The sequence below is a fragment of the Emydura macquarii genome, unplaced genomic scaffold (assembly GCF_026122565.2).
Source record: "Emydura macquarii macquarii isolate MOO-44397 ecotype Brisbane River unplaced genomic scaffold, CSIRO-AGI_Emac_v2 contig_3487, whole genome shotgun sequence".
NCBI classification, from domain to species: domain Eukaryota; kingdom Metazoa; phylum Chordata; order Testudines; family Chelidae; genus Emydura; species Emydura macquarii.
In genome coordinates, this window is record NW_027133624.1 from 722,765 (window position 1) to 794,592 (window position 71,828).

The 71,828-nt window shown below is 42.7% G+C and overlaps 4 protein-coding genes across 4 annotated transcripts in view; all 4 read left to right on the forward strand.

The window, feature by feature from the left end:
• The first annotated feature begins 633 nt into the window (after window positions 1-633).
• LOC137144877 (cytosolic phospholipase A2 gamma-like) lies at window positions 634-31,701 on the forward strand. The gene is made up of 14 exons (XM_067535362.1): window positions 634-771; window positions 1,135-1,251; window positions 3,285-3,427; window positions 4,915-5,113; window positions 7,904-8,021; window positions 8,812-8,952; window positions 13,437-13,490; window positions 14,928-14,981; window positions 18,475-18,594; window positions 18,971-19,091; window positions 26,079-26,170; window positions 28,430-28,584; window positions 29,803-29,971; window positions 31,503-31,701. Exons 1-14 carry the CDS (start codon window positions 763-765, stop codon window positions 31,667-31,669), a joined length of 1,659 nt encoding a protein of 552 aa, XP_067391463.1. The 5' UTR covers window positions 634-762; the 3' UTR covers window positions 31,670-31,701.
• Window positions 31,702-51,565: 19,864 nt separating this feature from the next.
• Window positions 51,566-52,552, forward strand: LOC137144878 (olfactory receptor 11A1-like). Its single transcript, XM_067535363.1, has one exon. The coding sequence runs from the start codon at window positions 51,566-51,568 to the stop codon at window positions 52,550-52,552; it is 987 nt and encodes a 328-aa protein (XP_067391464.1).
• An 11,781-nt stretch (window positions 52,553-64,333) lies between these two features.
• LOC137144879 (olfactory receptor 6B1-like) lies at window positions 64,334-65,299 on the forward strand. Its single transcript, XM_067535364.1, has one exon. The coding sequence runs from the start codon at window positions 64,334-64,336 to the stop codon at window positions 65,297-65,299; it is 966 nt and encodes a 321-aa protein (XP_067391465.1).
• A 6,277-nt stretch (window positions 65,300-71,576) lies between these two features.
• LOC137144880 (olfactory receptor 6B1-like) overlaps window positions 71,577-71,828 on the forward strand; it is a 987-nt gene continuing 735 nt past the window's right edge. The window contains exon 1 of the mRNA XM_067535366.1: window positions 71,577-71,828. This exon is cut by the window's right edge and continues 735 nt beyond it. Within this exon, the coding sequence (XP_067391467.1) occupies window positions 71,577-71,828 (252 nt within the window).

The following is a 71,828-nucleotide window of genomic DNA, read 5'->3' on the forward strand; positions in this document are numbered from 1 at the left end:
GTCTTCAAGCAGGACAAGTTCCCCAGGAAGAAGTACATGGCCTCGTGAAGTTGCTGATCTGCCACAACTAGTCCAAAGATGACAATGTTCCCGACCATGGCCATAAAAAAGATCACTAGAAACAATGTAAAAAGAACGTTTATATCAGGGAGACTCCTGAATAGCAGAAGAATGAATTCTATGGCAGGCGTTTGATTGCCATGGCATAGACCTAAGAAAGAACGAGCTCTTATCATTTTATTTGTAGAAAGTACACCTAAATGTTCATGTAGCAGCCTCAGTTTAATTTCATAATTATCAATAACCCATCTCAGGCACTGATCTACAAGCCCAAAAATTAGTCCAAAAATTCAAAGTTGGAAGACAGGTATATGGTATTTTTATTTTTTTGTTTTGTTTGTTTTAATTAACCCACGTATCCAGAAATATTGTGCTGCAAAGACAAGTCTGACAATTGGTTTATCTCTAAAATATACACTCTAGGAATTATTTTGGGGCAGGTCTCTGGCCTGGCCTGTCAGACGAGAAGCTCACAATGGTCCCTAACTCCATTAGATGCCTTTGGAAATCCCACTCAATAGTCCCAAGGGCCTATATTAAATGTTACTTTTCTTTGAAACAGATACACAAAGAAGAAAACGGTTGATAAAGGTTGACTTGGTCCTCCCATCTAGGCATTGCCTGTAGCTTCCATTTGCCACTGAAGGAAGAAATCCAAATCACCAAGTGCTCTAGAGGAGAAAGTGGAAGAAGCTGTGATAAATGTCTCAGGTGAGAAAGGTAAATTATTTATCTTACAGAAAATTGTGTTGTTCGAACCAAAATAGATGTCTTTCAATCTGACAAAAAGTTTTGCAATTTTTAGATTCTGTTCGACCCAAACCAATTTTATTTCCCAATTTCTCAGAACTTAAATAAAACCGAAAAATCAGTCATTTGCCCAGCTCTATCTCTCTCCTTGGCTGAGGTTTCTTCGTACAGCCATGATACAAATATAAAGACTGACTCTTGGGAAACCTCTGAGGGACTTGTGCTATCTGTGCATAGGCCTCACATCTCCACTACCTGGCAGTTTTTGGAGAGATGAGATATTGTATTTGCCTTTTATTTGTTGATTTGATTTGATTTTTTTAGGAAGCTATAAAAATCCGGCTTAACTATGAGCTCTCAGAGGGTGAGAAACAAGCCACTGAGAAGAGAAAGGTGAAAGTCCTGCAGTGCCTCAAGAGCCTTGGCATTGCCTGTGATGAGGTACGGGTCCATCATGCCCCATAGCGCTAAGGAGGAGGATCTAGCAGGTTAGCCATGTGGCTGGTGACTGAGGTGCCTGGTACACTGGGAGGAAATGCTTCCAAAATCCTGCCCCATGGAAATGTTCCCCTGGCCACGCTACGTTCCCAAAGCATCAGGGGAGCAATCCATGGCCACCGACACACAACCCTTTTATCCTCTCGAAGGGCTCAAACTTGGGGGCCTTCAGAGCTAAAGCTGAAGCTCCTGCCCCTTCAACTAATGGAGGAATGCCCTTAGAAGTGAAGTAAGGAGCTTTTTGTGACTGTTCTCGCAGTGGGGCAGAGGGGAGGAGTGGGGGCAAGAAACCTAGCTGGCTTCAAGACTGAACTTGATAAGTGTATGGAGAGGATGGTATGATGGGACAGCCTAAATTGGCAATTAACTGATCTTTCTGGACTAGCGGTAAATATGCCCAATGGCCTGTGAGGAGACGTTAGATGAGGTGGGTTCTGAGTTACTACAGAGAATTCTTTCTGAGTGTCTGACTGCTGAGTCTTGCCCACATGATCAGGATTTAACTGATCGCCATATTTGCGGTTGGGAAGGAATTTTCCCCGAGGGCAGATTGGCAAAGGCCCTGGGGGGTTTTGCCTTCCTCTGCAGCATGGGGCACGGGTCACTCGCTGGTAGATTCTCTGTACCTTAAACTCTTTAAACCATGATTTGAGGACTTCAATAACTCAGTCATAGGTTAGGGGTCTATTACAAGAGTGGGTGGGTGAGGTTCTGTGGCCTGCCTAGTGCAGGTCAGACTAGATGATCATAATGGTCCTTTCTGACCTTTACGTGTATGAGTCTATGAGTCTCTAGAGGGCACCATACTCATGTGAATTTAGTCACTGCTTCCTAGAGACCCTTTATGATCGTGAAGCCAGACACAGCCTATAGCAGAGAACAGATGGGAAGGGGACATTAGAGCATAGATAGCGTTAGAGGAATAAAGAGTTGGGTGAGCTATTGATACTCATCTGCCTCATTATTAACATCAGTAATGAACAGTGATGATGTAACAAACTTTCTACATGTATCATAGCCCCCTCTGCTGGTTGAACCCAACAAGGGGGAAAAACTGACAACTGCTGCACATCTGCTGTAGTAATTCTGTTAGCTGGTATGGTTGAGACATGTGAGAAGCCTCCGAGGAGCTTCTGTGGACCTGACCTATTAGATGGCATTGCAAATCTACAAGTCTTCCACTGTTTAGTCCTCACAGAAATTTTCCTTCAGCTCAAAAAAGGAAATCAACTGTGAGGAGTTTTTCGGTGCTCAGGGTCCAGTATTCATCGGTGACTCATTTGTCACTAATCTTTTTGGGCATTAGAATTACAGTGGCCTGATGTTTCGCTTTCAATACATTTTTTAATGAAAAAATATCTTTTTTGTGAAAACAGAAATGTCCCATTTTGAAAAAAATGTTTCAAAAGTTTTTGAAATAAAGAGATCCTAAAAATTGTTTGGGCGGTAGTTAGATGATGAGGGATCATTTTGTGGGTTTTCCTGTTTTGGACAAATCCTTCCCCTTTAATAATTTTTTTGATGAACATTTTGGCCCCTCCAAAAAAGAAAGCAATTTTTTTAATGGGAAAAAAAAATCATTTGCTGAGCACCTGCATTTCATATGTTATTTTTGGACATGAAGAATAGTCCTTCTGCATTACACATGTTTGTTCAAACAAAAAATACTAACTCGCATAAATCATGGAGCGCTAGGGGGCCTGAACATCGAGGACAGGAAAGAGCTCTAGTAAATTTCAGCCACTTTTCAAGTCCAATGGAAATCATTGGGAGTTAGGCACCTAAATTGCTCAGGTGATTCTGAAATGCCCACTAGGCACTTATCTGCATCCTTCTGAAAATCGCGGCTCTGGTCTGTGGTTTGGTGCACAGGATTTTAAGCACATAGGCTCAGAGTTTCAAAGTGTCCAAAGGGATAAATAGAGATTTATCAACATTCCTAGTTCATTTGTCGTTCTCTCTTTTCCCTCCCGCAGCATAATGTGCCCAATATCGCCGTCCTAGGATCCGGCGGAGGTCTGCGGGCCATGATTGCCCTGCTGGGAACCTTGGTGGAGATGAAGAATCAGGGCCTGTTGAACGCTGTCATGTACCTGTGTGGGGTATCGGGTTCCACCTGGTAGGTGCATGTCGGTAGCAGTGCGAATGAGCCGGTTTCCCTGCACAGAGTTGGTGCTCACTGGGGCATTCTGAGTGTTCGTTAGCTCTGTACATTTTCAAGGCATTATGGGTGAGATTTTCAAAAGTGCCTAGAGGTTTGTCTGCACTGCAGACAGGGGGTGTGATGTTGCAGGCATAGACATCCCTGAGCTAGTTTTAACCACGCTGGCTCGGGCATGATAACAGTGAAGCCTGGGGGCCACAGAGTGGGCTGTACAAAGCTGCCTAGGAGCCTGGGTCCTTGCCAGGCAGCTCTCCCTCACTGACAGCCGTGCTGCCACATTGCACTGCAAGTGGCTGGATCAAAGCTAAAACAGGCCAGTCTACACATGCTGCAATCACACCCCTGACTGCAGGGCAGACGTGTGCTAAGGGACACACCCTTTGACTTGCAACAAGATGTGTGCTCCTCCGTCTCTACTGGAAATCCTGCTTTTAGCTAGAGGAGACAGGGAAAGGGTGCCGGGTGAAACGGAGCTGAAGTGACACCTACAAGTTGCAGAGCTGAGACTAGAACGCTTGTTGGGCTGGGATTGATTTACACTCCCACAGCTGGTTATAACTTTGCCACTGAAACCTCAGCTTCAGTTTCCACAAAGCAAAGCTATTTATTGGAAAGCAGGCATCACAGACAAACAGCAAAGGCTATACCATGCCTCTGCTTAGTAATCCTCAGTTTCCCAAGCATAGACCCTCAGTAACTGTGCTGGCCCTACACAGTATTCTGATTAGCAAACAAAGCAGGTATAGCTACCGCTTCTAAGTGGAGACTGTTTCCCTTCTTCTTCCTTTCTCCAGGTACTTGGTCTGTTTTCTGAGTCTCTTAAAGCAGGGTGTTGGCTACCCCAAGGGCCTCTGGTTCTTCTTCTTGAGTACATGATCTGCTTAATGGTCCCTTGTGGTAGGGTGTTGGCTACCCCGAGACCTTCTGGTTCCAAAGTCCCTCTTCATATGTTAATTGGTGTGTGTGTTTGTGTGTGTGTTAGTGTTACCACTGGCATCTCCTGGGCAGAATCATAGTTGCTTCTCCCCATGTCATAGACCCTGTACTGACAGTGTAGTTTCCTCATTAGCTCAAAAAAAGTCCTGGGCTCTGGGTGAGTCCTGATTAGTGTGCTCAGCTCTGTGGGGTAGAGTCAGAATGGCTCATGCATGCTTCATCGGTCCTACAGTAGCCGATAATGGAGATTCTCCAGAGCTCAGAGCGGCAGGGGCCGTGGCTTTCAGCAGAAGCTCTTACCTCCATCCCTGTTATTGCCATAAATTTCCTAGTGGCCACAGTGACAGACAGCCACGGATGAAGTCATTGTTAAGTCACAGATTTGTTACAATGTCAGTGTGCTAATTATAATTCCCTGTATTAAAATAAAAGCAATGAAGATAAAAAAGGGTAAGGGGGATCCTATTCCCTCAGTCTCAGCCATCTCTGTTCTGGTTCATTAAAAGGTCCATGTCCCTCCTCTACCATGACAAGGACTGGACAGAGAACGTGCAGGACTTGGAGGAAAGGCTGTGTGACGCACTTGTCAAAGGTTCATGGAGTTGGCAAAAGGCATATCATTATACCAGCCAAGCAGCTGACGATGATCTCTTCTCTCTGACCGACGCCTGGGCTGCTTTCTGGGTCTATCGAACATTGGAGCAGGTGGGTTCCTGGATAAATCCAGGGTGGATCCACTGAGAAGTCAAAGGATTTACTTAGTATATTCCCTGGTGTTCCTCTCAGTCTCTGATGGGACGGATTGCACCGTCGGCAAGTTGGCGGATGACAATTAGCTGGGTGGAGTGGTAGATACTCTGGAGGGTGGGGATAGGATACAGAGTGATCTAGACTAATTGGAGGGTTGGGCCAAAAAATCTGATGAGGTTCAACAGGACAAGTGTGGAGTCCTGCAATTAGGATGGAAGAATCCCATGCACTTCTACAGACTGGGGACCGAGGGGCTAGGCAGCAGTTCTGCATAAAAGGACCTGGGGGTTTAGTGAACAAGAAGCTGGATATGAGTCAGCAGTGTGCCCTGGTTGCCAAGAAGGCTAACGGCATATTGGGCTGCATTAGTAGAAGCATTGCCAGCAGATCAAGGGAAGTGATTATTCCCCTCTATTCGGTACTGGTGAGGTCACATTTGGAGTATTTTGTCCAGTTTTGGGCTGCCCACTCCAGAAAGGATGTGGACAAATTGGAAAGAGTTCAGCGGAGGGCAATGAAAATGTTTAGGGGGCTGGAGCACGTTACATGAGGAGAAGCTGAGGGAACTTTGCTTATTTAGTCTGCAGCAGAGAAGAGTCAGGTGGGATTTAATAGCAGCGTTCAACCACCTGAAGTGAGGTTCCAGGCAGGATGGAGTTAGGCTGTTCTCAGTGGTGGTAGATGACAGAACAAGGAGCAATGGTCTCAAGTTGCAGTGGGGGAGGTCTAGGTTGGACATTAGGAAAAACATTTTCACTAGGAGGGTGGTGAAGCACTGGAATGGGTTACCTAGGGAGGTGATGGAATCTCCGTCCTTAGAGGTTTTTAATGTGATGCTTGATGAAGCCCTGGCTGGGATGATTTAGCTAGGGTTAGTCCTGCTTTGAACAGAGGGTTAGACTAGATGACCTTCTGAGGTCCTTTCCAACCCTAATCTTCTATGATTCTATGACTTCAAGAATGTTTAAGGGATTTGGGTACCCAGTTCCCATTAAAATGAGTGGGAATTTAGCCTCTAAATATCTTAAGTTGTTTTGAAAAAAATGTCAACCTAGCATCTGATCCTCAAATCCTTGACTTTTCAGAATATTAATTGATATAAAGAGAGCTAGAAGGTATGAAAGTCTCAATCAGTATTGAATTTTTAATAATGGACTCTTAAATCTAGCAGTGAAAAGTTCTAACATGATCCAATGGCTGGAAGTTGAAGTTAGAGAAATGTAGATTGGAAAATAGGTGTACATTTTTGACAGTCAGAGTAATTAGCTATTGGAACGACTTACGATCAGTAGTGATGATTAGTCCATCACTGACCATTTTTAAATCAGTTTTGTATATTTTTCTAAAAGGTTATTTAACCCAAAACTATGTTTTTGGGTTTGTTTGTTTTTTTTTGTTAGTTTCTGGTAATTTCTGGAGTGTTTTTTTTTTTTTTTTAATTTAGCTAAAATTTCAAATGAAATACCATTTCAAAGTAGAAAGCTGAAACATTTCATTTCATAGAATCATAAAGTTGGAAGGGACCTCAGGAGGTCATCTAGTCCAACCCCCTGCTCAAAGCAGGACCAGCTGCAACTAAATCATGCCAGCCAGGGCTTTGTCAAGCATCACATTAAAAACCTCTAAGGATGGAGATTCCACCACCTCCCTAGGTAACCCATTCCAGTGCTTCACCACCCTCCTAGTGAAAAACTTTTTCCTACTCTCCAGCCTAGACCTCCCCCCCTGCAACTTGAGACCGTTGCTCCTTTTTCTGTCATCTGCCACCACTGAGAACAGCCTAGCTCCATCCTCCATGGAACCCCCTTTCAGGTAGTTAAAGGCTGCTATCAAATCCCCCCTCATTCTTCTCTTTTGCAGACTAAATAAGCCTAGTTCCCTCAGCCTCTCCTCATAAGTCTTGTGCTCCAGCCCCCTGATAATTTTTGTTGCCCTCCACTGGACTCTCTCCAACTTCTCCACATCCTTTTTGTAGAGGGTGTCCCAAAACTGGACATGGTACTCCAATGTGGCCTCACCAATGCTGAATAGAGGGAAATAATCGCTTCCCGTGATTTCAAAGTGGCCGAAACAAACCATTTAATCTTATTTTGCAATTTTTTTCTCAAATGAAAGAATTAATCAAATTTGACCTAAATTCACAAATAATGTCAATGCTCTGAAAATGATTTTTTCTTTGAATTTATTTGCCAAAAAAAAAAAAAGGCCTCACTTTACTGCTCCCTAATTCATATCAATTGTGATGGAATTCAAGCCATGTCTACATTGGAGCTGGAAGTGTAATTCCCAGTTCAAGGAGACACACCTATGTGAACTCTGATTGAGACCTATGTACGAATCAGCTACACTGATATTCTTATTCTACTAGCATGGATACGTCTCCTCGAGCTGGTAATCAGACCTTCCTTCTCCAGGACAGATAAATCCCTAGGAACTCACCTTGCTTAGGTGCTTTTGAAAAGCTCTTTATGTGTTGATCTGCATTTTTACGTACCTAAATATTTTTGAATATGTTGGCCTAATTCCCTGAGACCTGTTTGAAAGTATTCACCATGGACTGTAAACACGCTGTTGTTTGTCCATATAGTGCATGCTAGAATACGGTAACAATGATGAAGATGAGGATTCTGTCAGTAAAAAGGGTCTTTCTCATTCCTAGACTGAACTAATTAGACAGAAACGGAACTGCTGGGAACACCACCACAACGTGTGTCTTTCTGTGCTAATCAATTCTTACCTTTCCAGTACGATGAGACCATGTTATCTCAACACCAGGAGGCCTCCGCAACTGGGACAAATCCTTACCCCATCTATGCAGCAGTGGAAGCAAAGACATTGGATAAAAGTAATGTAAACAACCCAGGTAAAACAAGAACACACTGGTGTTATTAGTGAGAGCAACCATGCCTGAAATTTCAAGTCCTCTAATGAAAAATAAATACTGATGTTGCCGCTTGTCCTTTCTCCTACTATAAACCCTTCGAGGTGGAGTCACTATTTAATAGAGCTAAATGAAATCTAACAAAGTATTTTCCAGTCTAAAAATGACCTATTTAGAAAACATGAGGGGGTTGCATAATCCTGTCAACTTTATATATATATAATTTTTCAAACAAATTTTATATTGAGGACTTTACCAAAATGTTTATCGATGTTCTTCAGGAAATGAATAACTTGTCATTGTCAGGAAATGAATAATTCCCTTCACTGTTTCAATAGCAACTTTGAAAACATTTTTCAAAACAAATGCCTATCAGATCAGTTTTTGATAAATTGCTAAAGGAATTTTTAAAAGAATCAGTTTAGAAAATGAAAAGAATTTGGAAAACTTCAGAAAATGTTTTCAAATTGATTGTGGGGTTCTTGGAGGGTGGGTGGAGAGTGGCCATGATGTCCACAAGAGGAATTCTGGGGTATGCAAGGACGGCACATGTTGGCCTAGGGAGGAAACAGCAAATGATTGACATCACCATAGAAAATGGCATGAAAATGACCATGGATGAAGGAACAGACTGAAAAATGAGGTAGGATTCACTGGTGGAGCAATCAGAGTGCAGGGATGGGGGGATGACAAATTATTGCCTTCAGCCAGAAAGGGGACAAGAAACTGACTTGAAAGGATCCTTTTTTCAACCCCAATGTATGTTTCACAGGGACCTGGTTTGAATTCACCCCGCACGAGTCTGGCTTTCCTGGCCTGGGGGCATTTGTGTGCACCAAAGACTTGGGAAGCAAATTTGATAACGGGAAGTTGAAAGAAAAGAAGGAAGAGAAAAATATCGGCTACCTGCAAGGTGAGCATTCAAATTTCTGATTCTTAGCTGATAGATAGATAGATAGTTAGATAGATAGATGTTGCAGGTCCAGCATATTATTCTAATGCAGCACAAGGCCTACCTCACGTTGTAGACAGGAATGTTTCCAGCCATCCAACCCTGTAGGTCTCATCTCAGTCTCAGAACTCTCTTGCAGTTGCTTGTATCTATCCAGCTTTTCTTCAAACTCATTCTTCTTTCCATACCCTCACCTCTATTTCCACCCCACTCACGACATTCACTCACATATAACACCCTTTGCTCATCCTTCTTCCACCACCTCAGCTTTTCTTCAATCCACTTAGCTCCTTCTGAAACATGGTTAATGGATCCCATGCACAGATCTCAACATGCTTTTCAAAAGTTTAATGAGCATCGAGATATTCATTTTACAGAGAAGGAAACTGAGTCACTGAGAGGAGAAGTGGCTTGTCCAAGGTCATGAAAGTTGGAAATGGGAGGTGAAAGAATAGAGGGCAGGTCTCCTATTGTCAAAGCTACTACCTTGTTATTGGAGCTGGGATTTTTTAAGGAGCCTAGGGAAGTTAGGAAAACCAACTTGCATTGAATTCCGGGTGGGTTTTGGCATGAAACTCCTACCATCTCCTTTGAAAATCCCAGCCAGGAACATTCATCTTCCTATTAGTTATTACCCAATGTTTGCATGTCATGGTCTTTTATATGTATTTGTTTGTTTAGAATGGGAATTTCCAAAGGGTCTAAAAGGGTGAGGTCTATGTGGGCAGGAGGTGAGGAGCGATTTTCAAAGAGACAAAGGACAGTAAAACACCCAAGTCCCACACAAATTCAATGGGCATTGCGGTTGTGATTTCTGAAATCACCTAAGTGATTTAGGAGCATAAGGATCATTTGAAGTCAGGAGAATGTGTGCTGCTAAGTAATTTAGGCACTTTTGAAATCCCATCCTGGGTGTCTATCTCCCTTACTCCCTTTAAAATTCCAACTTCATTCATTCATTGATTCATTCAAATTTTACTATACCAATTAAACACAGTCCATCCTTGGCTCTGGGTGCCTTTGACAATTCTTCAGAATACATCTCCTAATGTAAGATAACTCCAGCAATTAATTATCCTGGGGAGAAAAAGCTTTTTAACTGAAAGTGTAGATAAGCTCTGGAATAGGCTTCCAAGAGAGGTTGGGGAATTCCTATCACTGGAGGTTTTTAAGAACAGGTTTGACAAACACGTGTCAGATCATCTAAATTTTCTTGGTCCTGTCTCAGTACAGGGTGCTGGACAAAATGACCTCTCAAGGTCCCTTCCAGCTCTACATTTCTAAGATCCTGAGATAACAGTAAGCCCAGCAGGACTGTAACATAACAAATATATTTAACACAGCCACCAAAAAAACCACCACTGCCTCTTGAGATTGCCCAGTCTCAGCCATCTCTCAACTCACTATAGAGCAGAGATGTCCCAAAAGTTATTAAACTCTCTGGGCATGCACTGTCTTGTGTCTGTCCAGCACCTAGCACAAATGGGGTCCTGCTTCATGGCTGGGTCACATAGACACTCTGATACTTCAAATATTAATACTAATTATTAGGGCTGGTTGAAATTAGGTATTTCCATTCCATAGCAAATTTGGAAATGTGTTTGTATTCCAAATCAGGACTAAAACACAAAATGTTAACCTTTCCCACAAAATGATTTCCATTTCGTGTCAATAAAAATATTCCGTTTCTAGAAAATCAAAATACTGCCTTCCTATTTCTACTCTTTAAATGTGTTCTGTTATAGTTTCAATTATAAAAGGCATAAATATGGAAATTTAAGGTCATTTCAAAATGAAAGATAGAATCATAGAATCATAGAGGTGGAAGGGACCTCAGGAGGTCATCTAGTCCAACACCCCGCTCAAAGAGGGACTAACCTCAGCTAAATCATCCCAGCCAGGGCTTTGTCCGTCTGCAGCTTAAAAACCACCAAGGATGGAGTTTCCACCACCTCCCTAGGTAACCCATTCCAGTGCTTCACCATCCTCCTACTGAATTTTTTTTTTTCCTAATATCCAACATAGACCTCCCCCACTGCAACTTGAGACAGTTGCTCCTTCTTCTGTCATCAGCTACCACTGAGAACAGCCTAGCCCCATCCTCCCTGGAACCCCCTTTCAGGTAGTTAAAGGCTGCTATCAAATCCCCCCTCATTCTTCTCTTCTGCAGACTAAACAAGTCCAGTTTCCTTAGCCTCTCCTCATAAGTCCTGTGCTCCAGGCCTCTAATCATTTTTGTTGCCCTCTGCTGTACTCTGTCCAACTTGTCTACATCCTTTTTGTAGTGGGGTGCCCAAAACTGGACACAATACTCTAAATGCGGCCTTACCAATGCCGAATAGAGGGGAATAATCACTTCCCGTGACCTGCTGGCAATGCCCCTCCTAATGCAGCCCAATATGCTATTAGCCTTCTTGACAACCAGGGCACACTGCTGACTCATATCCAGCTTCTTATCCACTGTAACCCCCAGGTCCTTTTCTGCAGAACTTCTGCTTAGCCCATCGGTCTCCAGTCTGTAGCTGTGCATGGGATTCTTCCATCCTAAGTGCAGGACTCTGCACTTGTCCTTGTTGAACCTCATCAGATTTCTTTTGGCCCAATCCTCCAATTTTTCTAGGTCATTCTGTATCCTATCCCTACCTTCCAGGGTATCTACCACTCCCCCTAGCTTAGTGTCATCTGCAAACTTGCTGAGGGTGCAATCCACCCCATCCTCCAGATCATTAATGAAGATGATGAACAAAACTGGCCACAGCACTGACCCATGAGGCACTCCACTTGTTACTGGCTGCCAACTAGAAATCGAGCCATTGATCACTACCTCGATGACCTAGCCAGCTTTCTATCTATTGTATAGTTCATTCATCCAACTCATACTTCAATTTGCTGATAAGAATAATGTGGGAGACCGTAACAAAAGCTTTGCTAAAGTCAAGGTATATCACGTCCACCGCTTTCCCCACATCCACAGAGCAAGTCACCTCTTCATAGAAGGTAATCAGGTTGATCAGGCATGATTACCCTTGGTGAATCCGTGTTGACTGTTCCTGATCACCTCCCTCTCTTCCAAGTGTCTTAAAATGGATTTCTTGAGGACCTGCTCAATGATTTTTCCATGGATTGAGGTGAGGATGACTGGTCTGTAGTTCCCTGGATCCTCTTTCCTCCCTTTCTTGAAGATGGGCACTATATTTGCTTTTTTCCAATCATCAGAGACCTCCCCCATTTGCCACGAGCTTTCAAAGATAATACCCAATGGCTTTGAAATCACATCAGTCAACTCCCACAGCACCCTCGGATGCATTGCATCTGGTCCCATGGACTTGTGTATGTCCAATCTTTCTAAATAGACCTGGACCTGTTCCTTCAGCATTGAGGGATGTTCACCTCCTTCCCATTCTGTGCCGCCCAATGCAGCAGTCTGGGAGTTGACCTTGTCTGTGAAGGCAGAGGCAAAAAAGGCATTGAGTACCTCAGCTTTCTCCGCATCCTCTGTCACTAGGTTGCCTCCTCCATACTATAAGGGGCCCACACTTTTTCTAATCTTCCTCTTGTTGGTAACATACCTGTAGAAACCCTTCTTATTCCCCTTCACATCTCTGGCTAGCTGCAACTCCATTTGCGCTTTGGCCTTCCTGATTTCATTCCTGCATGTTCGAGCAGTATTTTTTACTCCTCCCTAGTCATCTGACCAAGCTTTCACTTCCTGTAAGCTTCTTTTTTGTGTTTAAGCTCACCGAAGACTTCTTTGTTAAGCCAAGCTGGGCGTCTACCATATTTGCTATTCTTTCTGCATATTGGGATGATTTGTTCCTGCACCCTCTATAAGACTTCTTTAAAATACAGCCAGCTCTCTTGCATTCCTTCCCCCGTCACATTAGCCTCTGAGGGGATCCTGCCCATCAGCTCCCTGAGAGAGTCAAAGTCTGCTTTTCTGAAGTCCATGGTCCGTATCCTGCTGTTCTCCTTTCTTCCTTTTGTCAGGATCCTGAACTCTACCATCTCATGGTCACTGATGCCTAAGTTGCCACCCACTTCTACTTCCCCTACCAAATCTTCCCTGTTTGTGAGCAGCACAAATGTTCTGTTCAGATAAGATCAACTTCATTAATTTCACACATTTTTTAAATGAAATTTTGTCACAATCAACAAGATCTCATGGAAAGTTTAAATTTTGACACGAGTATTTTCTGATGCAAAAAAAAATTACACTGGAAATGTGTTGACCACCTCTACTTACAATAAGCTTTTTTGAGTTATGGATCAACGTGTGAATCAGATTGCAAAAAAGGACATCGCCCATCAGAGACTGTACTGCCAGTGCCCCCTTAACTTTTTGACCAATTCAGGCAACTCTTTACATAGTATTAATGGGAAAGGCCTTGATGCACTATTACCTGCACTAATATAAATAACATCTTTTTGTTTTGTTTTATTTTCAGGTTTATGGGGAAGTGCCCTTGGAAGCATGAAGGAAATAATAAAGTATCTAAAAGGTACTGAAATGTCTCTGTACTGAAGGTCGGGTAGGGTCATCCATTGAATCAGAACAGGTCCCAAGTGGAAGAGCTACCGCACCATTCTGTAGGAATGACCCTAGTGCCCTATCATTTATAAGGTTGATATTGTCATGCATCAGTTACTGGATTAGCAGTAGCCTAAAGTAGCACATAGGTATCCTCCAGCTGTGGAGTGGTTGGAGTTTCAAGGATGCCAAGGGAGACAGAGCTCCCGACTCTCATTTTTACGTTCCAAAATCTCCACGTTCCAGGTAATTTCTATTTTATTATATCTAAATCTGAGATTTTGAAAGATGGCTTCAGGATTTGGATCCTAATTTCAGCTTTGAAAGTCTCAGTTGAGATGATTTAGAACTTCAATTCTGGCCTCACTTACCCCTGCGTAAATCAGGAGCAAATGATTACCAATCGATGGACTTACCTCTGTTTATACCAGTGTAAGTGACATCGGCCCATTCTATGATGGTGTCAGGGAAATCCAAAACTAGATGGTTTCTGATGATTTTAAAGGGAAGCAAAGACTCAAGGACTGGCTTCAAGATCTGGAGTGCTGTTTTGAAAACAATGATCAGGCAATGTCTAGATTATAAAATCTAAATAATGATAAAATCAAAGGCTTGATTCTGGTTTCAGGCTGGTTTTACACTTGTGTAACCCCATAGTGATGAACTGTGTCTTCATTTATACTACCATGAGCCGGGAGTACCATTACTGAAATCGATGGAGTTACTTCTGAACAGAGCCAGAGTGAAGTGTTTTCCATCAAAAAATGCTGTTTTGTCATAACTGAAAAGTATTGGGAGAATGGGTCGATTCTGATATAATTTTGTATTAAAAATTTTCAAAATGCTAGAAAAATCAAAATGGAGTATTTTGTTTTGACTGTATAATTATGTATCAACTTTATCATTTTATTTGGTTTCAACTTTCATTTATTTTTTAGTTATCTAGCTAAAGATATAACACATTACGTTATATTTTATATTATATATTTATATTTAGTATTTTATATTACCTTATAATGCTTCACTATTGTTGAAAGGAAACATTTTAGTAACGACATTTTGATCATTCTGAATTGAGATATTTCACAATTTCAGTTGTCCAAGATACTTTGAACTTTGGACTTTTTGAAACAATTTGATATGGAAAAAAATTTCATCATGTCCAAAATTTCTCAAGGGGTAGCAATTCTGTTTCCTTACCCGCTCTCCTTCTGAGCTACACCTGTGCAAATCGGATAAAAATTAGGCCCCTTATGCCCAGATCTGTGAGACTCTCAAACATTAAAGGAAAAAAATCCCCTCATCTTTAACACTTATAATCCATACATGATTTCCTAGGTTTGTGGTTCAAGTCTTTAGCTGTGTGAAATGATTTATGATGCACGTCTTTTGTTTTTTCATTGTTCAGACCATGTTTTTGGACGACCGAGAGAACACGAGAAGAATGCAGTGCTTAAATCAGGTGGGGGTTTATATTTCCGGAACTATGGGCCTGTTTTTCTGAAAACACACAATGGGTTTATCCTGCCATGACTCCGCTGATGTGAAAGCAGCTAGTTCTGATTTGCACCAACGTGAGGAGCTATGTCTACACGACAGCCCCCTTCACGTAGATGTAGTATTCCAGTATTCGACCACTATTTCTCCCAGCTACATCGACAGAAGCACTCTTGTCTTCATAGTTGCATCTAAACTCGGGTTTTTTTCCATAGCTATGTTGGTTATTTTCACACCCATGCCTGACACAGGTTTGCCTTATAAATGTAGATCAAGCCAGAGGGGAATCAAGCTATTTCCATTAATGACATATGTGATTATCATGGGTCTCATTCTCCCTTTGTAATGAATGTTAACACTGATAACGTCTATTTGACAAACTCTTGCTCAGAAAAAAATCGCCCTGAAAGCTCATATCTGACCTTCTGTACATGGGAATTTTTACCAGTTATCCAGTTATATTTATACCAGAATAACCCTCATGTGGACATTCTTGTTCTGGTATAGGAGTGTCTTTCTTTCATTAGTTTAAACCACTTCCAGTGAGATATAAGCTATACCTAAAAAGGCAGAAATTATTATCCAAAAGAGAATAGTAGATTCCAAGGCCAGAAGAAACCATTGTGACCATCTACTCCAGCCTCCTGAATCACACAGTCCAGAGAACGTCTCCAAAATAACTCCTAGAGCAGTTATTTTTAGAAAAGCTTCCCATCTCAATTTAAAAATATTTAAAGGTATTTAAAAATCGGGCCCTAACTGACAATCCCAAGGCCATACAGGGAATCAGGGGGGAGCCAGGAAAAGAACACAGATGTCTTTTTGATCTCCCAGAGATGGGAGGTTTGCAAGCAGAAGGCATTTCAAAGGTTTCCCAGTGAAGTCCAGCTTCTGCAGAACGGCAATTCTGGCATTTCAAAATTCAATCACAGTGAAACCAAACAATTTCAAAATGTTTGAAAAAAAATCTTTTCAGGTCAATTAAAACATTCCCTTTTGAAAAAGTGGACAGGATTTGTTCTTATTCAGACTTTTTGAAAATTTTACTTTGTATTCTATATACAATAAAATAAATACTGGGTGGTAAAACTGAAACATTCCATTCCGATAAGGTACTTTTCAACCTAGCAAAACACAATTTTTCCCCAAAAAGAAATGTTATCAAAATCATTATGTTCCAAATTTCGACCAAGATTGCCACGTTCCATACTTTGTGAAAACCAACATGCTCCCATTGTGACTAAATAGCTGTTTCTGATGCAAAATGTGCTGTTAGGACATCTGTAACCAGGTCTAATGTGAAATCATGAAGTTAAGGCATCCTTCCCAGCTCCCATCACCAGGTGAAAATCTTGAAGTTCAGTTTACTAACCTTTCACCTAGCTTGCTGTATCCAGTGGAAGACATTTCCTTAGATGCACCAGAACATTTCCTTAAATGTCCAGAAGATTCCCAGGGACTTTGGGTGTCTCCTTAGCATGCACCAGCGACAAGCAGCATATACCCTAAAGCAGATAACACTGGAACAGGAATGGGAAAAAGCCGTTGACGAGGAAGATCCGGCAGTTGCAGGGTGAGCGGTTTAGTGTGAGCTGCAAATTTTTACAAACTCCAGCTGCCATTACAACCCAGCTCCACTCAGAGTTTCTGACACTGGGGTCCTGAACCTCCTCTGGGAGTAGCCCGGGATGGAGTTATGGGTGAAGAAGATAAATTAAATCTTGATGCAAGGGAGAGCTGGGGAAAGGGCCAAAGAGGATGCTGAACTAATCAGGTGGACAGCTGAGGAGGCCTGATTTTTTGACAGGCTGGAATGTGTGTGAGGTGGTTGTCAGGGAGGTGATACTTAGACATTACTGATGGGCTGGCTGTTTGCTTCTTATACGTGGTCTACAAGAACAACCAAATTGCCTCTTCAGACCTTAGTCAGCACCATGCAGTTCAAACCCCACAGCTGTTGTCATTTGAGCACCTCTGTCCTTCTCTGTTTGTACCTGTGGAGAATCTGATCACTGCAGGTTTGGTAGCTTGGTTGGAAGTGGGATTTCTTGGGGGCCCCTTGTTCCATTGCAATCCTGCCCCACCTGGGAATGTCACCCCTTGTGACCTCAAAGCTCTGTTGGGAGTTGGCCCGGCTGGAGTTGCGCTAGGTACTGAGGATGTTTCAGATTGATTCAAGAAAGAGCCGCAGAGTGGGACCAGAGAGGCCATTGATGGGATCAGGTTGACAGGTGAGGAAGATACTGCTGATGTTTGAATATTGGACAGCTGGCAGGGGCAGACTGTAAGTGTTAGGGGGCCAGAGAGCAGGTAACTACATAACCCTACCAGGCTGTTTGATTGTTTCTTATAGAAGGAACTTCAGAAGTGGCCATGCTTTCACTTGGAAGAGGCAGGTCATTATATTCCTGGGGGCACAGGGCATCATTCACAGCCTTTGCTAACCTCCACCCGTACACAGTGCTGCCAGGCCAGATGACAGACTGTCCTTTAATGGTGGGACTTTCCAAAGCTTGTAAAATTCAATGGAAGCTGAGTACTTGCCTCTCTGAGGTTTTCTTGAAAGCCGCAACCTCGTTCCTTCAAGGTGCTGATGAATAACTTCAGTATCAATGGTGAGATTTTTGAAGGCGCCTAATGGAATTATATGCCTGACTTCCATTGAATTCCAGGACAAATTGGGTGCCTAAATCCCTTTGGCTCCTTTGAAAATCAGATCCTACGTCTATAGGGTGGGGACCCATAGGGAATGCACCTCTAACTGGCATGTGTATTTATCACTACAGCACTCGGGAGGTTTTCACATCAGCACTGGAGCTGATGGGAAAGTATTTTCCCAGGGGGTGGAGAATTGGGGGTATAGACAATAAACCAAAACCAAGACCGATTTTTTTTCACTTTTCGAAACCTGGCTCTGATCAAACATTTCAATGCTTGGTCAAACGTATGACGGGGAAAATTGCTCATTTTCAAAATTCAAAATAAACCCAAATATTTTACGTAAAACCAAGCTGAATAGAGTTTGCTGTGTCTCACAAGAGGTCAGACTAGATGACCCCCATATCATATTTTTTCACCAGAATGTGCCCTTCCAGTTTTTCTTCTAAGAATCAAATCTTCTTTAACCAAATGTCAATTTGGTTGAAGAGCTGTTTTTCATGAAATAAATAAATACATAAATATTTTGAGCAGCCCTCGTTACACCCAAGTAGCTCAGACCTCCAACCAGGTGACACGGAAATGTGAGTTGTAAACATTACACTCCTCCATCTACTGAGGTGGGGCTGACGTTCGAGGACCCCAGGTACAAACAGATTCAGCAGCCAGGTGTCTGAGCCTGCACTGACTGTTGCATCTCTGCTCCCAAGAGGCTTTGGGCACTGGGAACATGAGTCTTTTCTCTCTGTCTCCAGGGGCTCACAGGATAGATGGTCATACCATGTTCTCTTTCCCCGCAGGTACTGATTGCACTTGTGCTCTTTGCCGGTGTATCCTCCTTCTCCTGGAGCTTCAGGTTCAAGCCTCAGCTGGGAAAGACGGCGAGGGAGTCTTCAGGGAGCTGAAGGAAATACTGAAAGGCAGGTGGAACTAGATTTGCCTCCTGTCCCCGTGTCCAATCATTTAAGATGGGATTTTCAAATGGGGTCTAAAATCTACTTCCTTGGGCGCCTTAGGAAATCCCGGCTATCCAATGAATAAATCTCTGCGTGCTTGTTTCCATGACAACATCCTTGTATTTACCAATATTGTCACAAATCCTCAAAGCTGTTGCAATACACGCAGGCTGAGGTTTTTGAAAGGCCCTAAGAGATTTAGGACCCCTAATCCTATTGCTTTTCAATGGGAGCTGGGCACCAAAACTGCCTTTGAATATTCCTGTACCCCTGAACACCTCTAATGAGCTTTCCATCACTTGCCCCAAACTGAACCTCACGTCACCCATTATTTAAGCAGGCGAGAGCAGTAAAAAGGCCTACCGGAAGTGCTGTGAAATGAGTGAGACCTGGGGTTCGAAGACTTGGGAAGAAAGAATGAGGGCATGCGCTGAATTTCTTGAAATGGAATTTGGAGAAATGCATCATACTGCACAGTCACTGGCCATGGGAGGCAAGTAAATAGTTTTGCATCTTCTTTAAAATGTTTTTTTTTTTTATTTAGTTATTTTTCATTGATTTATTCTGGTATCTGTAAGGATAAAAAGAGGTCTGGTCACCCTAGACTTTCTTTCCAAATATACTATAATATACCGTGACTCATACGGCATGCCACCGCCAACTGCTTTGCAATAATGAGCTTTGCAGAAGTTCCTGCAATAGTTGAGCTATGGACACAGCTGGGTGCTAAACCTGAGAGACTCTCTGAAAAGACGCTGATAAATTCAAAAAGTTCAGAAAAGAGTGACAAGATTTACCCGAGGCCTGGAAAAACTGAGCCTCTTAATGACTGATGAAGGAATTTCAATTAATTTAGCTTAACAAAGAGAAGGCAAGAGGTGACTTCATCACAGTCCATAAGCACCTATAGGAGAGGAGATTTCTCAGAGTAGATTGCTCTTTCCTCTAGCAGATCATGTCAGAGCCAGCTCCAATGGCTGGAAGCTGAAGGTAGACAAATTCAGACAAACATCTCCCTCTTTACACTGAGAAGTACCTGAGCACAGCTTTGTCAGCATGTCGAAGACCAGCACTTTCTCAGCTGGGTGTTAGGACACTTCAGTCATTAGATGTTCAAGCCAATGCCTCGAATTTCACCCTACAAACCTGTAGGCAGTCAGGGCAGATCCCAGATTTCCAGCATAACAGAGGTTGCTGAATTCTGCCTCAATTTCTGGGTTGATTTAATATATAAACCCCATGGAGAGTGCATTCCAGTAACACAATATCCAAGTCTAGACGAGCTATGCGCACATACAAAAGAATAGATCGTGACCACTTCTCCTGCTGTAGCTGGAGAAAGAGATGGAGAGAGATGCTATTAGAAGACCAGGAAACAGCAAAGCTGTTAATGGTCTTGAAAGGATTAGATATTGATTAGTAAGTGTCGGTAAATGTCAATTTCACAATACACACACAAACCGGTGAAAATATATCTACATCAGTAACAACGAACATTTACAGAAAGGCAGATTTAGAAAAATAGTGCTTGAAAACTGAGTAGATTTAACAACAGAAGAAGTAGGGGCACGGGATGGTGAACTGACATGAGTTGGGTACCAGAGCTGGGTACAGGACTTAGAGCTCTTGAGGCCCAGCCTACTGCTCCACCCATTAGGAACCACTGCCTGCTGAGGTCATTGTCTTACAGGGGGAAATTTCAAAGGTATTTAAGTACCTAGGGCTGCAGATAGGCATCTAGTGGCATTCTCAAACATGTCTATGCATGTGAAGTGCCCAAATCCCTATCATATTCTATAGGAGTTCGGAATTGCCTGTGCACTATTGAAATTCCCACTAGGCAGCCACCAGCATCTCTAGGTGCCTAAATACTTTTAAAACCCTTCCCGTGTGTCCTTAGTTTTCAAATAAGAACATAAAAAGTGCCCTAATGTGTTAGAGCAATGGTTCATCTAGCCCACTACCCTGTCTCTGACAGGCTGGTACCAGATTCATATAGACTTTAAGGTCAGAAGGGACCAATACGATTATTAAGTCTGACCTGCTGCACAAGGCAGGCCACAGAACCTCACCCACCCACTTCTGTAATAGACACCTAAGCTATGGCTGAGTTATTGAAGTCCTCAAATCATGGTTTAAAGACTTCAAGGTACAGAGAATCCACCAGCAAGTGCCCTGTGCCCCATGCCACAGAGGAAGGCAAAAAATCCCCAGAGACTCTGCTAATCTGCTCTGGAGGAAAATTCTTTCCTGACCCTAAATATGGAGATCAGCTAAACACAGATCATGTAGGCAAGACTCATCAGCCAGACACCCAAGAAAGAATTCTCTGTAGTAACTCAGAACCCACCCCATCTAACATCCCTTCACAGGCCATTGGCATATTTACCGCTAGTAGTCAAAGATCAGTTAATTGCCAAATAAGGCTGTCCCATCATACCATCCCCTCCATAAATTTATCAAGCTCTGTCTTGACACCAGCTAGGTTTCTTGTCCTGACTGCTCCCCTTGGAAGGCTGTTCCACAACTTCATTCCTCTGAAGATTAGAAACCTTCCTCTAATTTCAAGTCTAAAGTTCCTGATGGGCAGTTTATATCCATTTGTTCTTGTGTCCACATTGGCATTGAACTTAAATAATTCCTCTCCCTCCCTTGTATCTATCCCTCTGACGTATTCAAGAGACTAATCATATCTCCCCTCAACCTTCTTTTGGTTAGGCTAAACAAGCCAAGCTCTTTGAGTCTCCTCTCATAAGACAGGTTTTCCATTCTTCGGATCATCCTAGTAGCCTTTCTCAGTTTGAATTCATCTTTCTTAAACCTGGGGGACCAGAACTCCATACAGTATTCCAGATGAGGTCTCAACAGCATAATGGTACTATTGTATATGGTACAATGTACAATGGTACAATTGTATAATGGTACTAACACCTCCCTATCTCCACTGGAAATACCTTGCTTGATGCATCTTAGGACGTATTATCTTTTTTCACAGTCACATCACATTGGCGGCTCATCGTCATCCAGTGATCAACCAATATGCCCAGTTTCTTCTCCTCCTCTGTCACCTCCAACTGATGTGTCCACAGCTTAAAGCAAAAATTCTTATTATTAGTCCCTAATTGCATGACATTGCACTTTCCACTATTAAATTTTATCCTATTTCTATTACTTCACTTTACAAGGCCATTCAGATCTTCTTGTATAATATTCTGGTCCTTCTCTGTATTGGCAGTAGCTCCCAACTTTGTGTCATCCACAGACTTTATTAGCACCTTCCTACTTTTTGTGCCAAGGTCAGTAATAAAAAGATTAAATAAGATTGGTCCCAAGACTGATCCCTGAGCAACTCCACTAGTAACCTCCCTCCAGCCTGACAGTTCATCTTTCAGTATGAACTGTTGTAATCTCCCCTTTAACCCGTTCCTTATCCAAGTTCCAATTTTCATATTAATCCCCATCATTTCCAGTTTAATTAATAATACACCATGTGGAACCGTAACAAATGCCTTACTGAAATAGGTAAATTAGATCCACTGCATTCCCTTTGTCTAAAAAATCTGTTATCTTCTCAAAAAAAGAGATCAGGTTGGTCCGGCACGATCTACCTTTTGTAAAGCTGTGATGTATTTTGTCTCAATCACAGTTAACCTCAATGTCCTTGACTACTTTCTTTTTCAAAATTTTTTCCAAGACCTTGCATGCTACTGAGGTCAAACTAACAGGCCTGTAGTTACCTGGATCACGTTTTTTCCCTTTCTTAAAAATAGGAACTATGTTAGCAATTCTCCAGTCTTACAGTCCAAACCCTGAGTTTACAGATTCATTAAAAATCCTTGCTAACGGGCTTGCAATTTCATGTGCCAGTTCCTTTAATATTCCTGACTGGAGATTATCCAGCCCCCCAAATTAGTCCCATTAAACTGTTCGAGATTGACTTCTATCTTGAATGTAGTAATTTCTACCTCCATATCCTCATTCCCATTAGCCTTCCTGCCACTATCTCCAAGTTCTTCATTAGCCTCATTAAAAACAGAGGCAAAGTATTTGTTTAGATATTGGGCCATGCCTAGATTATCCTTAAACTCCACTCCATTCTCAGTGTTTAGCGGTCCCACTTTCTTTGTTTTCTTCCTGTTTATATGGCTATACCACCTTTTACTATTGGTTTTAATTCCCTTTGCAAGCTCCAACGCTACTTGGCTTTTGGCATTTTTCACTTTATTCCTACATCTTCTGACCTCCAAGAAGTAGGTACTTGCAGATATTTTCTGCAACTTTGACTTGAAAGAATTCCAAGTCTCCTCTGCCTTTCACTCCAGTCCACTTCCCTAACTAATTTTTTTTTTAACATCATTTTTTTTTAACATTTTTTGACATCAAAGACCCTAGCCACAGATCTGTTTTTGTTTTTCCTTCCATTTAGTCTGAACTGAATTAACTCATGGTCACTCGAACCATGGTTGTACCCTACAACCAGTTCTTCTATGAGGTCCTGGTTAGAAATAACCAAACAGGTTGTCCCGGGAGTGGATTGGGGAGATGGAACCCTTTATTGCTTGCTCGTTCCATCTCGACGCCGTGAGTGATAAACGAGGGGGTTACTTTACAATTCTTTTATCCATACCAGTATGTAACTGTATACATTTCCAGCAACTCCCCATAGACCCTTATTTGGTTACATTGACACCTATAAAATGAATATTAACTACATGATGAATACAATTATATTCGCCCCTGTTTGTTGTTTACAGGATTATTTCACAGAGTGTAGGCACGTTACCTTGAAACCTAGTAACATTCTTTAAAGTATACAATATGCAAGGGAAAGAAAGAAGATAATGCTCTTTTCCCACAAGCGGCCTGGAGCAGGACGGGGAATAGCCTCATTCCTTGCGCAGATGGCTAGGAAGGGAGGAAAAGAAGAGAGATAACAGACTCTAGCTAGAATTCACACCAAGTAACAGGAACAAGGTTTCCCCGTGCCATGACCCCGTTTCCTGTAGCTTAGACCTGACCACTTGTCCAGCATTTAACTCTTTATTCTCCTACACTCCTCACTACTCACCAATACCAAATCTAAAATGGCATCCCCTCTTGTTGGTTCAGTAACTATTTGGTAAAGGAATCCATCCACTAGCACATCCAGGAAAATCTGGGCCCTGTTATTATTACGAGCACTTGTCCTCCAGTCTATATCTGGGAAGTTAAAGTTTCCCATAATCACACAGTTCCCAGCAGTATTTACTTCATTGAAACATTAAGGAGGTGTCGATCCATGTCAAAATCGGATCCCGGTGGTCTGTAGCACACAAAGCATTATACGAGGGGAAGCTCCTGCAGCTTTCTTCCCCAACGTGATTTTCTCCCAGACAGACCCTGTTTTAGCTATTCCATCACTTCTAATTTCTTTACAGTCTATCTCATCATTGATATACAATGCTACTCCACCACCTTTGCCTTTATTTCTATCTATCCTAAACAGCACATAAGCTTCAATACTTGTACTCCAGTAGTGACTACTATTCCACCATGTTTCTGTTATCCCTATAATATCTGGTTTCTCTTCCTCCATCAGTAGCTCTAGTTCCTCCATTTTGTTCCCCAAGCACCTCTCATTGGTGTACACGTTCTTAATGTTTGTTGTTTGGCTTCACTCACATTCCTTACCCCATTTGGCACAGTCATTCTACCATCAGTATCACCTAGTAGACTGGTATCTCCACTACCTCTCCTCTTATTGTCCATTCTCCTACACACTGCTGTGTCCTTTCTTAGTTCATTTTCACCCTCTCCCAGGGGGAATGTACAGAAAAGGGCAGTTTTGCACAGATCTACCTCTGACTTCCCCTCCTGGCTTCTGGCAATCAGAGGTTTGTGGTTGCCTCAAGCATGCGTTACCTCCCTGGTTATCTTAGCTAATAGCCATTGGACCTATCCCCCACAAACTTATTTAATTCTTTTTTTAACCTACTTCTACTTTTGGCCTTTCCAACATCTCACATCAATAAGTTCCACAGATTAATTGTGCATGGTGTGAGAAAAGTATTTAACTTTGTTTGTATTAAATTGGCTGCCGGTTAATTTCATCGGGTGAGTCACAATAGCCCGACACACCCGCTCAGTCAAAGAAGCGTAAAGTATCTCTGCTGTATTTTTGGAGTTACTCCCAGTCAGACAACACTGCCTTTGTCTTATCCAAGCTAAAGACCGTATTTTCACAGATGTACATAGTGGGCTTTAGCAGAGTTATTCTGTATTACACCAGCTGAATATCTGGCCCTGCATCTCTACCAGCTAGCTGAGGTCCATGTCCTAGTCTTTGAGGCAGAAAAATGTTTTGTAAATGTAAAAAAATGTTTTGTTGGAATGTTTCCAACCAGTTCCAGGTGAGATTTCTCTGTGCAGCTTTTCCTCCAGGCTGATTAAGGCCAGCTGAGACCAATTAGGGTCAGCTGAGACCAATTAGGGTCAGCTGAGACCAATTAAGAACTGCCTGGGAGCAGATATAAGCTATAAGATATAAGGGCTTTTTTTTGGAGAGTTTGGAGAACGGGAGAAGGAGAACTGTGAGTGGCAGGAGCCAGAGAAAGGCTGGGATTTGCCCGTTGGAGTGGCTACTCAGCCCCGATGAAAACCAGGGTAGGGAAGCAGCCCAGAGAAGAGACTTGCATAGTGCCTTACAGCAGCAGCCAACCACTGCTGTCAGCCAGGGTTTCTGGGCTGGTGTCCAAAGAAGAGGGCGGGCTCAGACAACCCCTACCCCGACCGCCCCTGGCCCAACCAGGGAACTTCCCCCTTTTCTGGGAGAAGAGGTCTTTCACTTCCCTCCCCCCCACCTTAGAGCCTATGGTCCAGAAGGCACTGCTCGGCCTTCAGAGGCCAGAAGGAAGACGGGGCAGAAGCGAAACGGCCGCCATCTTAAGACTGGTGGGACTCCGGGCGGCCATTTTGTGCCCACCGCATTGAAAAAGCGCTCGGCCCCTGGGAGAACGAGGGCAACCGTACCACACCACCTTGCACCACAAACGGGTGCTGCTCTCTCCTCAAAACCCTTCCCCATTCCAGGACCCATCATACCAAAGCTGCTCCTCAGTTACGTCTGTGTAAATGTGCAGAAATATCCATTGTCGGGGTGGTTGTCCCATTCCCCGCAGCATGATGTTCTGGCAGCAAAGTCTGCGACAGGCAGTCTGGGAGCTGGAAAATGAAAAGGCACCCCGCTGCGTCCGAGTACAGCAGCCCCAGGAGAAGAATATATTACAATTACTCTACCAGGGGCACTAGGCAACCTAAATGCCTTTGGATCAGCAAATACCCATCTCTGCCCCCACTCACTGCTAATAACAACTGAGAGAAAAAAGGAAGAACATGTTTCCTCTAGTTTTTGTTTTTTACTTAGTTTCAGCTTTGAGTTTTTATTCTTATTTTTCTTGCCTAACAGGAAGTGTATCGAGTGCGTGTACAATGTGGTGGAAAATCTTTACCTGCATCTGCCATTGGAGATGGGGGAGCACCAATAACTTCCTGTTCCAATGTTGTAAGCAAAATGCATTTCAAGGCACTTTCCGCATCTGTGTGTACACCCAGGGTGTGAATTGCTCTGTTTTTCAAAGTTCTGGTTTGACAGTCAATAGATTAACCAGAAAGCAATGAGAAAAGGGCAGCTATGTTGTAGAATGGGCTGCAGGGGGCACCAGAGGGTGAGAACATAAGAACAGCCATATTGGGTCAGACCAATGGTCTTCAAGGGCTTGGGAAGGGGCGTATATACCGTAATATCGGCACTAGGAGCAGCAAAGGGCATGACGAGATGGCTATATTATAGCCCACGAAGAACTTTGAAGTAAGTATCATTAAAATTTTCACCAATTCTATATCTAGTAACCTGCATACTTAGCAGTGCTGCACTGCAATATAACCTGAGTGCCCCATGACAGCTGAGAAGTTCCAGCAAGACAGAGAACTCTTATTATTCCCATTGAACTGGTGGAGAACGGAGGAACAAAAAAGAGAAATGACTTTCTCAAGGTCCGAGAGGAAGGGTGTCGAGGACTATGACAATTATCTCTGCCCTACAAACGTTCTTGTGCATGAGAAAGAATAAAAGTAGCAGAATATAGGAAATTTTTGGGTTTTGTTCAAACAAACTTTTCTGAATATTTTTTAATTTGCATTATCCACACACCGCTGATTGAGAGCTAGTGTGGAAACATATTTCACAAGATTTTATGAGAATGAAATTACAAGGAGTCACAATTATCTTTAAGGCAAGAGGTATTCTCTAGAGCAGTAGTTACCTCATCATTTCTCAAATGATATTTGATTGTGAATGGAAAATGGCTATTTGGTAAAATCAACTTTTTCATGGAAAAAATGGATCAAAACTTTCTGGGAAATTACTGGGTTGCAGTCTGTGTCATTGTTCTTCATGAAAACCAGAAAACGAGTCAGCTTCCGTCCCTGTGGAATGAAAACAATTTCAGAATTTCAAAATTTTTGGGGGGAGGAGGTCTTTTTTTCATGTTTTGACCAGCTCTGTTTGCCTTTTTGAATGTTCATGGAAAGTAAATAAAAGGGACGTAAAATGCAACTGAAGGGAATGTGGGGCTTTTCTTTGGAGAGATGATTGTCAGTGTGTTGTTGCTGTGTTTGCCCACTCTGTTACATGCCTGGTTTTAGTATGAGGCTGAATTTGCACTGTCAGAACTTCTTAAAAGGCAGCCGGGATTCTCCGAAAATGGAGAAATACTGAATGGTCCTTCCAATATGTGTTTATTGATGACACCCATGTGCTACTCAGCCTGTTTAGAGGCTAATTTCTCAAAATTAGAGGAGAGGTACTTCATGAAGCCTAAGGACAAGGCTTTTGTGCCTAAAGGTACTGATAGTCATCTGGGCTTAATGGGAGTTGGACACCTAGGCCCAGATTGTTAATGTATTAGACGTTCCTCTGATCAGAATTACAACACCTAACTGATTTAGGACCATGGTCTCTCAATGGGATGTAGGCACCTAAATCCCTTTTTGAACATTGAGATTTAGGCTCCTAAATATATTAGGCACGGAGCACAGCACAGCCTAATTAGCTATAACAATCTGGGTCCTGGGCACTTTTGTAAATGCTGCTGGGCCTCTCTCTTCATCGTTAGACACCTACCATCCCCTGTGGTAATTACAAATCACCCAAGCAGGTTAGGCACCTCACTCCCATTATTTAAAATGGAATTAGGTGCCTTCCATGGACCAGTCCTTGGGTGGTCAAGTCCAATGGTTAGAGCAGGAGTCAGGCCTAGTGGTTAGAGCAGCCGTCAGTAACCAGGAATTGGCACTGACGGTCAGAAGCGGAGTCAGATGTCAGGGGCGGAAGTAGTGGCCAGGAATGAGAGCCGGTTACCTGGAGCACGGCAAGGCGGGTACAAGGCTGGAGACAGGGCTGGTGCAGGAGCTATCTCAGCCATGGGTAAATGCTTTGAGCCGCCAGCACCCTGCCACTGGACATAGGAGCAGGTTTGCAGATCCCTGCAGCCAGTCGGGCGGTTGGGCTAATCAGGCGGATTAGCTGGGACCCAGCTGTACTCGTTAGACAGCTGGGGGATTAAGCAGGGATAGCTACAGGTCCTTATTCCTGACAGTGACTAACCTGCTTAGATGCCTTAGCAAATCCCACTCGTAATTCATCTGCCAGCTTAGGCGCCTTTAAAATGCATATGGAATTTCAGTGGAATTTGGGCACCTATCTCACGTGACACCTAGGAAAAATCAGAGCCTCAAACAACACTTGGATGCATTTTCACAGGTGACCCCAAATTCAGTGGCTTGGCCAAGGACAAAGTCATCCACTTGATCGATGCCGGCCTTGCCATCAATTCTGCTTACCCCCTCGTCCTGCGTCCAGAGAGGAAAGTGAAACTGATCCTCTCTTTTGACTTCAGCAATGAGCACCCTTTTGAGGTAACTATTGTTATTTATTGTGATGTTTCTCAAAGCCCCGGGGAGGATCAAGAATCAAGTTCCCAAAACTCCAGTCAGGATCAAGCATTGCATAAATACGCAGGACTTGACCCATGACCCAATGATTTTACGCTGTTGTTAGCAGCAGTAAGTTGGATTACCTGAAGATGCTATATGATCACAATTCGATGCTTGTGGTGGTGTAGGCTCCACTTGGAATATCTCCCTTATTATCTGAAAGTTCACTTGTGTTCGGAGTAAGGGAGTGTGACCAACCACGGGTCTAGTCAAGAGAATATGTGACTTCTCTTAATTTCTGAATTTAGTTCCTTAAAGTTCTGTTTTTTTCTGTTTAAGAAGGGCAACTTCTTACTCACAGGTGTGCCCTTATGTGTATCACAAGCCTATCTGATGCCCTAAATGTTAATGAATCAGTTTGGACACTTTTATTTCTGTTGGTACCTATGGAACCAAGAGCACCCCACAGGAGGAGATGGGATCAGTGGAAATGTGAACTAAGTTCCAACAACTCTGCAGGCTCACTAACGTCACATATCGCCCATGGTCCAGATGTGATTTTTGTCTCCCTCTTGTGGCCCCAGCTACTACAACAATTTGCTACTTTGTTTATACCGAAAACAAATTTTCCTATAGATTTAGTGCACTTTAGTTGTTCTGTGGTCCACGGAACCCTGAGGCGCCCAGATTATGTCTAAGATTTCCAAAGACATCTGCACCTCCACTCAAAATTTTTTAGGGGTCTGCAAATAAAAAGAGGTTGAAAACCACTGCTATAGGTGAATATTTTTTTTTACAAATTCCAACACTTGCCTTTTTGGAGTGGGAAGTCTGGATTTGATTCCTGCATACTACCTTGGGCTGAGGTTTTCAAAGCCACTTAAGAGATTAATTTTAATTGGGTACCCACATCCTTTAGCAGGTTTTGCAAATCTCAGCCGTAGTATATGAATGGGGCTGTAATTTGTTACTCAAAGATTCTGGCTAGAGAAATATGGCAACAGGCTCGTGTCTGGTTTCCATTGGAGGACGTCTATTAGTCAGTTCCTTAGAGGCTCCTTGGAACGTTTGTATACCTTAAGCTAGGTGTATTTTTAACTGTCCAGCATGGCCACATTAGTGGTGCCATATTTTATTAGCAGAGATGGCTATTTATTTATCTATTTATAGATATTAAAATCACTTTTCCCTCCTTCCCAGACCATCAAGAAAACTGCCAAGTATTGTGAGGAAAACCAGATCCCATTTCCCAAGATAGATGTAGAGAAGCTGAAGGACACGGATAACCCCTCTGATTGCTACATCTTCAAAGGAAAGGACATGCCCACTGTCATGCACTTCCCGCTCTTCAACAACAAAAATTGTCCCGGTAACTTAATTTTAAACCACACTTTTAAAACTCTACAGGAGAGATTCACAAAGGAGACTTAGGCACTTCGTTGCCACTTTCACCACCTAAATGTCAGATTCAGGCCTCCCTTGGATTCACAAAACCCCCAGTCAGATGCCCCCAGACTCTGTAGGTACCTAAACATGCTCAGCGCCTACGTTTTTTCAGTCAAGTTCTCTCAATGCCTGCGTTTCCGTCTCTGGGCATGTGCACTACTGCCCCATCCCAGGCGTCCAGATGTGCCTCTAGCTTGAACCCCGCACATGTGCTCAGATAAATGCAGAGAAGAGAGGCCTTCCCAATGTTCCTATATCAGGTCTCTGGCACAAACTCTAGGCCCTGTGACTTCCAGTCATCCTTCCCCTTCTCAAGGACTTCACACCACTTTCTCCAGTGGCTGTTAGGGGAACCCGGCCCTCCCACTCTACCAAATCCTGCCCTTTTATCGGGGCTTACTATTGGCGCCTGCTCCAGGTGGCTGCTTTGTCTCTCATAGCCTCTTGCCAGATTTCCACACTCAGGGGACAGTCGCAGCGGCCTAATGCTCTTCCAGGTCTCTCCACTCCCTAACCCAGAGAGAAGTCCTCCTTGCAGGCCCCTTCTCCTCTGAAACTCCTGCCTTCATGAAGATCACCCAGCTCCCTCCCCAGCTGGGACTCATCTTCAGTGAAGTCTGGCTCTCCTTCCACGTGCAGTCTGGTAACATAAGGCCCACATTGACTCTTTCAGGGCCTGTGAGGGCTAGATAAATAGATAGATAGATAGATAGGCTCCCTTAAAAGCATGAGATGGGTTTGAAATCATAAACTTTTAAAGAAAACAATATGTTTAGTTATTTCTGTTTGTTTTCTGGTTTCTGAGCCTTTACAGTACATTAGTGTCACAATTCCAGTTTTTTCTCTGAAACCTAAGGAGTGGAAAATTCCTTTTCAAAATATAAATCAAAACTGAGATCCTCACCTAATCCCTTGTCTCCAGGAGCTGGAGCTTTGTTGAACAAAACATGAAATATTGTGAGTGACTGGAAGACTGACAGGGGGCCTGATAACAGTCCTCAAATATGTTAAGGGCTGTTGTTGATATGTTGTTCTCCATGTCCGCTGATGGTAGGATGAGAGGTAATGGGCTTAACTGGCAGCAAGGGAGATTTAGTTTAGCTATTAGGAAAAACTTTCTAACGCTAAGGGCTGTTAAGCTCTGGAAGAGGTTTCCAAGAGAAGTAGTGGAATGCCCATCAGAAAATTTTAAGACCAGCTTGGACAAACACCTGTCAGTGTTGGTCTAGGTTCACTGGATCCTCCCTCAGCACACGAAATTGGAGTTGGTGACCTCTCGAGGTCCCTTCCAGCCCAGAATTTCTGTGACTCTGTGAAAACCTCAGCACTTGGCCATGTTGTTCTCCTGCCTCTTTAGCAATGCCTGTATTCTATGCTTCTGGGAGCAGTAAAAGTGTAAAACAAGTACCACTATTTTCCTCTCTTTGGCACTTACCTACCCCTTTTCTTCCTAGGTGAAATAGAAGACTTCAGAAATAGGTTTTCCACTTTTAGTTGGTCCTACCCAGATGATGATGTCGAACAACTCCTCATGAGATCAAAGATGAACGTATCCAACAACAGGGAGGTGATTCTGAAGGAGATCCAGCAGATTGTGTCCTCCTCCACCAAGGAGTTTTAAAACCACATCTCTGTTTGGCTCGTGTTCCTGAAGGGCAGAAAATCTGTGCATGGCCCTGAACGGCACATTTGCCACAATGCTGTACACGGTGACCACTGAGAATTTAAATTCATGAGGGAGGGGTTAGTTTCTTTGGGTTAGATTCACAAAGGGATTTAGGCACCTCTCTGCCACCTTTGGTGCATAAGTTCCAGATTTAGGCACCACTGGGATTCACAAAACCCTTGCCGAGCCGCCGCGGAAACCTGTAGCACCTAAACTCCCTCAGCACCTAAGTTTTTGCAGTAAAATTTCCCTGGTTGTCTTTGTTTCTGCCTCCGGGCATGTGCACTGCAGCCTTCATCTTGGTGTCCAGATGCCTAAGCCCCAAATGATTCCCGGGAAGGACAGGCCTTCCTCTGCCTCATTCACTGTGGGGCCTGAGGAGAAAGATGATCTCCCTCATAACTGTTAGCCCAGGAGTTAGCGGACTCACCTGGGCTGGAGGAGACCCTAGGTCAAATCCCCTCACTGCCTGAGAGGGAGAAGGGATTGGAAGAGGAATCTTCTACCGCTGTGGTGAGTGTCGGAACCACTGGGCAGTTGGACAGTCTGATGGCGGGGGGGCTTCAATCCCCCCGGTGAAGCTCTTCCACTGCAGATTAAATAATTAGAGAGAAATTTGGCCAAAAAAGAGAGAGCAAGCATGAGAAGCTCGATGTCTTCAGCCCTGCCCTGTGAGTTCAGAGACAGAGGCTCTAGTCCCCTGATGCTACAGCAGTAGGCCCCACAGGCGAGCTGTGCGGAGGGATGCCTGTCAGATTCCTGTAAAGAGTTCCACCCTTCCCACAAATAGTTAACAACATCCCATTGTTTTTGGAGATTTAACCCCTGCTGAGTTTGTAATTACCACCAGCAGCATTTTTTCCTACTCTGGTAAATTATGTTGCACCCTCCCCTTACACACCATACCCCTCCCTCCTGCAGTCACATGCCATTTGAGGCTTTATACTTTATTTCCAGTGGGTTGGAGAGTAGCATTTGGGTAACCCCTTCCCTTAAATACTACTTCCCCCCACTTTTGTGGAATTGTGATTCCCAATACCAAGCAAAACCGAGTGTATTATTACCGTGAATTATTACCCTCACCCTGCCTGATGATTTTCATTGTTCCCACTAGCCCTTTCCTTCCACTGCAGTAACTGGGCAAAGAGATACTTAGTCCCCCCAACAGTTTGTGAGAATTTCTATTCACAAACAGATTTATTACATTCCCCTCCCAGCATCATCCATTTTGGGAGGCTGAGTTCATGCGTATGAGAAAAGAGTTCACTGTGGCCTGCACCAAGTGACAGTGGGCCATTGTTTGTGCCGTCACGGCGAGCTGTCCCACTTCGATGGCTCCCCTGTAGGTTTGCACGGTGAGGCTGAGGATTGCTTGATGAAGTTGGTTGGCCATGTTGGTAGTATACTGAACAGCTTTACCTTGGAACTACAGTGATGAGTTTAATGCTTGCAGCAAAATTGGGGGGTTAAAAACTCCGGATATATGGACACTGTACGCTTGGTTTGGAATGGGGTGTTTACGACAAACGTCCAAAGGCCTTTGGACTATTGGGGTTCCCAGCGTGCACAGAGCAGCACGGTACGACCAATGTTCCAGTCCTGGATGTCTGAGCAGAAATTTGTTACTAATTCCCTCCTCTCCACCTTCCCAGGTTCACACTGTAAGCAGTCAGTTACCCAGGGACAGTTCCCTTGCTGTGTAACCACAGCCAACCATTAGCCATATTAATTGTACAGTCCTAGAGGATCATAGAATTATAGAATATTAGAGTTGGAAGGGACCTCAGGAGGTCATCTAGTCCAACTCCCTGCTCAAAGCAGGACTAACCTCAGCTATATCATCCCAACCAGGGCGTTGTCAACCCGCACCTTAAAAACCGATAGGGATGGAGATTCCACCACCTCCTTAGGTAACCCATTCCAGTGCTTCACCACCCTCCTAGTGAAAAAGACTTTCCTAATATCCAACCTTGACCTCCCCCACTGCAACTTGAGACCATTGCTCATAGTTCTGTCATCTGCTACCACTGAGAACAGCCTAGCTCCATCCTCCCTGGAACCTCCTTTCAGGTCGTTTATCCTAATTTTAAGCTCAACTCTAAAAACTGAGGAAAGTTCATAAATTTGCCCTATGGCCTGTTATATAAAATTGTTTAAGAAAAGATGTAAGAAGGAGACAGGAAGACTGACTTAAATTGAACAGGCAGGCTTTTATTGACACCACTCAAGGACTGTGTTAAGATAATGACAGGTAAAGAAGAGGAAGCAGAAAACAATGAACCAAAATCAGCGTGTCAGAAATTAGGCCTCACGGGTGGACAAAATAATGAAAGGTGTAATAGGAGGAGAGAGTGTGGAGCGTGGGCCTGATGCTAGGCCTGAGGCCTGTACCAAAGGCAGCAAAAGTTATGCTATAAGCAAAAGTCAGGCCCTGTCAAAAGAATATGTTTGCCTTCAAGTTCGGTGTCCGGTACATGAACTTGGCACCGGTATTGCTAGCACTGCTAAAACACAATGAATGTGTAAACACATTCCAGTAGGCCAGCACAAGAAAACCCCCTAGCTAGCACACAATAAAATGGTTTGACAGAAGTGATGAATAGTGATGTTTTCTGAGAAACATCAGGAGTAAATTACAAGGGGAGATAACAATCACGTCATGGATCAAGTAAGATGATATGGAAGTTGTTTATTCCAAATTGTTTGCCACAGTCTATAAATGTTGAGGTGCCGTCTCTTGACCTTTTGTCTGGCCTTTGTGGGGGAGCAGAAAGTCCCATTGCGCAGTGAGCTGGGCTGTTGTAACTTGCATCCACATGTTAGTAGACATTGATCCAGGGAGCTGAGTCTGTGCTTCGTTGGCAATAAACCTGGCTGACCGCCTTCGCTATTTAGCCGATTCTATGGTCTCTTTGGGGAGTTTGATCAAGATCTGGTGGGCTGGCTACCTGGCCAGAGCTGGTGCCTCACAAAGAGAGAACACACACACAGTCAACATCTGACAACACTGGTGAGTCCAACCAATGATCTGGTAAGTAGGCGAGTTGTCCTCTGTAGGAATCATGATCTAAGATGGCAGAAAACTCTCTACTTGAAAATCCCCACAGAATTTGATGAGGTATGGATGCACTGGGTAACCAGAAAAGGTGGTCAATATGAGGTCAAAAAAGAACTCATATTGACAATGGGAAAGCATGGACTGGAATATGTAAAGTGATGGCTGAGACTGAGGCTTTAGAAAGTAATAAGTAAGAAAATTAGAATATTGCAATTAATGGCCACAGCTGTGATGTGGCTCAGACAACATGCCGCAAAATTGGCAGGGCAAGTAATAGAATCAAAAAGAGAGTTAAAAGATGCAAGAGAAGCAAGAAAGCCCTGAAAAGCATCCTCTCTCCTAGCCGGGCAGCAACAGTTCAGAGATGTTACACGTTACAGCAAGCACAGGAACAGAATAGAAAATTGGAAACAGCTGTAACGGATCTACAAAAAAGGGACATGCTCTTCCCCATTATAAATCTTGCTGGGTTACAACAGACTTGAGATATTTACATAGTGCCTGAAGAACTGGGTCAGAAATGGAAAAAGGCGGTGCCAGCAAAATTAAAAGATGGAACAAGAGATAATTGGAATGGGTTTTGCATTGTGGAGTGACCCAGAGTAAGAACCACTAAAGAGTCCGTGGGCCTGGACCACCCCACTACAGTCATCACCATACAATGAAAGCCAGGTTCCAGTAAAACCTAAACTGAGACCAAGACAGGTGCCTGTCACAAAAGGAGAACTTAGGGCTTGTCTTCACTTACCTTGGCGATTCAGTGGCAGTCGACCGGAGTTACGCAAGCTACGCAAAAAATTTGCGTAACTCCCGTCAACTTCTCTCCTTCTGTTCTGCGTCCGTCTTCACTGCACTGCGCCGACAGGAACCGTGTTCCCCTCCATGCAGCACAACGCCACTTGAGAAGGTGGTCTTAATATGTCAATTTCTGGATCAACTGAGTGGGTTTTCACTGACCACTCAGTTGATCCAGAGAAGTTGATATGACAGCAGCGAATTTGCCGCCATCAGTGAAGACATAGCCTAAGTGCCAAGGAAGGGGAAGTAGACACTGGATTGGTAAATCAGATGAATAAAAAAATGGAACAGTTCACAGAGAACATGAGGTGACACGACCTGTGACTTGATAGCAGGGGAATGGACAAAAAAAGAATTTCAAGGTGAAAAACCAAAAGTGAGCGGGTTAACACCTAGAATTGCTGCATTAGTGTATGGAGTTGCCCAGAAACGGTTAACTGCAGCAAAAGAGGGCAATCCTGCAATCCATTTGGAATGCAGACAAAAGCAGCAGACACTGGGGGAACAAATTCAGGTTTTGCAAAAGCAGGTAACAACCCCTTCTCCTCTCAGGACCAAGATAAAAATCATGGTTACGTGTTCCCAAGCCCTAGTTTAAACTCATGGAGCCCCACTCCTTTCTCCGAGCTAATAGCATACCCGTCTTCCTCAAATATTTTTACATATCAATTACGTTTTCCTTTATATCCTCTCTCAGTGTGCTAAATTCACTACTGCTAGCCTGTATTTTAAAATGACCTCACAGAGTTAATTAATCTCTTTTGGCTCAGGTCTCCCTCCCTTCCTAGGCTGCTCTTCTGCCTTTCCCTCCACCCCTTCTCACTTCTGCTCTCTTTGTTTTAGAAGTTAAAAGTTATGCTTACTACAGAATCCTCCATTGCTAAAAAAGATGAAGCAACTGAAAACAAACAAAACAAACAGAGAGAAAACCAGCTAAAAACTTAACTTTAAATAAGCCCTGTAAATTCAGTATTTTAACCCTTTTACCCAGTTAACTTCCTTGAAGCTAGGGATGTTAAGCAACAAAAATGTTCACTCTGCTTTTAACCCCAACCACTGACAAATATTTGAAATAAGGCCTTCTCTTATTTCCATTTAATAGCATTTTAAAAAATAATTGTGTCTGTTTTGGATGTCATGTATGTTGTTCAATGTGGCATGCTGGGTGTGTCACTTGGCTACATTTTGGGGAGTTATTTTGTTGCAATGAATGTCAATGTTTTACGTTGTTTAAATCTAAGTGGTACCACACTATTTTAATATTATGGTTGGGATATAACCATTTTAATACCAATTATTTTTTCTTGCAAACCTCAAAAAAAGCTCATTTATAAATATATGCAAATATATTTTTGCCTCACCAAATAATGCAATTGCAGACAAAAAGAATTCTTTTTTATTAATCACTGTATTTTTATTCAAAGGAAAAATGAAAGGGGAAGCCTCAGCATTAATGTAAAGATAATATTAGCAACATTTCAATATTTTGTTTGGAGTTTATAAACTTGTTTGAACCTTTATTAAATATTGAAATATAGTTATAAGACTGTTATAGCAAACGTGTCAAAAATATAACAATCTATACTATGTTTGGTTATGTTGCAAAATGGTAAAGCCAGCCAAACAATTTCAACAGGTTTCTACCTTTGTCTCCCAAACAAAACCAAATGTCATGAAAATTCAAAATCCTCGAAGTGTTTGCATAGACCTGAATGTAAAGTTCATTTGATTTCTCTTTTATGCTCTTTTCTTTTACGTTATGTTAAAGGGAAATAGTGGTTGTTAAAGTTTATGCTTTCAAATAGTTGACAAAAGTTGACTTGGTATCACAAGCAAGTTAACTCTAAAAAGCTTGCGTAAAAATTCTATTATTAACTTTTTTGCTAAAAGAGATTGCCCAGCAGGTGAGAGCTGTCCACCTTCTCACAGAAGATTGTGAGCATTTATTTTAGCAGTCAAGCATTATATTTATTATGAAAAAAAACCCTTAGTAATGTATATATTAAGTGAAAAGGCATGTCTATGTTACAACTGCAAATGTTTCTGGAACAGGTCTGTTTGTACTAAAAAATTGGGAAAATCAGAACAAAAGCAAAGCTTGTGTTATAAATGACTTGGTCCCTATTACATTGTAAACGAACTAAATTAATCTATGTATTAAATTTGGGTTCCTTAAAACAAGAAAAATGTAAAACGAACAAGCAAAAACTTTATTGTATTAACCATCTTTAAGCTGTTTAAAGGTGCATCCCACAAACTGAAGACACCAGAAGATATCAGAGCACGGTGAAGAAAGCCCTGGGCATCAAGAGAAGACAAATGAAGTGCTTTATAAATAACAGACTGGTCAACTATACCTCATATATGGACAATTAAGTAGGCAATCAGCTAAAAATCACTAGCTGGACCAGGTCTAAATGTCACTTAAACTGTATCTTATTGAGCAAAGTGAGTTCATGTGCTCGTGGATGAATTTGGCTATTGTGTAAAAGCAGCTATTATTGCTGTGTACTTCTTTGTTAATTGATAGACTAGCATCTTATCTGGAATTTGTGGAAGACTTAAAGACTAGACTACAGTCTGGTATCTCTCAAAATAGGAGACTCCAAAATCTAGATGAAATTAAGGGTTACACCTCAAGATTATCTGAATCGGAAGATCTATTTGGAACAGGGGTAATATGAAAAATGTATTTATATGTAAAAAAACTTTATCTATTTTTACCCTTTGTCTCTGAACTTGTAATTTATGATATTAAGGCCCCGGCTACTGAAAAGACAGTACACCATTTCTAACGTGCATGATAGTGCACATTAATGTGCAGATAGGTGGCTGAGCTAGATAACAAATCAATTTTTCCAGTGTCTGATCCTCCATCTTCCTGCCTTCATCTGGGAAGGAAGAAGATAGGCTGTCTAAATGCTGCTGCATGGCTCCGTAGGGCTACTGATGAGAACTTACCATGCATACTGTACTGGGTGATTGAGAGGAGATAGGGTATGACAAAGAAACAGCTACATTGCATAAAGGATATGAGATGTCAGCAGAAGCTCTGGGGTGGACAAAGGGCAGCTATACTCTATACAGACAAGGCTGCAGAAAATAAGGGATAAGAAAGGGGTGAGTTGTAAGGCTAGATTCTCAGTTCTAGTCAAACCATAGCCCTGTTTACTTAAATGGGGCTACATCAATTTGCATCAGATGAGCATGGTATCCATCGACTCCAATGGCCCTACCTTGGTTTACACCACCTGGGGATCTGGCCCACTGATGCTAATGTGGATACGTAAGTGCAAATCAGTTGGCAAGTTGGCCCACCATCATCTCTCCGAAAGGTAAACTAGTGCTTCATCCTGGCGAAAGGCTTCCCCCCAGAGACTCATTAGGCTGTTTCACTAAATGCAATTACATTTGGGAAACAACAAGTCAAGTGGCATTGTGCATTGTTAAAAACAAGACTTTGGAGACACAAAATCTTAATGGTGATGGATTGAAGTGAGACCATAACAAAAAGATTTGGGACTCGATGGTACTTGTTATTCCCAGCCCATTTCAAAGTTTTTAATAATCTCCCACAAGGTTTTGCAATACGAAAAAGTGGATAATCCTATTCTTCCCCCAAACTACCAGTATAATTCAGGTCAATGTGGCACAGCTTTCCTCAGAAAACTTCCTGATGGAAATGCTAACTTCTGGAAACCAGATGTGGACAGTATACCGTGATGCACAAATTTAATGGTTTTAATTGATGTGTGTACACACACAAATATGCATGTGTATCCGTCTGCACAAACACCTGTTCTCTTCTGAGTGGTTTTAGATCTTCTAAAGTCTGCTCTTTTTTACACTTTGTAGAACCAATTTTCTTGTGCTAAAGTAATGGCCAGTACTTCAAATCCATGATAGTCTTGGTGTGTGGCAATCAGGAGGGCTGGGATTTGCAAATGAAGATAAAAGAATGAAATACCTGAACCACATTTGGGTTTGGGTGCCTAACTCCCTTAGGCTCCTTTAAGCATCCCAGCCAAAATTCCTATTTGGTCAAGCATTAGTTCCATTATTAGCTCCTCAACTATGCAATGCCATGTTATTTAGGATTGAGAAGATGGATTCAGTTCAAAGAATTCTTCACAGTTGCTTTACCTTCCCTCAGACTTTGAATACTTGGTCACACACAAAGTTGTATATCTGAGTGTTCTTGTTTTTTAGAAGGGATGCTGGGCAGGTAGAGGTGGGGGGAGCAGTTGTGAATGTGTGCATGGAAGAAAGACTGAGAGGGATATTGAAGCTCTTAGAAACACCTAAGGCACCAATGTTTAACATCCACATTTCATTTTGCAGCCATGCAAAGACCCGGCAACTTGTCCTGCATAGACAGCTGCTGCAATTCAACCATAATGCTGCCCTGTCTCTTGACTGGGGACTGAACCATTTCTGTCAGTGATTGTACCCACAGAATGTTGTCTCTTCTCCACAATGTCAGATGCCCCCAGCAAATTGTTTGAGGCTGTAAAGCCAAAACAAAATGAGTGATTAAAACTTTGAAGTGATCACACCCTTGGATTTATCCTGAGTCGTGGACATTGACAGTCATCTTGGACCTTTGCTCTCAGATCATTGTGTCAAATGTTCTGCAGGACTGTGTACTTGACAAAATCACACAGGGCTTGGGTTCTGTCCCATCCTGATCCCACTGTCTCCGAGAAACCTGAGCAAAGCTGGCAGTGAGTTTTCTGTCCAGCCCCCAGCAAATTGTTTGAGCATGTGAGAAACTGAGGGCACATTGAGATAGCATGTGAGAAACTGAGGGCACACTGAGAACTTCTGATACCCTCTCCCCCTTTGGCAAACAGATAGAAGTTTTTAATGGAATTATGTCTTGTTCCTGGAAAGCTGGGCTGTTTTTGAAATTTTTTTTATAGAAAAATATATACTTTTTGTTACTCTTTCATTTGATCTGATGACACCCCAAAAGGAAAGTTGTTCAGTTTTTGCTTTTTAATTGTTTAGGTTTTTACTTTTTTCTTTCTTTTCCTTCCATTTCCCCATTTTCACCCTTTTTTCCCTGACTTTGGTGGCAAAATGGAAAGAGGACATAAGTGAGGGAAAAAATGGTGTGGGGGGAGAAGAAAAAAGGAGGAAAAACAAACAAAAACCCTGGAAAAAAACAAATATTTCCAGAATGATTCAAATACATGAAAATTGTTCATTTTGGAAAGCTATGGAATGAAACTTATTTCAAAATGTTCACCCCAATTCTTTACCAATTTTCAAACAGCCGTAGCTTTCAGATGTATAATTACTGTCTAATTTTCTATTCTGTTTCTTGATTGTGGCTGGAAATTGAGGCAGAGAAACACAATGGTAGAGAAAGCTATTAAATTCTAGGAATGTTCAAGCCAAGGTGATAAATTGGGAGAGGTGCCATGTCGGAGATGCTTAAGTTCAAAGGACAGTTTCTGAGCATTCTTCCTATCACATGTTAATGTTTCTCTGGTACCGAATTCTATATATTAAATAAAAATTATGAACCCAATTTTCATGAATTTCACTGCCTTTTCATAAACGGTGCACCAATACATTTTAATGCTGTGCTTCTCAATGCATTTGGAAAACAAATCATGATTAGTGTGCAGGACATTAAAGTCCAGTTGAATTTGGCCAGCTGGGAAGGCCAGGATGAGAGTTTTGGCTGGAAAAAAATTGACAGTGAAGCAAGCTTCAAGGCACCACCTACCTCTGGTAAAAAAATGTTCTATATTTGCTGCAGGGAAACAATCAAATGAAATCTTTTCTGAAAAAAATATTTTCAATTTTGTTGGTGAAACAAAAAAATATATATATATTTTTTTTTTTTGCATTTTGAGGATTCCCCCTCCCCCTTTTTTTCCCCTTTTCCACTGGAAAAGAAGGGTGGGGGGTGGAAAAGGGGAGAAAAAAGCAGTACACATTCCATATTTTTAATTTTAAAATTAAAATTACGCAATAATTTTAGAAAGAAAGATTGTTTCATACACACACAGTCATTTTGTTTTGTTGGAAAATTTTCCTAGAATTTTTCATTTGTTTTTATCCTTTTATACCGTAGAACTAGGGGATGGAGAAAAACATTTTTTTTTTCATTTTTTGGGGAAAAAATCAGTTTTAATTCAATGAAAAGAAATAACAGTGTCCCACAACACTTTTATTTATTTTTATTGTAAAAAAAATCAGTTTTCATCAAAGGAAATGTTGGTGGGAAAAAACCAAAACAAATAAAACCAACTACCTCTGAGTAAACATGTGAGTGAAGTTAAGCAGAGAAAATCTGTCAGATCTGCAATTGTACCACTTTGGCAGACTGGGCTTTATTTAGAAACATAGAATCATGGAATATTAGAGATGGAAGGGACCTCAGGAGGTCATCTAGTCCAACTCCCTGCTCAAAGCAGGACTAACCTCAGCTATGTTACTGATGGAATGCTTCCCCTGAAGTCAATGGGACAACTGACATGACCAAGGACTTCTCAGCAGGGTCAATGTCTGCATGGTCACGCACTCCCTGGGCGCTGTGCTACATTTCAGCCTTGCAGAGTAATGACCTCATACAGCAGGGAGCAGAGACGTGACTCCGCTGGGTGTGGGAGGTTGATTGCATCAGGTCAGTTGTTTGCACTACGTTGCACAGAAAACACATCGCTAACTCCCCTGGGTCATCCTCTTCGGAGGTGGAATCAAGGGAGATGCAGCCATCCACGCAGAAGGATACAAATACAACTTGACCTCCGGACTGTGTAAATAGAGGGGGAAGAGCTTGTTCTAAGACAGATCATGGCACCTGCTCGTCCATTCAGGTAGAGGCAGATTTTTTCACTGAGAGAATCTAGTTTCTGCAGAAAGAGGAGGGCCACGAACCTCAGCTGGCGAACCTGAGTCCTGGTTGCCAACCCTGAGAAGTAGGAATTCATCAGTTCAAGCTTCAGCTGCTCTGTGATTACAGGTGTGTACCAACTTCCTGGCAGCATTTCTCTCCCACCTTCCAGACAGGGGCATGAATGTGCTTTGTGAATATTAACAGTTTTAGCCTCATCTGCCCATTGCAGTGTCAGTGGGTGTTTAGAGCACCTAGGGAAAGCGACTTGTGTCTTGTGAAAGATCCTCGGGGAACGATCCGGCCACTTGGCTCCAGTAGAGTGACGGCCCATTGACACCAGCTGGGGTCTGGCCCGCTCAGTCCTGTGGACTTATGGGCGATTTACCCTAACTGGAAATTTGGTCCATTGACTCCATTTGGAGCTACGGCCGATTGACGCCAGCTGGGGATCTGAGTCAGTGTGACTCAGAGAGGATAACGGGGACCCAGAGTAGGTGAACCTGGTAGAAAGGGACATAACAACGGCATGTGAAAAGTAAGGAGGAAATTTGCAGTACAGAGCAGGGTGGGTTGGCTCTTTCAGGGAGATGGACTCAACCCCACCTGTGGCTTGGCTTCTGAACCCAGCCGATGAGTTTAGGTTTGGGTGACAAGACGGCCGGGTGAACTGATAGCAAGCGTGAAAAATCAGGACAGGGGATAATTGGTGCCTATATAAGAAAAAACCCTGAATATCAGGACCATCCCTATAAAATCCAGGCATCTGGTCAACCTACAAGATGTTTGCTCAGCGCTGGGGCTCCCTAAAAGAGGGATCCAGGTGAGGTCCCCTTCTCAGAGAGAGATATGGGGAGCTGTCAGAGAACTGGGCCTGACAGCCAGGTAAAGATGCTGTAGGGACACTTCTGTTGGAGATGCAGAGGAGATCCAGAGTCAGAGAGGAGTGGGGAAAAAAAACTCTAGGGTTTGCTCTTTCCCCTCACTGCTGCTATGGAGAGAAGGAATCAGAGAATCAGGAGGGGCTCACTTGGAATTCTGGATGAGTGAAACCCTTATTTTATATCAATAGACAAGACCTCAGAAGGGGAAGGTATTCAAACATACCAGATTTGTTTGATAGCGGGACAGGGGGAAATGGAGGCAGTGGTAGGGTCTGATATGAGAAGAGGTCCAGCTGTCAGAGGGGAAAGGAGGGAATTTGCTCTGAGTTAAAAGCAAGCAGCAGACGCTGTCAGTGTGTTGGAATCAGGGACCGGCAAGATTTGGTGCATCCACTAACCTGTCAGGGAATAAAGATGAGCTGCAGTTGACGCAGAAGCAAATTAACCTAAACCATCCCTGACAAGGGTTTGTCCAACCTGTTCTTAAAAACAGCCAGTGATGGGGATTCCCTTAGAACCTATACCAGAGCTTACCTACTGTGGCCAATGGCCGGCTTCCCTCTAGTGGATCTCGTGCTTCGCTCCTGTTGGGGGCCAGGAAAGTGCCCATCACTCCGTCTTCCCTGGGGGTGGGGCGTAGGGACGCAGGCCCACCCACTCCTCCGGATCCTAGCCCAGGAGCCCTGTGAACAGCAGCTGCAGACTGCTGGCTCTGTATTTTTGGAGCCACAGCCTCCTCCCCTGGGCTACTTTCCCCCCTCAGTCCTACTGGCCTCTCAGACCCTCTGTCCTTGCTGCGCCTAGCTGGGCTCAGTAACTCCACTCCACTCCACTCCACAGCACAGCACCTCTGCTTTCTCCAGCTTGTGCCCCATGTGTTTGGGGCGGAGCCCTTTTATGGAGCACCTGGCTGATCCTCAATTGGCCCCAGCTGCCCCTGCTTAGGCTGCAGGGAATAAAGCCCTGATCATTCTGGGGCTAATGTACCTCCTGTTGTGTACTCTCCTGCTGCCCTTGGTATATCACACTACCTTTGTAGTTAGAAAGATTTTCCTAATAACTAACCTAAATCTCCTTACCACAGACTAAGCCCATTACTCCTTCCCCACATTTCAGTAGACATGGAGAACAATTTAACCCCATCCTCTTTGTAACAGCCCTTAACATATTGAAGACTATCATATCCTGCCTTAGTCTTCTTTTCTCAAGATTAAACATGCCCTATTTTTTTGCACCTTGTCTCATAGGTCAGGTTTCCTAAACCCTTTAGTATTTATTTTACTTTCCTCTGGATTCTCCCATTTATCCACATTTTTCCTAATGTGTGGTGCCCAGAATTGGACCCAGTACTCCAGCTGAAGCAGAGTGGAGCAGGACAACCTCCCATATCTTACATATCACACTCCTATACATCCAGAATAGTAGCCTTTTTACGCTGTTTATGCACATTCAGTTTGTGATCCTCTATAACCCCCAGGCTCAAATCAGCAGTATTACCACCTAGCCAGTTATTCCCCATTTTCTAGTCATGCATTTAATTTTCCTTTCCTAAGTGAAGTACTTTGCACTTGTCTTTATGGAATTTCATCTTGTTGATTTCAGACCAATTCTCCCATTTGTTTAGAGTGTTTTGAATTCTTATCCTGTCCTCCAAAGTGCTTGCAACCCCTTCTCGCTTGGTGACATCTGCAAATTTTATAAGCATAGTATGCACTCCATTATCCAAGTCATTAATAAAAATATTAAATAGTACCAAACCCAGAATGGAATCCTGCAGAAACCCATTAGATACGGCCTCCCATTTTGACAGAGAACCCTAATTCGATTATGGGAAAGTCATATGAGACTGTGTCAAAAGCTTTACTAAAATCAAGATATATCCTGTCAATTGCTTCCCTTCTAGCCACTCTTTCACTAAGCTTGTTAAGGAAGGAAATTAGATTGGTTTGGCATGATTTGTTCTTGACATATCCATGTTGGCTAGTCCTTGTAACCCATTATCCTCTGGAGGCTTACAAATTGATTCTTTAACAATTTGTTCCAGGCTCTTTCCAGGTATCCAAGTTAGGCTCATGATCTATAATTCCCGGTGTCCTCTTTGTTCCCCTTTTTGAAGATAGGTGCTGTGATTGCCCTTCTTCAGTCCTCTGGGAGCTCACCTGTCCATGATTAGTTCTCAAAGATAATCGCTAACTATTCTGAGATTGCTTCAGCGAGTTCCTTAAGTACCTGAGAATGAATTTCATTAGGCCCTGTCAACTTGAATACATCAAACTGATCGTAATATTCTGTAACCTGTCCTTTCCCTATTTTGGCTTGCGTTCCTTCCCCTTGTTGTTCATATTGATTATATTATCAAGTCTCTTACACATCCATGAAATTTTCATCACACAGTGTCTGCCCGCCCTAGCTTCAGAGAATGAAAAGGAAGAACCCAGGATGCACCCACAGCTTGAAGGACAGACAGTGCCTCTCTGGCTTCTGGAGACAGGGAGACAGTGGCTGATCTAATTTCCTCTCTGGCAGTCAGGCTAGAAGACTGTTCAATGTCACTGATATTGACAATAACTAAGCTTAGCACAATTCGATTTTTATCATTCTGATAATTTCAGCTGATAATGTCAAACGTTATTTTTAAGCGTTTTTACTGAGTTAAATTTTCACTGTTGCACAGAAGTATAGGTTGTATGCATGTTCTTTCTGATTGCTCTAAGTTGAAATTCTCACAGTTGTGAGAAATTATTTTGGCTCTGCTCAATATTTAATGGCAGTAGACGTGGAGATGCAAAAAGTTAAAGCTTTATAACTGGTAAAACACAAATTGTGAACAGCACATGTCAAAATAACCAAAGTAAATAGCCTTAATTCAACAAATCATACCTCTTTTTACTGTCCATTCACTAGTCCATTTATAACAGGCCTAATTCAAATGTCTAAATCACTGGATTTTGGCATGAATAACTTCTCAGGTAGCATTTGTCTTACTTTGCCTACCTGTAAATGTTGATTATTTTCCATGGAACTATTTTTGCATTGGTTTGTATGTGTACAATGAGATCCAATAAAAATCTAACCCTTCCAAGCCTAACAATAACCTTCTCCATGGGCAGTCGGGAAGCTGGAAAATTCCTTTTCACCTCTCCTGAAATGGAATTTTTCAATTCCTTTCCGTGCAAGTATTTGGTGTTCTGACATCTCATCCTGCTTCAGTACAAAACATCTTGCTCAAAACTTCAAAATCTGAATGGAAAGGGATCCCCTCCTTTTCAGCCATTTCTAGTGTCTGGCTGGTGAGTCTTGCCCACAGGCTCAGGGTTTACCTGATCACCATATTTGGGGTCAGGAAGGAATTTTTCCACAGGGCAGATTGGCAGGGGCCCTGGACGGTTTTCGCCTTCCTCTTCCGCATGGGGTCTGGGTTATTTGCAGGTGGATTCTCTGTGCCTTGAAATCTTTAAATCATTATCTGAGGACTTCAATAACTCAGTCTTAGATTAGGGGTCTATTACAGGAATGGGTGGGTGAAGTTCTGTGGCCTGCTTTGTTCAGGAGGTCAAACTAGATGATCATAATGGTCCCTTCTGACCTTATAGTCTATGAGTCTAGTAAGAACACTGTAAAGAGGCTCAGGTTGAGATTTTTAAAGCCACTTCGGAGGCCAGGATGCACAAGTTTAATTAGATTTAATGGGTGTTCAGGTCCCTTTGACACCTCTGAAATCCTGTCCGTTTTATTGATCATCATCATTAAGTGAGCTAGGATGTCCCCGGTGCCTAATCTCTCTTTACAGGCAATAAAGATGAGGCATTGTCAGGGGCTGAAATGTCAAAGGAGTAGCTTCTTGAATCAACTGGAGTTTTGGGTTCTGTGTGCCGTGCAGAAGAAGTCCTTCTGTATCTAGAGAACAGTAGGGTCTTCAAGGAACAGAGGTCTGAGTCCTATGGTGTGGAAAGGGTAGAGTCCAGATTGCAGAGAAGCATATGCCAGAAATTTATACACTGCAAGTGAGAGTGTATCATCTTTCTACCCAGGCCCTTTCTCATTCCTGAGTTATCAAACCGTGATTATCATGGACTACTGTAGATGGAATAAATAGGCCACAGTTGTGAACATAACAATTATAGACAACTAAATAAGCAAATGCCATGCAAATGATAGACAAAAATGTATCCATGCTCAGTGGAAAAAGTGCTTTACTTTAATTTGGTATTTTCCATGGTAGTAGGCAGGCTGAGGTCTCTGTGTAGCACACCCTGAATCTTCTTTAAAACTGTTTAATGTTGGACAGAGAGTGGGTTATGTTAACCCCTTTGGCCCATTTGTTTCATTTATCTTAATAGAATAAGACTGAGGAGAGTCAATGCAGAGTTAGGGCTGCAAATTAGCCTGGTTTTGCCCCTTCCTAAAATCCACCCCCAATGAAATGCATTTCAATGCTGCTATATAGTTAATATCAGGAATTATCATCGGAAACAGAAAAGGAATTTTCTGCTCCTTCCAGACACTTTCTATCATCATCATCACCATCATCGTCATCTTTCTGTTACATGACCTAAGAAAGAGGTTAGTCTATGTCATAATTTATGGCATAAGCTGATCTCTTGTGGTAGGGTGAAAATAAATATTCCTTTGCATACAGAACACTAAATATTCAATAAGTAAGTATATGGCGGGAATAATCACCATTAAATTTAATAGAGATACGTGCTCCAAGATGTCAGTATATAGGAGATGGTAGGAGAGAACAGTTTTTTCTGATCTGCTGTGTCAATACATGGGCTACCAGAGAAATGGACTGTTGTTTTCGTTGTTGTTGATCTTACATGGCAGGAGGTAGTGTGAACATAAGACTGGCCATATCTCAGCTAACAGCCATTGATGGACCTATCCTCCATTAACTTTCCTAATTCTTTTTTTAAGCCACTTGGACTTTTGACCTTCACAACATCCCCTGGCAACAAATTACACAGGATGACTGTGTGTTGTGAGAAATTTTACTTCCTTATGTTTGTTTTAAACCTGCTGCCTATTAATTTCATTGGGTGACCCGTAGAGGTTGTGTTATGTGAAGAAGTAAATAACACTTCCCTATTCATTTTCTCCTCACCATTCATGATTTTATAGACCTCTATCATATCCCCTCTTAGTCAGCTTTTTGAAGCTGACCAGTCCAAGTCTTTCCAATCTCTCCTTGTTTGAAAGCTGTTCCATACCCCAGATAATTTTTCTTGCTTTTCCCTGTACCTTCTCCAATTTGAATATATCTTTTATGAAATGGGGTGACCAGAACAGCACACAGTATTCAAGGTGTGACTGTGCCATGAATTAATATCATGGCATTGTGATATTTCCTGTTTTATTATCTGTCTCTTTCCTAAAGGTTCCTAACACTCTGTGAACTTTTCTGACCACTGTTGCACATTGAGCAGAAGTTTTCGGAGAGAGAACTATCCACAATGACTCCATGATCTCTTTCTTGAGTGCCAACGGTTAATTTAAACCCATCATTCTGCATGTAGAATTGGGATTATTTTTTTTCCGATTTGCGTTACAGTAGATCTTTGCTGTAATGCCCTTAGAAATAGTGAGCCTTCGTTTATAGAGAACGATGGGATGGTCTAGGTTTCCTTGGTCCTTCCTCAGCATCACGGGCTGAACTAGATGACCTCTTGAGGTCCCTTCCCGCCCTACATTTCTATGGTTCTATGAGGAGGCAACCACACCCTGTCAACAGAGGGAGGAGAACATGGTCCAAGGGAGATCTCAGCACCTGCTCATCCCATCGGGGGGACCCACATCTCTTTACTGAGAAAACCCAATTTCTGGGGAGAAATGAGAGAGAAGAACCTGAATCCTGGTCACCAAACTCTGACAGCTCCAAGCCAGATTGAAGGCTCAATATCCTGTGGGTGAAGGTGAGTGTTAGCCCTCGTACTGCTGCTGCCACGCGCTAAGATAGGATCTGCCATGCAATGTGCTCAAAGGGCTGTGGAATCAGTGGTGGTTCAGTCTCACCTTCCCGCAGAGATGCCAGTCAGTGTTAATATCACCATGTAACCAACGGGGGGACTGAGGCAGAGAGAGGGGAAATGTCTTGCTGTTGCTCACCATCCTTGGCAGAACCTGGAACAGAATTATAGACTCCAAAGACAGGAAAGGAAAACTCCATCCCCTCCGTCCCATTTCTCTGCCAGGACTGGCTCCAATAGTACGTTTATTAGTGTCTGCTCCACTTTTAAATAGCCCCAAAAATGAGGAGCTCAGGGATTTCCAGACTGGACCTGATCCCAGGTCCCGGGGTCTCCTGTCTCTGACAGTGTCAGCCCAGGAGGATGCAGAGGACGGTGTAAAAACGATGGAGTAACACTTTTGGAATGATCTGCCCCCCACCCACATCAGGTCTCACCCTGATCTCTAATAGTTACAGATGGGCTTAAACCCTTAACTGCAAGGTATAAGATCCCTTCCAGAACTGTTGTGAAACCTCAGATAGAATCATAGACTTGTAGGGCTGGAAGGGATCCTGAGAGGTCATCTAGTCCCTCCCCCAGTGCTGAGTCAGAGCCAGCTATACCTGGACCATCCACAGCTTTCTTTGGTAACTTGTGCCAGTGTTGAACCAAAATTATAAACAGAAAGCTTTTTTTCCCAAATATCTAACCTAAAACTCCCTTGCTGCAGAGGAAGCTCTTACTTCTTGTCCTACCTTCAGTGGACATGGAGAACAATTTATCCCCATCCTCTTTATAACAGCCCTTAACAGATTTGAAGACTGTTGTCAGATCCCCCACCAGTCTTCTTTTTTCAAGAAAAGAAAACTTTCCTGTTTTTCATATAAAAGTCAAGTTTCTTTTTGAATCTTGTTAAGTTCTTGGTCTAAACAACTTACTGTGGCAATGAGCTCCACAGTCTAATTAGTGGCTTCCAAGGAAGGCAGTTTCACAGTCTGATGCTTCTCACTGTCAGGATATATTACTCAATATTAACACAAAATTTCCCCTTTTTCTTTCCTCCCTTTAATTCTAGATTTGCTTTGTTAATCGTCTTCATTAATTCCTATTTACACTTTTGCAATATTTTTAGACTGTTTTTTCTCTCCCTGCTTAATTGTCATTAGTAATAGTTGAAAAATGGGAACAACAAGTTGACATTTGAGAGTTATTTCCATTTATCGGGAAGAAGTTTACATTTTTTCAAACTGTTGATGATTTTAAAAAACAAATACCTTACATTTAATTTTTGTTATTGTTTCCTTCCTCTCTTTTTTCCTCCTTACCACTGGGTGCAATAAAATGAATAGTGACATTTTTCACAATCTTTTTTTCTTTTCTTTTTTTTTACATTACTTTTGGCTACAGTACATTTAAAAAGAAATCCTCATATTTTAAAAAATACCAAATGGAAAAGTATCAGACTTTCATTTTTCCATTTATCTCTCAGTAACTTTTTCAAAGTTGTGGATGTTCAAAGTGGGAGACAGAGGGAGAAAAAAATAAAAAGGAATTGTGTACAAAAACTAAAATACCTCAGAAAGAATGGATGGCATATTTTCTGAATTATATCTCTTGTAAATGTACAGCTTTGCTGGCGTAGATATCAATAGAGATTTTTATTATGCAATTTTTAGAATGACACTAAGCATTTTGAATCAGCAATATCCTTTGGCAGAGAAATCCAAAAGTTAATATGTGATGATCGCAAAGGAGCATAAAAACTGATCTACATGGTATAGCATAAATGAAATAAAAAAGAACTACCTAAAAGGGTTTGGACTGGCACCACCACATTCATGGAGAACTGGTTTCTGTTGGAGACAAGCAAGTTGGTGAAGTCCAAACCAAGCCGACTTTTTAGCCAGAAAAATTGTGGAGTGTTTTACAGCCCAAATGAGGCTTGTTGATCTCCCGCATCTTCATTTGCCAGACTCCTCCTGATGACCTGGTTTATGCACCACACACCACTAGAGCAGAATGAAGGTAGCCAGGCTTAATCTGTTGTCAGTCTGATAAAGCAAGGTCTTTACTCATATCTGAGCTTGCCTTAGGAACATTTGGGTGTCACTTTTCTCACTCATTCTCCAATGTCATCAGCCTCCATTGTTTCACTCCCAGCCCTCACCCTGTGTGCTCAGCCCTGTGTTTGTGCTGAGGGCCTGAAAGAGGGGGAACCTTTGAGCATTAATGGATTTCAATCGATAACGTGATAGTGATGTTTAACAAATGTTGTTCTCGTTCTATTGAAGAGTCCGGTTCATTTCCTCCATGGTAGACACGGAAAAGGCAAATCAAACCTCCCTCACACAATTCATCCTCCTGGGATTTGGGACTATCCCCAGACTGCAGATCCTGCCCTTCCTGCTGCTTCTTGGGACTTATGCTGTGACCATGGCTGGGAACATCCTCATTGTTGTGTTAGTTGTGGCTGATCAGCACCTTCACAGCCCCATGTACTTCTTCCTGGGGAACCTGTCCTGCTTGGAGACCTGCTACTCCTTCACCATCCTGCCCAGGATGCTGGCCAGTTTCTTGACCGGGGACAGAACCATTTCTGTGAGTGGCTGCATTGCACAATGTTACTTTGTTGGTTTCTTTGTAGCTACTGAATGTTATCTCTTAGCAGCAATGTCCTATGATCGGTATCTAGCAATATGCAAACCCCTGCATTATGCAACCCTTATGAATGACAGGTTCTGCGTCCAGCTAGCAGTTGGGTCTTGGGTGAGTGGGTTACTGGCTAGTTCCATAGTAACAGCTATGATGTTACAATTAACATTCTGTGGTCCTAATGAAATTGATCATTTCTTCTGTGAATTTACACAAATCATAAACCTCTACTGCAATGACATCTACCATTTGGAGCTTGTAATTACCATACTGTCTGCTTTCTTCACCCTTCCCCCATTTGTGTTAACTGTGACATCCTACATTTGTATCCTCTCCGCCATCCTGCGAATCCCTTCCACCATCGGGAGGCAAAAGGCATTTTCCACCTGTTCCTCCCATCTCATCATGGTGACAATTTTCTATGGGACCCTGATCATTGTGTATCTGCTACCAAAGACCAACACACTCAGAGACCTCAACAAAGTGTTCTCCATCTGCTACACAATTCTGACTCCGATGGCCAATCCCTTCATATACTGCCTGAGAAACAAGGAGGTGAAAGACGCTCTGAGAAACATTGTTGGTAAATGTGTAGATTTTAGAAGAATTCAGAAATGCTTCTGTGTTTTTCGAAAGACAAAATGATGGGTGCAGCTGATTTACGGTTTAATGCTCAGATGTTGTGTAGCCCTTATTTCATGCTAATTCTTTGGTACTGTGAGCTTACAACATCTGAAACTGTGAGGTCGACAAAACCAGGATCTTTCTGTTCAGAATAAAATGGAGCTGTAATTTCCTTGGTGAAGGTGGGTAGAAGATGACATTTTGGTGAATTCCATAGACTAAGATAAAGAAAGCATGTGGAATAATGACTTAGAAATGGATCCACAAAGGGACGTAGGCACCACAACGCCTCGCTCCTAGTGCCTTGCTAGCCTGGGAAATCCACACCCAGTCTTGTGAGGACTGGGGGCACGTCTCTGTTGAAATAAAAGACCCATGGCAAGGCAGGCTCAGGACAGCTGACTTGGGTTCATGGGACTTGGGCAGCAGGGATCAAAATTGCAGTGTAGACATTTGGGCTTTGGCCAATGGGGCTGGGTCTCAAAGCTCAGGAACCAGCCCAAGCCCATAGCCCTATTGCCTGAGCCCTGGAGAAATTTCAACTAGATTTAAGGATGATGATTGTCTACACTGCCACTTACTATGAGCGGTGCCTGGAAGGTATCATCCAATGCTCTAGTTAGAAGACCGAACTGTCCTTCATCTGAAAACCCTTCCATAACAACGAAAAAGAAGAGGGTTTGGGGAAGGCCTCTCAGGAAAGCCAGAAGGCTCTGTGTGTGTTTGGGTGGCAGTTTGTAGTTCGGAGGATGAATTTTTGCTTTTTTCTCTCTGTTTTTACAGATCCAGTAATTCAGATATTCATCGGTTTTAAGCCAAAAAGGGCCCGTTTTGCTCGTTCAATCTGACCCCCTGCGCAACCAGGCTTGGAAGGATTAGATTTTTGTCAGCAAACATCAATTTCACCACACAAACTGAGACCAAATATTTCCATCGATAATTGAAATTTATAGCTAGGCAAAGTAAGAAAAATGCTGCTTAAAAATGTTTAGAGTCAAAATCCAGTGACTAAGATTTTGTATTATGTTACAAGCAAATGAACGGCAATAATTTATTGTATATTCTCACAGGGGATGTTGACAATTTGAGTTTTAATGATTTATAAAGCTTTAACTTTTTTAACCTCAAAGTCTATTGTTATTAAATACTTCCCCCCATAATTTACTACAACTGTGAACATTTAAATCAATTAAAAATAAAAAAAATGCTTAAAAATAAGCTTTGATATGGTCCATCACAATTATTTAGAAAGATGAATTCTGCCAAACCTATGCTCAACACAGGCCAGAGATTTTCACCCCATGATTACCGCATTAAGCAATACCACTTCTAACTGTATCTTCTCGGAAGAAATGTCCGATCTTGACTTGGAGGCCTGGTCTACACTTACCTAGCAATTCAGTGGCAGTTGACGAGAGACGCAAGCTACGCAGAGTAGCTTGCATAACTCCCATCAACTGCTGTGCTTCCATTCTGGATGGCGTCTTCACTGCACTGCGCCGACAGGAACCGTGCTCCCATCTACGCAGCACTATGCCACTTGAGGGGGTGGTTTTACAGAGTCTTTACAACTTTGAGTGTGACCAAGTATTCAAAGTCTGAGGGAAGGTAAAGCAACTGTGAAGAACTCTTTGAACTGAATCCATCTTCTCAATCCTAAATAGCATGGCACTGCATTGTTTTTTAGAAGGGATGCTGGGCAGGTAGAGGTGGGGGGAGCAATTGTGAATGTGTGCATGGAAGAAAGACTGAGAGGGAAATCGAAGCTCTTAGAAACACCTAAGGCACCAATGTTTAATGTCCACATTTCATTTTGCAGCCATGCAAAGACCCGGCAACTTGTCCTGCCTAGACAGCTGCTGCAATTCAACCATAATGCTGCCCTGTCTCTTGACTAGGGACTGAACCATTTCTGTCAGTGATTGTACCCACAGAATGTTGTCTCTTCTCCACAATGTCTTACCATCAGTATTTAGAGATATGCAAACCACTGGACTAGGCAGCCCTTATCAACAGTAGACTCTACCTCCAGCTAGTGGCCGGGTCTTGGATAAGTGGTTATTTGGCTGGTATCAGTATATCACCTTTAATGTCATAATTAACCTTCTCTGGCCAAAACAAAATCGACCCCTTCATTTGTGATTTCACCCCAGTCTTAAAACTGGTCTTCAGGGACCCCAGCCTGATCACACCCTTGGATTTGATCCTGGCCTCTCTTTGCACTCTCTCCCCATTTCCGTGAACCCCATTGACCAATGTTTATGTCATCACCGTTTGCCTGAGAATCCCTTCTACATCCAGCAGAAAAAAAGCTTTTTCCACCAGCTGCTCTCAGATCATTGTGTCAATCATGTTCTGCAGGATTGTGTACATGCTACCAAAATCCAACACACTGACAGACCTGAACAAAGGGTGCTCTGGGTTCTGTCCCATCCTGATCCCACTGATCAACCCTCTCGTATATATTCCGAGAAACAAAGAAGTCAATGGAGTGAGCAAAGCTGGCAGTGAGTTTATGGCTTTGTCAAGAATTCAGATGCCCCCAGCAAATTGTTTGAGGCTGTAAAGAAATGAGGATTATTTGAAGTGATTTACTGAGTCGTGGACACAGCATCTTGGACCTTTTGAAGTCAAATTTCCCCTTGACTTCAACAGGGCTTGGATTTCACCACGTCTCCTCCTTTCTGTCCAGCCGAAATAGCATGTGAGAAACTGAGGGCACACTGAGAACTTCTGATACCCTCTCCCCCTTTGGCAAAGCAGATAGAAGTTTTTAATGGAATTATGTCTTGTTCCTGGAAAGCTGGGCTGTTTTTGAAATTTTTTCTAGAAAATAAATACTTTTTGTTACTCTTTCATTTGATCTGATGACACCCCAAAAGGAAAGTTGTTCAGTTTTTGCTTTTTAAGTGTTTAGGTTTTTACTTTTTTCTTTCTTTTCCTTCCATTTCCCCATTTTCACCCTTTTTTCCCTGACTTTGGTGGCAAAATGGAAAGAGGACATAAGTGAGGGAAAAAATGGTGTGGGGGGAGAAGAAAAAAAGGAGGAAAAACAAACAAAAACCCTGGAAAAAAACAAATATTTCCAGAATGATTCAAATACATGAAAATTGTTCATTTTGGAAAGCTATGGAATGAAATTTATTTCAAAATGTTCACCCCAATTCTTTACCAATTTTCAAACAGCCATAGCTTTCAGATGTATAATTACCGTCTAATTTTCTATTCTGTTTCTTGATTGTGGCTGGAAATTGAGGCAGAGAAACACAATGGTAGAGAAAGCTATTAAATTCTAGGAATGTTCAAGCCAAGGTGATAAATTGGGAGAGGTGCCATGTCGGAGATGCTTAAGTTCAAGGGACAGTTTCTGAGCATTCTTCCTATCACGTTAATGTTTCTCTGGTACCGAATTATATATATTAAATAAAAATTATGAACCCAATTTTCATGAATTTCACTGCCTTTTCATAAACGGTGCACCAATACATTTTAATGCTGTGCTTCTCAATGCATTTGGAAAACAAATCATGATTAGTGTGCAGGACATTAAAGTCCAGTTGAATTTGGCCAGCTGGGAAGGCCAGGATGAGAGTTTTGGCTGGAAAAAAATTGACAGTGAAGCAAGCTTCAAGGCACCACCTACCTCTGGTAAAAAAAATGTTCTATATTTGCTGCAGGGAAACAATCAAATGAAATCTTTTCTGAAAAAAATATTTTCAATTTTGTTGGTGAAAGAAAATTTTTTTTTTTTTTTTTTGCATTTTGAGGATTCCCCCTCCCCCTTTTTTTCCCCTTTTCCACTGGAAAAGAAGGGTGGGGGGTGGAAAAGTGGAGAAAAAAAGCAGTACACATTCCATATTTTTAATTTTAAAATTAAAATTACGCAATAATTTTAGAAAGAAAGATTGTTTCATACACACACAGTCATTTTGTTTTGTTGGAAAATTTTCCTAGAATTTTTCTTTTGTTTTTATCCTTTTATACCATAGAACTAGGGGATGGAGAAAAACATTTTTTTTTTTCATTTTTTGGGGAAAAAATCAGTTTTAATTCAATGAAAAGAAATAACAGTGTCCCACAACACTTTTATTTATTTTTATTGTAAAAAAAAATCAGTTTTCATCAAAGGAAATGTTGGTGGGAAAAAACCAAAACAAATAAAACCAACTACCTCTGAGTAAACATGTGAGTGAAGTTAAGCAGAGAAAATCTGTCAGATCTGCAATTGTACCACTTTGGCAGACTGGGCTTTATTTAGAAACATAGAATCATGGAATATTAGAGATGGAAGGGACCTCAGGAGGTATCTAGTCCAACCCCCTGCTCAAAGCAGGACTAACCTCAGCTGTGTTACTGATGGAATGCTTCCCCTGAAGTCAATGGGACAACTGACATGACCAAGGACTTCTCAGCAGGGTCAATGTCTGCATGGTCACGCACTCCCTGGGCGCTGTGCTACATTTCAGCCTTGCAGAGTAATGACCTCATACAGCAGGGAGCAGAGACGTGACTCCGCTGGGTGTGGGAGGTTGATTGCATCAGGTCAGTTGTTTGCACTACGTTGCACAGAAAACACATCGCTAACTCCCCTGGGTCATCCTCTTTGGAGGTGGAATCAAGGGAGATGCAGCCTTCCACGCAGAAGGATACAAATACAACTTGACCTCCGGACTGTGTAAATAGAGGGGGAAGAGCTTGTTCTAAGACAGATCATGGCACCTGCTCGTCCATTCAGGTAGAGGCAGATTTTTTCACTGAGAGAATCTAGTTTCTGCAGAAAGAGGAGGGCCACGAACCTCAGCTGGGGAACCTGAGTCCTGGTTGCCAACCCTGAGAAGTAGGAATTCATCAGTTCAAGCTTCAGCTGCTCTGTGATTACAGGTGTGTACCAACTTCCTGGCAGCATTTCTCTCCCACCTTCCAGACAGGGGCATGAATGTGCTTTGTGAATCTTAACAGTTTTAGCCTCATCTGCCCATTGCAGTGTCAGTGGGTGTTTAGAGCACCTAGGGAAAGCGACTTGTGTCTTGTGAAAGATCCTCGGGGAACGATCCGGCCACTTGGCTCCAGTAGAGTGATGGTCCATTGACACCAGCTGGGGTCTGGCCCGCTCAGTCCTGTGGACTTATGGGCGATTTACCCTAACTGGAAATTTGGTCCATTGACTCCATTTGGAGCTACGGCCGATTGACGCCAGCTGGGGATCTGAGTCAGTGTGACTCAGAGAGGATAACGGGGACCCAGAGTAGGTGAACCTGGTAGAAAGGGACATAACAACGGCATGTGAAAAGTAAGGAGGAAATTTGCAGTACAGAGCAGGGTGGGTTGGCTCTTTCAGGGAGATGGACTCAACCCCACCTGTGGCTTGGCTTCTGAACCCAGCCGATGAGTTTAGGTTTGGGTGACAAGACGGCCGGGTGAACTGATAGCAAGTGTGAAAAATCAGGACAGGGGGTAATTGGCACCTATATAAGAAAAAACCCTGAATATCAGGACCATCCCTATAAAATCCAGGCATCTGGTCAACCTACAAGATGTTTGCTCAGCGCTGGGACTCCCTAAAAGAGGGATCCAGGTGAGGTCCCCTTCTCAGAGAGAGATATGGGGAGCTGTCAGAGAACTGGGCCTGACAGCCAGGTAAAGATGCTGTAGGGACACTTCTGTTGGAGATGCAGAGGAGATCCAGAGTCAGAGAGGAGTGGGGAAAAAAAAACTCTAGGGTTTGCTCTTTCCCCTCACTGCTGCTATGGAGAGAAGGAATCAGAGAATCAGGAGGGGCTCACTTGGAATTCTGGATGAGTGAAACCCTTATTTTATATCAATAGACAAGACCTCAGAAGGGGAAGGTATTCAAACATACCAGATTTGTTTGATAGCGGGACAGGGGGAAATGGAGGCAGTGGTAGGGTCTGATATGAGAAGAGGTCCAGCTGTCAGAGGGGAAAGGAGGGAATTTGCTCTGAGTTAAAAGCAAGCAGCAGACGCTGTCAGTGTGTTGGAATCAGGGACCGGCAAGATTTGGTGCATCCACTAACCTGTCAGGGAATAAAGATGAGCTGCAGTTGACGCAGAAGCAAATTAACCTAAACCATCCCTGACAAGGGTTTGTCCAACCTGTTCTTAAAAACAGCCAGTGATGGGGATTCCCTTAGAACCTATACCAGAGCTTACCTACTGTGGCCAATGGCCGGCTTCCCTCTAGTGGATCTCGTGCTTCGCTCCTGTTGGGGGCCAGGAAAGTGCCCATCACTCCGTCTTCCCTGGGGGTGGGGTGTAGGGACGCAGGCCCACCCGCTCCTCCGGATCCTAGCCCAGGAGCCCTGTGAACAGCAGCTGCAGACTGCTGGCTCTGTATTTTTGGAGCCACAGCCTCCTCCCCTGGGCTACTTTCCCCCCTCAGTCCTGCTGGCCTCTCAGACCCTCTGTCCTTGCTACCCCTAGCTGGGCTCAGTAACTCCACTCCACTCCACTCCACTCCACAGCACAGCACAGCACAGCACAGCACAGCACAGCACAGCACAGCACAGCACAGCACAGCACAGCACAGCACAGCACAGCACAGCACAGCACAGCACAGCACAGCACAGCACAGCACAGCACAGCACAGCACCTCTGCTTTCTCCAGCTTGTGCCCCATGTGTTTGGGGCGGAGCCCTTTTATGGAGCACCTGGCTGATCCTCAATTGGCCCCAGCTGCCCCTGCTTAGGCTGCAGGGAATAAAGCCCTGATCATTCTGGGGCTAATGTACCTCCTGTTGTGTACTCTCCTGCTGCCCTTGGTATATCACACTACCTTTGTAGTTAGAAAGATTTTCCTAATAACTAACCTAAATCTCCTTACCACAGACTAAGCCCATTACTCCTTCCCCACATTTCAGTAGACATGGAGAACAATTTAACCCCATCCTCTTTGTAACAGCCCTTAACATATTGAAGACTATCATATCCTGCCTTAGTCTTCTTTTCTCAAGATTAAACATGCCCTATTTTTTTGCACCTTGTCTCATAGGTCAGGTTTCCTAAACCCTTTAGTATTTATTTTACTTTCCTCTGGATTCTCCCATTTATCCACATTTTTCCTAATGTGTGGTGCCCAGAATTGGACCCAGTACTCCAGCTGAAGCAGAGTGGAGCAGGACAACCTCCCATATCTTACATATCACACTCCTATACATCCAGAATAGTAGCCTTTTTACACTGTTTATTCACATTCAGTTTGTGATCCTCTATAACCCCCAGGCTCAAATCAGCAGTATTACCACCTAGCCAGTTATTCCCCATTTTCTAGTCATGCATTTAATTTTCCTTTCCTAAGTGAAGTACTTTGCACTTGTCTTTATGGAATTTCATCTTGTTGATTTCAGACCAATTCTCCCATTTGTTTAGAGTGTTTTGAATTCTTATCCTGTCCTCCAAAGTGCTTGCAACCCCTTCTCGCTTGGTGACATCTGCAAATTTTATAAGCATAGTATGCACTCCATTATCCAAGTCATTAATAAAAATATTAAATAGTACCAAACCCAGAATGGAATCCTGCAGAAACCCATTAGATACGGCCTCCCATTTTGACAGAGAACCCTAATTCGATTATGGGAAAGTCATATGAGACTGTGTCAAAAGCTTTACTAAAATCAAGATATATCCTGTCAATTGCTTCCCTTCTAGCCACTCTTTCACTAAGCTTGTTAAGGAAGGAAATTAGATTGGTTTGGCATGATTTGTTCTTGACATATCCATGTTGGCTAGTCCTTGTAACCCATTATCCTCTGGAGGCTTACAAATTGATTCTTTAACAATTTGTTCCAGGCTCTTTCCAGGTATCCAAGTTAGGCTCATGATCTATAATTCCCGGTGTCCTCTTTGTTCCCCTTTTTGAAGATAGGTGCTGTGATTGCCCTTCTTCAGTCCTCTGGGAGCTCACCTGTCCATGATTAGTTCTCAAAGATAATCGCTAACTATTCTGAGATTGCTTCAGCGAGTTCCTTAAGTACCTGAGAATGAATTTCATTAGGTCCTGTCAACTTGAATACATCAAACTGATCGTAATATTCTGTAACCCGTCCTTTCCCTATTTTGGCTTGCGTTCCTTCCCCTTGTTGTTCATATTGATTATATTATCAAGTCTCTTACACATCCATGAAATTTTCATCACACAGTGTCTGCCCGCCCTAGCTTCAGAGAATGAAAAGGAAGAACCCAGGATGCACCCACAGCTTGAAGGACAGACAGTGCCTCTCTGGCTTCTGGAGACAGGGAGACAGTGGCTGATCTAATTTCCTCTCTGGCAGTCAGGCTAGAAGACTGTTCAATGTCACTGATATTGACAATAACTAAGCTTAGCACAATTCGATTTTTATCATTCTGATAATTTCAGCTGATAATGTCAAACATTATTTTTAAGCGTTTTTACTGAGTTAAATTTTCACCGTTGCACAGAAGTATAGGTTGTATGCATGTTCTTTCTGATTGCTCTAAGTTGAAATTCTCACAGTTGTGAGAAATTATTTTGGCTCTGCTCAATATTTAATGGCAGTAGACGTGGAGATGCAAAAAGTTAAAGCTTTATAACTGGTAAAACACAAATTGTGAACAACACATGTCAAAATAACCAAAGTAAATAGCCTTAATTCAACAAATCATACCTCTTTTTACTGTCCATTCACTAGTCCATTTATAACAGGCCTAATTCAAATGTCTAAATCACTGGATTTTGGCATGAATAACTTCTCAGGTAGCATTTGTCTTACTTTGCCTACCTGTAAATGTTGATTATTTTCCATGGAACTATTTTTGCATTGGTTTGTATGTGTACAATGAAATCCAATAAAAATCTAACCCTTCCAAGCCTAACAATAACCTTCTCCATGGGCAGTCGGGAAGCTGGAAAATTCCTTTTCACCTCTCCTGAAATGGAATTTTTCAATTCCTTTCCGTGCAAGTATTTGGTGTTCTGACATCTCATCCTGCTTCAGTACAAAACATCTTGCTCAAAACTTCAAAATCTGAATGGAAAGGGATCCCCTCCTTTTCAGCCATTTCTAGTGTCTGGCTGGTGAGTGTTGCCCACAGGCTCAGGGTTTACCTGATCACCATATTTGGGGTCAGGAAGGAATTTTTCCACAGGGCAGATTGGCAGGGGCCCTGGACGGTTTTCGCCTTCCTCTTTCGCATGGGGTCTGGGTCATTTGCCGGTGGATTCTCTGTGCCTTGAAATCTTTAAATCATTATTTGAGGACTTCAATAACTCAGTCTTAGATTAGGGGTCTATTACAGGAATGGGTGGGTGAAGTTCTGTGGCCTGCTTTGTTCAGGAGGTCAAACTAGATGATCATAATGGTCCCTTCTGACCTTATAGTCTATGAGTCTAGTAAGAACACTGTAAAGAGGCTCAGGTTGAGATTTTTAAAGCCACTTCGGAGGCCAGGATGCACAAGTTTAATTAGATTTAATGGGTGTTCAGGTCCCTTTGACACCTCTGAAATCCTGTCCGTTTTATTGATCATCATCATTAAGTGAGCTAGGATGTCCCCGGTGCCTAATCTCTCTTTACAGGCAATAAAGATGAGGCATTGTCAGGGGCTGAAATGTCAAAGGAGTAGCTTCTTGAATCAACTGGAGTTTTAGGTTCTGTGTGCCGTGCAGAAGAAGTCCTTCTGTATCTAGAGAACAGTAGGGTCTTCAAGGAACAGAGGACTGAGTCCTACGGTGTGGAGAGGGTAGAGTCCAGATTGCAGAGAAGCATATGCCAGAAATGTATACACTGCAAGTGAGAGTGTATCATCTTTCTACCCAGGCCCTTTCTCATTCCTGAGTTATCAAACCGTGATTATCATGGACTACTGTAGATGGAATAAATAGTCCAAAGTTGTGAACATAACAATTATAGACAACTAAATAAGCAAATGCCATGCAAATGATAGACAAAAATGTATCCATGCTCAGTGGAAAAAGTGCTTTACTTTAATTTGGTATTTTCCATGGTAGTAGGCAGGCTGAGGTCTCTGTGTAGCACACCCTGAATCTTCTTTAAAACTGTTTAATGTTGGACAGAGAGTGGGTTATGTTAACCCCTTTGGCCCATTTGTTTCATTTATCTTAATAGAATAAGACTGAGGAGAGTCAATGCAGAGTTAGGGCTGCAAATTAGCCTGGTTTTTTCCCCTTCCTAAAATCCACCCCCAATGAAATGCATTTCAATGCTGCTATATAGTTAATATCAGGAATTATCATCGGAAACAGAAAAGGAATTTTCTGCTCCTTCCAGACACTTTCTATCATCATCATCACCATCATCATCGTCATCTTTCTGTTACATGACCTAAGAAAGAGGTTAGTCTACGTCATAATTTATGGCATAAGCTGATCTCTTGTGGTAGGGTGAAAATAAATATTCCTTTGCATACAGAACACTAAATATTCAATAAGTAAGTATATGGCGGGAATAATCACCATTAAATTTAATAGAGATACGTGCTCCAAGATGTCAGTATATTGGAGATGGTAGGAGAGAACAGTTTTTTCTGATCTGCTGTGTCAATACATGGGCTACCAGAGAAATGGACTGTTGTTTTCGTTGTTGTTGATCTTACATGGCAGGAGGTAGTGTGAACATAAGACTGGCCATATCTCAGCTAACAGCCATTGATGGACCTATCCTCCATTAACTTTCCTAATTCTTTTTTTAAGCCACTTGGACTTTTGACCTTCACAACATCCCCTGGCAACAAATTACACAGGATGACTGTGTGTTGTGAGAAATTTTACTTCCTTATGTTTGTTTTAAACCTGCTGCCTATTAATTTCATTGGGTGACCCGTAGAGGTTGTGTTATGTGAAGAAGTAAATAACACTTCCCTATTCATTTTCTCCTCACCGTTCATGATTTTATAGACCTCTATCATATCCCCTCTTGGTCAGCTTTTTGAAGCTGACCAGTCCAAGTCTTTCCAATCTCTCCTTGTTTGAAAGCTGTTCCATACCCCAGATAATTTTTCTTGCTTTTCCCTGTACCTTCTCCAATTCGAATATATCTTTTATGAAATGGGGTGACCAGAACAGCACACAGTATTCAAGGTGTGACTGTGCCATGAATTAATATCATGGCATTGTGATATTTCCTGTTTTATTATCTGTCTCTTTCCTAAAGGTTCCTAACACTCCGTGAACTTTTCTGACCACTGTTGCACATTGAGCAGAAGTTTTCGGAGAGAGAACTATCCACAATGACTCCATGATCTCTTTCTTGAGTGGCAACGGTTAATTTAAACCCATCATTCTGCATGTAGAATTGGGATTATTTTTTTTCCGATTTGCGTTACAGTAGATCTTTGCTGTAACGCCCTTAGAAATAGTGAGCCTTCATTTATAGAGAACGTGTTGGCTGGATCCCAACTCCAGCCCCAGCCACTGCGGTGGTGGGTTGAAAGCTCCTGCAGCCCTGGGGCCATGGCCAGGACAGACTGCTCCTCCTCTGGTGGTTGGCCACCTAGTTTAGTCAGATCCTGTTGTAACTCTTCTGACATCCTATGTCTGCTTCATTGCCACCTTCCTGAGAACCACTCCACCACAGGGATGGCAAGGTTGTTTTCCACCTACTGCTCTCATGGAATAGATATCAGTGTTCAGCTCTAGCTCTCAGACACGTGCCCCTGATATTTAACTTTAGACATAAAACTAGGGCTGGTAACTAGGAGAGGGAAAGGCGATTTTGCGCATTTGTGAAATTAACTGATGACACTTGCTTAACTGTTAACTCTGTGTTCCTGATTGCACCATTTGTTTCATTGTTCCTAGTCCCAAGCCATGGCCGACACATACTGGGGAAATCAAACGGAAACAACAACATTCCTCCTCCTGGGATTTGGGGATCTTCCTGCCCTCCAAATGCTTTCCTTCCTGCTATTTCTAGTGATCTACATCGCAACGGTGGCTGGGAACACCCTCATTGTGGCGCTAGTTGTGACTGATCAGCACCTCCACACCCCCATGTACTTCTTCCTGGGGAACTTGTCCTCCTTGGAGACCTGCTACACCTCCACCATCCTGCCCAGGATGCTGGCCAGTATCCTGACTGGGGACAAAACCATCTCATTCAATGGCTGCTTCACACAAGTGTATTTCTTTGGTGCTCTGGCATCTACGGAGTGCTATCTCCTCGCAGCGATGTCTTACGATCGGTATTTAGCGATATGTAAACCCCTGCACTATTCAGCTCTTATGAGTACCAAGTTTTGTTTCCAGTTGGCTGCTGGGTCCTGGCTAAATGGTTTTTTGGCTACTGCCGTCTTTGTATTATTCATGTCACAGTTAATATATTGTGGGCCAAATATAATAGACCATTTTTATTGTGATCCTGTCCCGCTGATAAAACTCGCCTGTGGCGACAAACATCAAATGATACTGTTGGATTTTATAATGGCTTGTGTATTCACTCTGCCTCCATTTCTACTAACCCTGATTTCCTATGTTTGTATCATTGCCAACATCCTGAGAATCCCTTCCACCACCGGGAGGCAGAAGGCCTTTTCCACCTGCTCCTCCCACCTCATCGTGGTGACAATTTTCTATGGGGCTATAATGACTGCATACATGTTACTGAAAGTTAAAACGTTGATAATCCTAAACAAAGTGCTGTCTCTTTGCTACACGGTCCTGACTCCCCTGGCAAACCCCCTCATTTACAGTCTGAGAAACAGAGAGTTCAAGGAAGCCTTGAGCAAAGCACTCATTAAATATGTGGCTTTCCTACGAAAACAAAGAGAATGGTAGACAATAATTAATAATAAATAATTAAGGACCCAATTTTTAGAGGTGTTTAGGGGCCAAGTGGGAGATGGGTGTTAGGCACCAAGGTGCTTTTGAAACTCCCCATGAAGCACCTAAAATATCTTTGAAAATCTGCCCATTGGCCTGAGGTTTTCAAAGATACCCGGGAGACATGGGCAAAAAGTCCCCATTGAAAACTCCCCTGGAAAATCTGAGCACTCAACTTAAAAGAGAAATGGAGAGGATCTGCAAGGATTTACCGAGGCAGAGTGCTTACGGTCCTGTGTTGTGTCCTTGTAACACAAGACACAGGACAATGAGATTGGGGACAGGTCTGTCAATCCCTCCATGTTCAGAACTGACACATACAATACGATGATATCTTTTTTCTTTGTGGGTGCCTAAAAATTAACCCTGTATGAGGATGGTGTTTAGCATCTGTTAACTCACAGAGCTGACACATTATGTAAGGCAGAATATCAACTAAATACAAAAGCAAATCCCAGTGTATATCCCCTATTGAATATTGTTTCTTTGTTCTTTACAGTGGTCCCAAGGTATTGTTTCTCTGTGTTAGATAATAAAATCTTGTAATCAAATGCAGAAAATCTATTTAAAAAAAAAACATTAGGGATGATATAATAAAGTTTGTTGTAAAACTGATATCTTATGCTGCTCAAGACACATTGGAGAATCCAGCCGGACCTCAAGTCTGTATTGTCCAATTGAGAAGAAGGATCAGAGTTGGAGTTGGCTATGCTTTTTTCCCATTCTCGTGGCATAATCAGGAGCCAATTGAAATGGAGACAAAATTTCCATAAAATGTTTATCTCTAGGAAAGAAAAAACAATTTTACATCAAAATAAATATGTGGGCAAAAATTACTATATTAGGTTCAACATATGTCATAGAATTATAGAATCATAGGAGATTAGGGTTGGAAGGGACTTCAGGAGGTCATCTAGTCCAAGCCGCTGCTCAAAGTAGGACAAACCCAATTAAATCATCCCACCCAGGGTTTTGTCAAGCCCCATGTTAAAAATCTCTAAAGAAGGAGATTCCATCATTCCCTAGGTAGCCCATTCCAGTGCTTCACCACCCTCCTAGTTAAAAAATATTTCCTAATATACAACCTAGACCACCCCCACTGCAACTTGAAACCACTGCTTCTTTTTCTGTCACCTGCCACGACTGAGAACAGCCTAGCTCCGTCCTCCCTGGAACCCCCTTTCAGGTAGTTTCTGCTTGCAGGCTAGGGGGCTCTGTAGTAAAGCATACCTCTCTCTATTGTAGGGAGCAGCCTGTTTTCTCTCTCTCTGTTCTGGGTTTATTGCGTGTTATCATTCCGAATTCTAAGACATACAAATAAAATAAGTTTACACTTCAAACCTCCAGGAACAATATTCTCTGTTTTAATATAACACCCTTCTGTATGTGCCAAAAGGGCACAAAAAGAGAGTGTATCACCCCAGAAGAAGAGGACAAATGTGTGCAAGTGAAGGGTCACTAATCAGTCTTCCAGTCCTAACGGTAACCACAGTGTGGCTTTGGTAAGTGTCTTCCCCCCAGTATGATCCAGGGGTCTAGACCTGTTACTTGTGGCTCATCAGCAATGTCCTGTGGACAAGACTAGATGGAAGGAGTAAAGATCTTTCACTACAAACTAACTTCAGCTTGGGAAAATACATAGGGAAATATGCTAGTGTAAATATACCACAATAGCTATAAGGACAAAGTGCTATTTTCTGGCTCTGTTTCCATTGCTTTGAAAGTGACATGGTCTAAAGAGAAAAAAGGCAGTCTCGGCTGGGATGAGATGGGGATTACACTGATATAATTATACCTGTGTAATTATGCTGGTATAATAACCCCTGTATCAAGCCCGAAAGCGTCCTCTAGACAAGGAATAAGGCTGAGTTTAGATCAGGTTTAGCTAAGCCTGGTCACTTTCCCCAACTCTGCCGAGTGAGACCTGACCAAGCAGTGCAGGGTGATCATTAGGTACTGCCAGACAGCCCCTCCTTGAAAGCTTGTCTTCATCACCGCCACTGCCGCATCCCCCCACTCACATTTCTGCTCCATTTCCCTGGAGTGGTCGGTTCAGTTCACAGCCTCTTTGGATGTATGAACCCAGTGTCAGATAGAAGGGTTGCTGCCTGGGCAGTTTCACGTCCTCTGGGTGTGTGCCGGCTCTCGTTCATGAGACAGCCCTGCCTCTCCCGAAGATACTTACCTGCCCACCATTGGTGTAGGATGTGGGTGACCCACAGGCTTCAATGTGTTTCTCCTCAGAACACCCCCAGCAGTTGTGGAACCTCCATTATCTCCATTATACATTTGGGAAACTGAGGTACAGAGCTTGCCTTGGTCAAAAAGGCAATCTTTCGAGGAGCAGGGACTGGAACACAAGGCTCCCAAGGGCTTGGATAACTACCTAACCACTGGATCATCCATCCACTCTTCCTCTTACATTTCTGTCAGCTTTGTACTCATCCCCACAACACATCCCTTCAATGTAGCCTCTAACTAATATCCGTCTTTCTATTGACCCAGTCTCTGATAACACAGCCTGTAGCCACAGTAACATTCAGCAAGCCTGTCTACAACCATATGACTAGATGTACTCCTGTCTGCAAGCACTACAGCTCATAGCCCTCCAGGACCAGGGATAGAACCCAGGTGTCCTGATTCCCAGCATTCCTGCAAATAGCTGTGTAACACACTGACAAAATGTGTCTCCTCCCCGTTCTAGCGGTTTTCATCTCTCCACCGTCAGGCCTGTGCATGTGTGAGAAACGGGGAGCATCTCTGTGTTGTTCATTGTCATATTTCCTCACTGTCTGAATTAAACTGCCAGAGTGGCACATTTGGCTCAGTTAGACAGAAGATTCCATCATTAAAACGTTTCCATCAGCTTTTATTTGTGCTTTGCTGTGTCCACACCCTGCCCCCACTAAGACTGGGGTTCTCAGAGGAGCCTAAGGGAGTTAGGCATCCAGATTCAATGTAGTTTTCATGGTGGTTCAGTGCCTAATTCCCTGAAGCTGCTTTGAAGAGCCTGATTGAAATGTCTAATTTGCAAACTCTGGATCAAGCAGACAATATTTCACTTTGAGAGCCCAGCCCACTGTACTGGACCCATGTGGACAACACTAACTGGGGCATGTTGTCTCCCTGAAGGGGACGGGATGGGGCACTCACATAAAAAAGGATTATTCATCTGCTTTGGGATAGCAAGATCAGGCCCTTGCTAGACACAGCAGGACCTTTCAGTCATGCAACTCAGTCACTCCGCAGAGAGGAGAGAGCTCCTTTGAGCTAAGCAGACTGGTGTTTGCGCCGTGTGTGTTGCACACCCAGCAGGAACTCCCCAGAGTCACAGCCGATGGAAGTGGCATCAGGGGAGATGCAGCCTTCCCCAGTAAAGGATACAAATAGGCAGCTGATGGTAGGAAAAGAAGGAATCAGGTCAAAGTTGGTTGACTTTGAACAGACTGAGGGTTGGTATTAGGAAAAGCTTTGTATCTCCAAGGGGTTACGCACTGAAACAGATTACCGAGAATCCTCATTGTCAGAAGATTTTAAGAACAGGTCAGACAAACCCCTGTCAGGGCTGGTCTAGGTTTCTTTGGTCCTTCTTCAGCATTGGAGGCTGAACTAGATGACCTCTTGAGGTCCCTTCCTGCTCTACATTTCTATGGTTCTATGAGGACGCAACCACACCCTGTCAACAGAGGGAGGAGAACATGGTCCAAGTGAGATCTCAGCACCTGCTCATCCCATCAGGGGGACCCAGGTCTCTTTACTGAGAGAACCCAATTTCTGGGGAGAAATGAGAGAGAAGAACCTGAATCCTGGTCACCAAACTCTGACAGCTCCAAGCCAGATTGAAGGCTCAATATCCTGTGGGTGAAGGTGAGTGTTAGCCCTCGTACTGCTGCTGCCACGCACTAAGATAGGATCTGCCATGCAATGTGCTCAAAGGGCTATGGAATCAGTGGTGATTCAGTCTCACCTTCCCACAGAGATGCTGGTCAGTGTTAATATCACCATGTAACCGACGGGGGGACTGAGCCAGAAAGAGGGGAAATATCTTCTTATTGGTCACCATCCTTGGCAGAACCTGGAACAGAATTATAGACTCCAAAGACAGGAAAGGAAAACTCCATCCCCTCCGTCCCATTTCTCTGCCAGGACTGGCTCCATTAGTACATTTATTAGTGTCTGCTCCACTTTTAAATAGCCCCAAAAATGAGGAGCTCAGGGATTTCCAGACTGGACCTGATCCCAGGTCCCGGGGTCTCCTGTCTCTGACAGTGTCAGCCCAGGAGGATGCAGAGGACTGTGTAAAAACGATGGAGTAACACTTTTGGAATGATCTGCTCCCCACCCACATCAGGTCTCATCCTGATCTCTAATAGTTACAGATGGGCTTAAACCCTTAACTGCAAGGTGTAAGATCCTTTCCAGAATTGTTGTTAAACCTCAGATAGAATCATAGACATGTATGGATGGAAGAGACCCTGAGAGGTCATCTAGTCCTTCCCCCAGTGCTGAGTCAGAACCAGCTATACCTAGACCATCCACAGCTTTCTTTGGTAACTTGTGCCAGTGTTGAACTAAAATTATAAACAGAAAGCTTTTTTCCCCAAATATCTAACCTAAAACTCCCTTGCTTCAGAGTAAGCTCTTACTTCTTGTCCTACCTTTAGTGGGTATGGAGAACAATTGATCCCCATCCTCTTTATAACAGTCCTTAACAGATTTGAAGATGGTTGTCAGATCCCCCATCAGGCTTCTTTTTTTGAAGAAAAGAAAACTTTCCTGTTTTTCATATAAAAGTCAAATTTCTTTTTGAATCTTGTTAAGTTCTTGGTCTAAACAACTTACTGTGGCAATGAGTTGCACAGTCTAATTAGTGGCTTCCAAGGAAGGCAGTTTCACAGTCTGATGCTTCTCACTGTCAGGATATATTACCCAATATTAACCCAAAATTTCCCCTTTTTATTTCCTCCCTTTACTTCTATATTTCCTTTGTTAATCATGTTAACTAATTCCTATTTACACTTTTGCAATATTTTTAGACTGTTTTTTCTCTCCCTGCTTAATTGTCATTAGAAATAGTTGAAAAATGGGGAAAACAAGTTGACATTTGAGAGTTATTTCCATTTATCGGGAAGAAGTTTACATTTTTTCAAACTGTTGATGATTTTAAAAAACAAATACATTACATTTAATTTTTTGTTATTGTTTCCGTCCTCTCTTTTTTCCTCCTTACCACTGGGTGCAATAAAATGAATAGTGACATTTTTCCCAATCTTTTTTTCTTTTTTTTTTTTTTATATTATTTTTGGCCACAGTACATTTAAAAAGAAATCCTCATATTTTAAAAAATTACCAAATGCAAAAGCATCAGACTTTAATTTTTCCATTTACCTCTCAGTAACTTTTTCAAAGTTGTGGATGTTCAAAGTGGGAGATAGAGGGAGAAAAAGATAAAAAGGAATTGTGAACAAAAACTAAAATACCTCAGAAAGAATGGATGGCATATTTTCTGAATTATATCTCTTGTAAATGTACATCTTTGCTGGCGTAGATATCAATAGAGATTTTTATTATGCAATTTTTAGAATGACACTAAGCATTTTGAATCAGCAATATCCTTTGGCAGAGAGATCCAAAAGTTAATATGTGATGATCGCAAAGGAGCATAAAAACGGATCTACATGGTATAGCACAAATGAAATAAAAAAGAACTACCTAAAAAGGCTTAGGGGGGAAGGGTTTGGACTGGCACCACCACATTCATGGAGAACTGGTTTCTGTTGGAGACAAGGGAAGTTGGTGAAGTCCAAACCAAGCCAATTTTTTAGCCAGAAAAATTGTGGAGTGTTTTACAGCCCAAATGAGGCTTGTTGATCTCCCGCATCTTCATTTGCCAGACTCCTCCTGATGACCTGGTTTACGCACCACACACCACTAGAGCAGAATGAAGGGAGCCAGGCTTAATCTGTTGTCAGTCTGATGAAGCAGGGTCTTTACTCAAATCTGAGCTTGCCTTAGGAACATTTGGGTGTCACTTTTCTCACTCATTCTCCAATGTCATCAGCCTCCATTGTTTCACTCCCAGCCCTCACCCTGTGTGCTCAGCCCTGTGTTTGTGCTGAGGGCCTGAAAGAGGGGGAACCTTTGAGCATTAATGGATTTCAATCGATAATGTGATAGTGATGTTTAACAAATGTCGTTCTCGTTCTATTGAAGAGTCCGGTTCATTTCCTCCATGGTAGACACGGAAAAGGCAAATCAAACCTCCCTCACACAATTCATCCTCCTGGGATTTGGGACTATCCCCAGACTGCAGATCCTGCCCTTCCTGCTGCTTCTTGGGACTTACGCTGTGACCATGGCTGGGAACATCCTCATTGTTGTGTTAGTTGTGACTGATCAGCACCTTCACACCCCCATGTACTTCTTCCTGGGGAACCTGTCCTGCTTGGAGACCTGCTACTCCTCCACCATCCTGCCCAGGATG

Coding starts and splice junctions, on each gene's coding strand:
- LOC137144878 (XM_067535363.1), top strand. CDS start 51,566: ATGGTAGACACGGAAAAGGCAAATCAAACCTCCCTCACACAATTCATC.
- LOC137144877 (XM_067535362.1), top strand. Junction 14,982..18,474: donor GAATGCAGTGCTTAAATCAG/GTGGGGGTTTAT, acceptor CTTTCCCCGCAG/GTACTGATTGCACTTGTGCT. Junction 28,585..29,802: donor GCAATGAGCACCCTTTTGAG/GTAACTATTGTT, acceptor CCTCCTTCCCAG/ACCATCAAGAAAACTGCCAA.
- LOC137144879 (XM_067535364.1), top strand. CDS start 64,334: ATGGCCGACACATACTGGGGAAATCAAACGGAAACAACAACATTCCTC.